At 37.5% G+C, this 72,089-nt stretch overlaps 1 long non-coding RNA gene across 2 annotated transcripts; it reads left to right on the top strand.

The window, feature by feature from the left end:
- Window positions 1–47,045: 47,045 nt before the first annotated feature.
- On the top strand, window positions 47,046–57,756 carry LOC141542426 (uncharacterized). Of its 2 annotated transcripts, none has more exons than XR_012482150.1 (3): window positions 47,046–47,175; window positions 55,771–55,899; window positions 57,466–57,756. It is a non-coding gene; the product is annotated as an uncharacterized LOC141542426 (long non-coding RNA). The 2 variants fall into 2 exon arrangements; XR_012482149.1 differs by having other exon boundaries at window positions 55,731–55,899.
- The last annotated feature ends 14,333 nt before the right edge of the window (window positions 57,757–72,089 follow it).

The following is a 72,089-nucleotide window of genomic DNA, read 5'->3' as shown; positions in this document are numbered from 1 at the left end:
ATTGATTTGATCTACATGCTGTCCAGGGGACTCTCAAAAGTCTTCTTCGGCACCACCATTTGAAAGAATCAATTCTTCAGTGTTCAACTTTCCAATCTCACAGCTATACACTACTATTGCTTTGACTACATGGACCTTTGTCGCCAAGGTGATGTGTCTGCTTCTGATCTGCCAAAGTTTTCCTTCCAAGGAGCAAGCCTGTTTTAATTTCAAGGCTTCAGAAATCAGCTGCAGTAACATTTGAGCGCAAGAGTATAAAATCTGATACTGTTTCCATTTGCTCTCTCTCTATTTGCCAGGAAGCTATAGGAGTAGTTACATGGGTCTTAGTTGGTTTTTGTTTGTTTGTTTTTTGATGTTAAGTTTCAAGTCAGCTTTTACACTTTGCTCCTTCATTTTCATCAGGAGGTTTCCTCTTCACCATTTACTAGAAAATGAGGCACAGAGAGGTTAAGTGATCGAATAAAAGTTACACAGTTTCATTTCTGAGCTAGATTTGAATTTAGGACTTCCTGAATCTAATATCTGTACCCTCTAGCCAGCTGTGACATGGAGAATCTCAACTAGTTCTCAGATTCTAAAAATCATAGGACTTTTCCATGGCATATCCTATAATTTTAGGTGGGAAGGGACCTGAGAGACCTTTTAGCTTTCCTCCCCTTAATCAGTTTTATAGTTAAGAAAACTAAAACTTAGCAATGAAATGACTTATCTAAGGTAATGAAGCTATTTAATGAATTTCATGGGATTAAGTGATTTAGACTAGCCAGGGACTTCAGAAATTATCTAGTACAACCTCTTTATTTTACAAAGAAGGAAACTGAGACTGCATCAAGTGATCTTGGTTAAGATCACATGGATCCTTCTTCTATTCCCTCCTAATAAAGTCTAAGTTCCAGTTAGAAACGACCAACATACTTGAATTGGGCTGCCTGGTGAGGATAATGAACAAGCACTCTGGAGATCCTGACAATTTAACAGAGAAAAGAAGACTTTCGTTGATGGGTATTATACTGTTGAATTAGTGACAACTCCAAAATAAAACCCAAGTAGGTGGCTGCCCCCCACACCCCATGATTGTAGGCCTAGAGATGAGAGCTAAGATATCAGAACCAGAGTGAAGCTGTGTAGTGGAAATATAGAGGTCCAAGTAAAGCCAGTCTGGCTGAAATGCCATCTCTGCTGACAAATGAAGAGATTGTTTGGGGGGGGGGGCAGTGAGAAGAAAGGCTGTGTTTGCTCTGGGCTTTGAACTTTGAAAGGCAGCTCCCTCTCTCTCTCCCAATCTCAAAGGCTTGAACCGACAACAAAGTAGAGAGGTAATAGAGCCCTGGGGACTTGGGCGGAGATGAAAAAAATAAACAGCCCTCAGGTCTGTAAAAGATTGCCTTCCTCCATCCCTGCCAAAGGCGAATCCCCCAGACCTTTGAAACAAAAGAGAGGGAAGCAGAAAGTGTTCTGTCAGCCCCAAAGAGAGAAAGCAATCTTTCACATTCCAGAGGGCTGTGTATTTCACTTAACTCCTCTCCTACTAGCACCATTTTCATTGGCTGTTGTGTTGATCAAAATAAGATGACATAAAGTGCTTTGCAAACCTTTTAATGTAATTAAAAGTGCTGTTGCTGCTGTATTGTTGCAGTTGTGTTATTGTTGTTTTACCTATGAGGAAACAAACTCAAGAGGAGGCTCCAAAGTTAGTTAGTGGTAGGCCCAGGACTAGATGTCAGGCCATTTAATCTTCCATCTTTTTGAATTTCCCTAGTTGTTTGGCTTTTGACTCTTTCCTATATAGTGAGTAGGATGTCATTTCCGTTTCCTTGACTAACAACTCAATTTTCTCACCAATAGCATGCTCACTTCCTTCCTCACCTCGTTCTTTTTGTTCTTCATCTTCCAGACTCTCAGTTATAGCAGAAAACATCTGTGGTCTCTCCTTACAGCTCATCTGTCCCCTCTCCAAGTCATTTTATCACCATCATGCTACCAGTTTGTCCCTATTTCTCAACATGTCAAGTTTGGATTTGAGTTTGGATAAAGGAATTGCACCTCTAGATCTGATCCAGGAGTTCTTGATTTACAGGCACAGAATTCAGCCACCAATTCAATTCCCACATTCTCAAGAGCAATCTAAGATTGCAGAAAATTGTCACTTGTGAATAAGAGGCTTTGGATGAGACAAAGAATGGCAATTGCTTGTCTTTACATAATGAGCTCAGCTACAGAGCAGATGACAGCCTCCTTCTTCATCATAGTCATCATCACCTTTTTATCTCCTACTCTTCCTCTTCCTTTTCCTCTTGCCCTTCTCCTTCCTCTTTCTCATGTTTCTTCTTTTCCTCCACTTCTTCTTTTCCTCCTCCTCCTCCTCCTTTTTTCCAGTTCTGCTGTTTTAACGATCATAGAGGTTCAGTGTTTCGAGGGAAAACCCAACAGAACCTCTTCACCCCATAGAGCCAATCAGGTGCCTATCCTGTCCAATTCCACTTCTCTGTTCTAGTATCCATTCCCTTCTCTCTATTCACACAACTATTACTCTAGGCCAAGCTATCACCTCTCACCAGTTACACTATCACAGTAGCCTTTCCATTGGTCTTTCCACCTTCAGTCTGTCTCTTCTCCAATCTACACTCCACACCACTACCAAAGTATGATTTCTCAAGGCCAGGTCTGAACATGGCACTCTCCTTTCAATAAACTCCAGTGACTCCTTATTGCCTGTAGGACAAAAAATAAACTGCTTGATTTCGTATTTAAAGCTCATCATGACCTAGTTATAAAATTCCTTTCTATTCTCAGCATCCATTACTCCTATTCACATAGTCCCATGCAACCAAATTGACCATCTTGCTTTTCTTTATAAGTGGCATCCCATTTCCATATTTTTGAACATACTTCCTCTTTACCTCTGCCTTTTAGAATCTCTAGTTTCAATGTTCAGTGCAAATGCCACCTTCTACCTGATCTCCACAACTCCTACTTCACAGCTGCTAGAACCTCCTTGAAAAGCTGCCTTGTATTTTTGTACATATATCATATAAAATTATTTTCTATAATGTTGTCTCCCTCTGTAGAACATAAGCTTTTTGAGGGCAGGGGTTGTTATTTTTGTCCTCCATCATCTATTTGTGTCTGGGATGTTTTCTTGGGATTTTCTTGGCAACAAAAATGGATTGATTCGCCTTTTTCTTCCCCAGCTCATTTTATAAATGAGGAAACTGAGCAAATAGGATCACACAGCTATTACTTGTCTGAGCCCAGATTTGAACTCAGGAAGATGAATATTCTGACTCTATGCTCATTTCTCTATCCACTATTCCCCTCACTGCCCCCACAAGAGTCTAGGATATAGTAAGCAATCAAAAAAATGTTTATTGACTGATTAATGTAGTGAGAAAAATATTGGCCAAGGCATCAGAACTCTGGACTTCCAGTTTCAGCTCTGCTACTAATTAGCTATGTGACTTTGGGTAAGTTATTTACATTTCTGAGGAAGTCATTTTCCTAAATCCCCTCCGCCCAGAGCTAATACTCTAAGTCAATTTTTGTTTTCTGTTACAATTGGGAAAACATACTGAGTTGTATTTTTCTGTTAACTGGGAGTATATGTGTTTTGACAGAAAAGAAAGAAAGAAAGAAAGAAAGGTAGAGAGAAAGAGAGAGAAAGAAAGAAAGAAAGAAAGAAAGAAAGAAAGAAAGAAAGAAAGAAAGAAAGAAAGAAAGAAAGAAAGAAAGAAAGAAAGAAAGAAAGAAAGAAAGAAAGAAAGAAAGAAAGAAAGAAAGAAAGAAAGAAAGAAAGAAAGAAAGAAAGAAAGAAAGAAAGAAAGAAAGGAAGGAAGGAAGGAAGAAAGAAAGGAAGGAAGGAAGAAAGAAAGGAAGGAAGGAAGGAAGGAAGGAAGGAAGGAAGGAAGGAAGGAAGGAAGGAAGGAAGGAAGGAAGGAAGGAAGGAAGAAAGAAAGAAAGAAAGAAAGAAAGAAAGAAAGAAAGAAAGAAAGAAAGAAAGAAAGAAAGAAAGAAAGAAAGAAAGAAAGAAAGAAAGAAAGAGAGGAAGAGGGAGAAAGAAAGGGAGAAAGAAAGGGAGAAAGGAAGGGAGGAAAGAAAGGGAGGAAAGAAAGGGGGAGAGGAAAGAAAGAAAAGAAAAAAGAAGGAAAGAAAGAAAAGAGAGAGAAAGAGAAAGGAAAGAAAGAAAAAAGAGAAAGAAAGAGAAAAAAAGAGAGAGAGAGAGAGAAAGAAAAAGAAAGAAAACTGAAACATATAATGTTTCTCCTGAGGAGAAGCCATAGTTTTTTTCTAATAAAATCTTTCCCTTTTTAACAAATTTTCCTGATACTTTTACCCTTCTTGTCTCCCTAATTAATCTTAAGAAGAAATAACAACCATAAAAATATACAAACAGCCCGGGAGCATACAATGAACTACAGATGCTAAATTCTCTTTCCTTCTGTACTTTAATTGGGAAGAAGCTATTTTCTATCTCCCAAAGGAAAACCCTCCTACCTCTATGATGGCCCTAATGGAAAATTCAATTCTCCACAGGCTCAGCCTGCTTCTAACTCCAGGTGGAAGACAATGATACTCCCTGAAATTTGGGGAATTAAGGGTCACAATGGAGAAATGAACTCAACTATTCTTGTAATTTTCTCAGTAAATTCTAGCTAGCTGAAGCTGTGTTCACCTTGGAAACCCAAAAAACCCAAAGAGAGAAGGTTTATTCTGCCATTATATTGGGAATAAACTAGAACCAGACATTGGATACACACTGACATGTGTGGGAAATGGGAAAGCCCAAAGAGCATCCTCCTCTTAATTCTTTTTCATCTACTGAGGTAGAACATTTGCATTGAGTCACGAAGAACTGGATTCAAGTTCTTCTACTAACTTTGTGGTCTTAGGTAAGATAATTTTTTTCTAAGACTCAGTGCCTTCATTTGTAAAATGAGAAGGTAGAATCTGATGATCACTAAAGTTATTTCTCTAAAGGTATAATTCTATGAAATTAGATTGGAGGTCAGCTGTAGGACACTTTATTGTTGTTATTTGTCCATCGTTTTTGAAGAAGACCAATGACATCATAGAATGATGATTGAATTGAAGTGAGGCAGAGTTACACAAAGTCCTGAACTCTCTCTTCTGGATTCATCACAGTCCAGTGACAAGACAAAAGTCAGACAACTGGAGATAGCCCAGGATTCAGGGAATAACCTTGGCATCTTTATCCCTTTGTGGGCCCTGGTTTCCACTTAGGAATTCAGGGAACCCATAATTCCTAAGGAGCATATTCTTCTTCCATGACCTTGTTGGATGATGGTTTTAACAATCAATTCAACAAGATTTATTAAGCTTCCATCATGCTCCTATTAAGCAATCTGTCCATGTCTGTTTTCATTGTACTCTTAATTTTTGAACCCATGGGTCCAAAAGGTATTGGAGATATAAACAAAGCAAAAAATAAAATAAAAACAAGCCAACATGAAAGGGTCCCTAAATTCTATTACAAGGGAGAGAGGAAAGGAGATACAACATTTATAAAATACATACAGAGGTCATATTCACAAGATAGATGGCAGATGAGTTTAATGAGAATAAAGAATACATGACTGGCAATAATGTGAATAAGAATGGAGAAGTAGGTGGGAGTGAACTTGTAGAGGCCTTAAAGCTGAGATACTTCTAGTTTATCCAGAGGCAACAGGGAGCCAGTGAATGTTTTTGACAATATGATCAGCTCTATATTTTAGAAACATGATTTTGGTTGCTTTCTAGAACATGGAATGGAAAGGATGACAAACCAGAAGCATAAAGACCAAGCAAGAGACAGTTTCACCTGTCCAGGCCAAGAAAACTTTAGGTTTGAATTAGATTAGAGCCACGTGAATAGAAAGAAAGGGATTTATACAAATCAAGTTGGAGATAGATGTGAGGGTCTGAACTTTGCCTGCTCTCCTGAGCTGGGATGTCTATATTTTGCCCTCTGGAAGGACTGAGTAGAAGAGAGGTGATATTGTCTAAAGGGCCACTAGGACATAGTGCCATAGTACATAGACCACTGGGCCTGTTGTCAGAAAGACCAGAGTACAAATCCAGCCTCTGATACTTACTAATTATGTGACCCTGGGAAAGTCACTTAACTCTGCTTATCTCACTTTCCTCATCTCCAAAATGATCTAAAATAGGAAATGGCAAACCAGAGTCAAATGTGACAACAAAACCATTAGCCAAAGGAAATTGGGAGGATGGGGTAGGGATGATGAAGTGAAAAGATCACTATCCTGGAGAAGAGAGAGGGAAGGAAGAAGAGAGGGAGGAGGGAGAAAGGAAGAGAATATTTGTTTTGTAGCTTATTGGACACTTATGATCACTGAAGGGTTAAATGACTTGCCCAAAGTCATACAGCCAGGATATATCAGAGGCAAGACTTGAACCCAGGTCTTTCTAGTTTGAGGCCAGCTCTCAATCTACTATACCTCCCTATCCTGTATGTATGTGTGTGTTATAAATATGTACCAAACATATAAAAATATATATACACATGTATGTGTATATATATATATATATATATAATTTCTCCATCATTGCTTTAGGAACTCTCTCTCCATATACAAATCAGCAACAATTGTTCAAATCAGTAGATGAGTCCTAGGAAGTTACCGGACATGAGTCCATCCTTGGAAACTGGCTACTAGAATCTAAGTGTTATAGTAAGGTTTCAGTCTCAGTTCGTCCTGATTCCCAACCCAGTACTCCTCTCAGTCCATCACAATTATATAAGACAGTTTCTAAAAAATTTCAAAAAACTCAAACACATGAAAAAATAGCTCTAAGAGCTACTTGTGGGAAAGAAGGAAAGGTTTTTTGGAATTCAAGGAAAGGAGAAACTTGCTTCTAGGAAGATTTTGGCAGGAGATGGCCCTTCCTATTTTTCTAAACTTATACCAATCCACTCATACTATCTTCCTTGTTGTTCCTCATAGATAACACTTTCTTCTCTTGCTTGTGTCCTTGCAGAGACTATTCCCCTATCCCCTGAATCTTCTACCCTGCTTCTTCCACAATTCAGCCCAAACACCATCTTTGCAGAAGGCCTTCCCCAGTGCTCTCAAGGGCTACAGCTTTTCCATCAAATGGTACCTTCCATCTCCTAGTACCATTTTGCACATCCTTAATTATTGTATGCTGCATCTCCTATTAGAATTCACACTTTGTTGAAAGCAATATTTTTTTGTCTTTCAGTACAGTGCCTGGCATGCAGAAAGCACTCACTAAATTCCTGTTTATTAACTGGTTGAGTTGGAAGGCTGCTATGATGATCTACTGGGAAGGCTCTAGGGTTCTGGGCTAAGATGATAAAGTCAGAATATCTTAAGAAGGATCACAGCATTAGAAAGGGGTCTCTTCTATCATACAATGAGCAGCCCTTTGGTGGGGGCAAATTCAAAGGCTCCCAATGTCACAGCAATGCCAACAATGGAAGACTGGCATATGATCAGCCTTTGGATCAGAGGTGTGACCAATGCCCATTTAGCTTTTTGGAGAAGTACTTCCGAGGTGTCTACCTTTGAGTTGAAGAACTATGCTGTGTTGACCATTCACATTTATTTTCTCTTTTCAGGGAGATGCTGGAAACTCATTGCTTCTTTTTTTTTTTTTCTTACCCAAGTATGGCTACAGACTTGAACATCTGTTCCTGGCCAGGCTGACTGCCTCCTTTTAGAAACCTCTTGCCAATTCCAGAAAAACCTCAGATTATTCAAGAGTCTCTCCAATCTCTCCCAGCTAAGAAAAAAAGAAAGTATCATGAGTCCTTAAGATTGTACCTTCTACCTCCCTATACATTGTTATCATTCAGTTGTTTTTCAGTCACGTTTAACTCTTTGTGACCCCATTTTAGGGTTTCCTTGGCAAAAACCCTGGAGGGATTTGCCCTTTTCTTTTTAGCTCATTTTATAGATTAGGAAATTGAGGCAAAAGGGATAAGTGACTTACCCAGGGTCACACAGCTAGTGCCTGAGACTAGATTTGAACTCTGGAAGATCCATCTTCCTTATTTCAAGCCTGGCACTCTATTTCACCACCTAGCTGTCCCTCCCCACAAAGTCAGTAATGAAAAAAATTGGGTTCAGGGAATGGGAACAGCTTACAGCATACAGTTCAGAGCCCAGTGGTTAAAATAAGAAACAATTTAACTAGGTCACCTTGTCTGGCATTTGGTTGTCTTGAGCTTTAAAAATAATAAACACTAGAATTGTTAGGTTACTGATTAGCTTAAATCACACAGGCTTATCATTTGAATATATGATGGAAAAATAACATATAATCTCCTCGGGAAAGTTGTCCTTAAAGACTTATGTGAAATAATGTACTACAGAAAAAACAGTGCATGTAATGATAACAAGGAGGAGCATGTTTTGTGGAGCAAATGTGTACTGAAACATTTTGACCATAAAATTGGATACAGCAGCATAGGAAAGAGATGGAGAGGAAGGGATTGGAAAACCGTTGTGGACAGGATAGGCTTGTTCTGCTTGGCTCTGGAGGGAAGGAACTAGGAATCTGGCACCTGGCTGTCCTCCAGCCCCAAAAGGCTTGCCCCCCTCTACTCCCCTTCCTGGCTTCCCAGATTCCTTTAACACTCAGCTCAAATCGCACCATTATCTCCCTACTATCCTCCTCTCCCAATGCCAGCTCCTTCTCCATGAGATTATCCTCCACCAAGACATTTTCATGTTGTCTCCCAATTTGGTTGTAAGCCCATCGGGGACATGGGTCAGTCTTTGTATCTCTCAGTACTTAGCACAGTTCTTGGCTTATTGTAAGTTCATAATAAATATTTATTGACTCTACAGAAGTTTCAATAGGGAAAATTTAGGTTGAAATCCCAACATTCAGAGTTATCTCTAAATAAAAATGACTATCTGAAGAGCTAGGGAATTCTCCCTCATGTTGGTCTTCAAGCAATGGTTGATCACTTCAAGGAGAGGTTAAGTGTAAAGGGCTAGAACTGAGCAGATGCAAGGTAATCTAGCATATGAAGCTAAACACCAATTGGACAATTCTCTATTGCCACATGTTTGGAGGATGACTCTCCCCAATTATTCTGTGCTGGCTTGATTGGTGGGTGTGGACAAAGAAGGGGAAGTGACATGAGTGGGTGGAGTAGGAGGAGGAAATTGATTCATTCTCCTGGTGGTGGAGAGAGAAGAAGAAGATGTGGAGATTGCTAGATCTAATCCCCTGACTTTGATTGCAAAAGACCAAGAATAAAGACTTTTAATGATTCTGACTCGCTGATTCTAAGATATCCAGGGTCCCAACATTAAGTAAAGAGTCCCTTTTGTTGGGTCACTAGCCATTCAGACCCCTTGTTGACTTTGGCAATCTATCATTCTCTGATGTTGCAACAAGATGACATTATCACTTAGATGCTTAAGTATACACATTATATATATATATATATATATATATATATATATATATATATATATATATATATATATGTCAGGAGGACCCAAGTTCAAATCTGACCTCAGACACTTAACACTTCCTAGCTGTGTGACACCCTGGGCAAGTCACTTAACCCCAATTGCCTCAGGAAAAAAAAGTATAATATATATTGTAATATATGATATATAATGTAATATGTATAATAATAATATGTAACTTTAAGGTTCACAACAACCTTGGGAAGTAGGTAGTAATAGAATACCCACTTTATAAGTGGAGAAACTGAAGCTGAGTGATATTAAGCAGGTTGCTCAAGGTCACATAACCAGTAAGTGCTTAAGGAAAAATTTGAATTAAAGTCTTTCTGACTTTGAGTCAATGCTCTACTGACTATGCCAGCTAGTTGCCTATTAGTATTCCCAAAGTGCATCTAAAAATGCTTATTTTTAAACATCTTCAGGAACATCTCCATGGAAAGTATCTCTGGGAGTTAAAATGTGGATATTTCTGAAGAACAGAACCTAATTCAGATGAAATAAAGAGAACCTCATATGTCTTTCCTTATCTTAAACATATATGCCTTTTTGTGATGACAGACTTGGAGGTAATAGAATTATTATAGGTTATGATATCTGGTTTGGGGCTAACCTTTTTTGTTGACTACCTTCTTCTCCACTCCAATACTTGGAAAGACCTGCAGTTTTACCAATGTGGATTCCCCTCTATTGAAATAAATAATAAACCCTTGACATTTGGTTTTTATGAGTTTCTGTGGGCAAATATTTCCAAAACTGGTGGTCAACCCTTTTGGTCATGGGACTTATTCTTCCCCTAAACAAAATATTCTGACTAGATGTAATATTCTATTACATTTTCAGAGAGAACTTAAAAGTACTTTTTAGATATTTAGTTGAACACTATGAGGACAGTGAGGCAGACATAATTATGTTCATTTTGTAGTAAGAGGAACCAGAGCCTTAAGGGTCACAGTTACCCACATATTATTTAACCCTTGTGTTAAAATCAGTTTTCAAGATATCTCACTTTTAACCCTCTCACCCATTTGCCACTTAATAACGTTGAATCTGTTAACACCACTGAATCTATGAATAAGAAGAATTAGCTTCTGGCAAAGCATATACTCTGCTACAACTCCACAAACAATGGAAAGATGTTCGTGTAGTGAGATGGTAAAGTATGTCACAGTAGAGATCAGTGTATCCTACATGTTATGCTTCTTAACCACAATTTTTAAGACTTTCATAAGACCCAAAATAGAAAGTAAAAGAAAGACAGAAGATACTTATTTCCAAAGCTTTTTATAATTCCCCCAATAGTTACTGACCTTTAAATTAATTCATCTTCTTTCTTCTTACATTATGATCCTTTACCCATGCATGAGAATGGTTGTCCATTTGACCATGAAAGCTCTTTTTAGGAAAGGTGATTGGACAAATTCCCAGAGCAGCCTGATTCAGTTTATTATAGTTATTATATTATAAAGTTATTATATAATAAAGTTATTATATAATTAAATTATTATATAATATATTATATTAATTATATATTATATCAATATAATTATATATAATATATAACATATAAGATTATATTATATATATATAATTATATATTATATTATATATATAATTATATATCACATATATAATTATATATCATATTATATAAATATATAATTATTATATAATAAAGTTATTATATAATAAAGATTATAATCTCGATAAATGTCTTAGGAACACATGCAGAACAATGGTTCAAAGGATGAATTATCCCCAAACCACTGGATGTTTATGACCCATGGCATTGGATGAGCTGCGACTTTTGATCTACATGACTTCTTGACAACACTTTTTCAGGAGACCACCATACAAGTGCAACTCCTTCCTGGAATATTCTAGGATAAAAGATACTCTGTTTAGGCAAGAGTTTTATTTGAAGGTTGAAACTATTACCTGTTCTTCCCCCAGCAGACCAACTGTGCTTCTCACATAAGAGAGAAAAAAGCAATTTGAAAGATGTACAATGGAGTCAGGAAAGATATGTAAATTCTCTCACTTGAGGACACCCTTCCAAAATAATCTTTCATTCTGTAAAAAAGGGCAAATGAAGCCATAAAAAGTGCATGAGCCGGACATGTTGGGCTAAAGAAAGAGGACACTGAAATTCAATTCTCAGCTCTGGCAATGACTTGCCCTGTGACCTTGAATAATACATTTGACCTCTCTTCTTCCACTTCCCCTATTAGTCAAATGAGGATATTAATGTTCACCTATCCTGCAGTTGTTATAACTTTTCATTACATCCTGAACTACTTGGGCTCTTTTGCAAGAAAAAATCATGGAAAATCCCTCAATTGTCAAGTTAAAAGGGACCTTAAAGGTCATCTAGTGGAATCTAAACCAAGTAGAAATGCCTTCTGCAATATCCCTGACAAGTGGTCACTCAGGCATTTGAAAATCTGAAGTAATGGGGAATTCATTTCCTCCAGAGTTACAAGAGTCGACTTTTGGAAAGCTCTAATTGTTAGGCAATTATTCCTTGGAAGTCGCCTCTTAGCAACTTTCAGCTATTGTTTTTTAGTTCTATCATCTAAGGCTAATGATGATGATAACTAGCATTTACGCTTCATTTTAAGGTTTGCAAAGTGCTTTACAAATATTATCTAATTTTATCCTCATAACAATCCCAATGAAATTGGTGCTATTATTATCTTTATAGACCAAGCACCGATATATATTAATCCCTCTTTTATGTGTCAGTCCCTGGAAATCTTGTTTTCTCTTCTCTGAGGTATTTTTTCTCTTACCAATCCTCACAGAGTTTTTCCAGGCCTCTCTCACACACTAATCAGCCTTCTCTAACTGTATTTATTTGTCAGTGTCCTCCCTAAACTGAGGCACCCAAACCTAATTATGATGCTTGAGATGTGGTATAATGTAATTATCTCCTACATCATTCTGAACACTAAAATTCTACGTACACATTTGAAAGTAGCATTAACATTTCTGAATACCATACTGTTTTCAGTCTCTTAAAATGTCCAGATGCTTTGTGTCCAAATTGTTGTCTAATGGTTTTTCTACCATTTTATACTTGGACAATTGATTTTTTTGAGCTTGGGCATGGAGACTCAAACTAAATCCCAATACATTTGAATACATTCCAACTAAGTATCATATGATTAGTTAATATTCTGGTACATCAAAGTCTTTTTTGTCCTGATTCTGTTGTCCACTGTATTTGCTTTCTTTCAAGTTCATATCATCTGCAAATTTCATATGCATATCATCTGTATTATCATTTAAGTCACTGATAGAAATTGCTGCCTAAGAAAGGGTCAAGGACATATCTGTGAGATATTTCATTAGATATCTCCCTCCAATTTGACATTGACTGTTAAAGCTGAGCTATTCAGGCAGGTCTCAGTTGGGTTAACTAGAAGATATGGCATGATTCCATGTCTCTTTTTTTCATCCTGATCACTCTCCTCTGAATTCTATCCAGATTTTCAAAGTCCTTCTAAAAATGTAGTATCAAGAGCTAAACACAATACTTAAGATGTGGTCTGAGCAGCACTGAATACAGTGAGATCATCACTTGCTTTCTTTGGAAAATTAAGACTATCTTAATACAATGTCGAATCACATTAGCTGATTTTTGGCTGCCAAGTCTTGTTATTGGTTCATATAGAGCTTTCCAGATCTTTTTCACATGAGCTAGATTAATCTAGGATGCCTCCCTCATCTTGTACTTGGAATGATTTTTAAGACTGTATGAAATTTCATTTCTTTCTAACATGTCATTATATGTATTAATTGTCTGTCCCTTATTGGTGTCAGATATAAAATTGTTGAATATACCATCTTTGTCTTAATCCAAATCACTGATGTCTATGCAGGACCATTAACAGATGCCTGAGTCATTCTACTAGAGACTTCTGTCACTTATGAGCTATATGATCTTGGGCAAATCATTTAACTACTCTTTGCTTCAGTTTTCTCATCTGTAAAATGAAACTGGTGTTTTAAATGACTTTCAATTCCCTTCCCTCTCTCATTCTATGATTCTTTGATTATAGACCTCCGTCAATCTGACATGGAATTATCAATGACTATCCATTTTACCAGTTCTGAATTCCCTCAACTATATAGGCATGGAGCCTGCTTCTATCGATTGAACTTGTCCTCGAGAATTTAGAGTGAGAACAGATCTTCAATATACTACCCAATCTAATCCCCTAAGTTTATAGATAATAGTTGGATTAATTCTCTGAGAGTGGATCCTAGCATATTGGATCCTAAAATATAGGAGAGTAACGATAATCTTGAAGTCTTATCTTCAATCAAATGTAAATTTCTCCAATAGAAGAGAAGCCCGAAATAAGACTGATTTTTGTCTTCATATTCCCAGGACCTTACAGCAGAAATCAGCATAAACTAATCCTGTCATCAGTCTAGTTCTCATTACAATTGTTGTTTTACATAAAACAATTTAAAATGTTTCAGAATTACTCCTAAAATATCAATAGGCAACTATTTTTAAAAATAGCATGCCTAATTTTTCTGAAAAATCTGCTTTCCTGTTACTTTCATTTTTAAAATGAGTTCTATGAAAATGTTATAATATAAAAATGTCCTTTTCTCTCATAGCTAAGGTTAATTATATAAGCATGGTGCTAGCTAATGATTGTGGAAGAGCACGAGATATTCCAGGACACTGATGTTGCATAATGACATATATACCACACTTTTAGCAGAAGCTTATTGTACAAGTTGCTTGACAGCTGGATCAGTGACCCTTTAAGTGGTGGATATTTGTAGACCCAAGATAGTGTTCTGATTGATTACAATGCCCTAAACCCTTTGTGTCAGTATCTCTAACTTGAGCATATTTCCAATTCTTATTTTCCAATTTCTTTTTAAGGGAATAAAATATATGAGTCTTGCATTAGATATACCTTTCAGTGAGAAGAGATAAGACAATTTCATTGGTTCTTTAGTTTATAGAATAGACTCATCAACTCTAGCAGCATTCGTTGATTAATGTAGTTTTTATTAAAAATAACTTTTCATTATTCTGAGCACAATTCAGGGCATGGATGTGGTGCACAGGGTGGTTTGAAGGCATAAATTAACACAGTTTGTCAGGAATTAATTTGGAAGGATCTGCAAGAAGCTGAGCAGGAAAAGGGAGTTGCCTGGTCGCACATATTATGAGTAGCCTTCATTGTTGGCCCTCTATCAAGAGTTTGATCACGCATATTTGCTGTGTTCTCAACCAAGGAGCAACAGAATGTTTCACTTGCCAGCAGTGATGAACATAATTGTCCTGTTAGGGTAGGCATATATTTGGCAAATCTTTCTAAAGGAACAGTGAAGCTGGCCCTCCACACTTCCCTTTCTCTCCTTTTCCCAAATTAAATGCAGCAAATGTCCTGAGTAACATAGGGCCACAAAATCAATAGATTCTTACTTGCGTGAGATCTCATACTTAATGTATACACAGTTTTGTTTAAGGAGAGGATTTGGAAAGAAGGAAATCATTGACACGTTTATTATCATAATTACAACAATCAACTTCACTTAGGGTGGGATTCAGTGCTACATTTGACTATGTAGAATCCATCAGGTTAACATTAAAGAAATTATTCCCTTTGGAAAAGACTCTTAGTCCAGTGTGATCAATACAGATTTTTTTTTGAAAAAGTCTCTCTTGGATTTCATGCCCAGGAAGGATATATAATATACCTACATATCCCTCTTGGGATTCATGTTGCAGGAAAAGTTTATATGCTCTTAGAAATATCACAGAATGGCAAAATGTTAGAGTAAGAAGGTAGCATGTGGAAGTGCAGTGGAAGGAAGACTGTGTTTAGAATCAGATGTGGATTTAAACCGTTGACCTGTATGTATAACCTGGGAAAATTCCTAGAGCCTTTCCAGGTGGGAATTTCTTCATCTATAAAATGAGGGAGTTGAACTGAATGGCCTTTCAGATCCCTTAAATCTTTTGAAGGAACATAAAGATCATCTGGTCAGTCTCCATTCACTTTACCTATATAGCTTCCCTAAGTCCAAGGAAAGTGAAATACTTTGCCTAACACCCCACCCCCCTTTTCCCAAGAAACCCAGGGCTGGGCTTGAGAGTCAGTGTCCTCATTCTTGGTCATTTCTTTTTCTGCTCAAGGAAGATAAGTAATGAAGGGAATTCACTGGAATAGCCTGGTCTTCAGAGCTGTCTACAATCTGACTCACTTACTTTTCCAATTTTATTTAATATTACTTCCTTTCTTGCTCTCTGCCTTCTAGTTCAGGGAATGGCAAATTGGAGCCAGAAAAACAAATCCAGTCTATACAGCATGTTTTTGCATAGCTCTTGAACTAAGAATGCCTCTTATATATTAAGATACAAAAATAACCTTTTATTTTAAAATGTAGGATCTGTTCCAAGTGACCTGAGAATTATTTGCTAAACTCACCTCTGACCTCTATAGCGTTGCATTAGTGGTCTGCTGAGGTACACTCACTCCTCTTCAATTTTGCTTGATTCAAACAGAATCCCTAGTTGCCTTCTCAAATGCCTTTTTTTAACTACTCTTCAGTTAAAAGCTCACATTCTGCCTTTTCCAGCCCTCCTCAATCTCAGTACCTTGGTTCTGAGAATACTACCAATCAATTTATCCTGCATATAGCTTGTCCGGACATAATTGTTTGTATGTTCTCTCCCATTTTAGGCTGCGAGCTCGCTGCAAACAGACTATTTTTGGCCTCTCTTTGAATCTCCAGTGAGTAGTACAGACCTAATCAGTGCTAGTTAACTAAATCTCCCATTCAGTTGTTGGTACTCTCTCCCTCATAAAATAACCCTGCCTTATTTATGTAAGCATGCGCTATATCCCCCAAATTGAATTTATGCTATTTTGTTTGCGTTGTATCCTCACCACTTAGCATCCTGCCTGACACACAGTGGGCCTTCAATAAATGCTTGTTGAATTTAATTGAAAATGCCATTTTATCCATGATCACAGTGACTCATTGCTTGTAGGACAAACTGGTTTTAGCATTTAATCATGACTTAGTTTCATCCGTCCTTTCTATTCTTGGTACACATTATGCCCATTCACATATTCTAATGCAGCCAAATTGACCATCTTGCTTTTCCTTGTAAATGCCAGCCCATCTCAATGCCTTTGCACAAGCTGTTTCTCATATTTGAACACATTTCCTCTTTATTCCACCTGATCTTCACAATCACCATCTTCTACAATGTTGTACTGACTAGAAATTATATGTTATTTTACTGGAAGTCTTAGTATTCCATGATCTCAAATCCAAAGGAAAAAAGAGAGAAGTATGGTGGATATAAGCAGATGATATCAGGTTATCAACAATAGCTTGTAAATAAGAATTAGATTAAAAGTTATTATGCAGTAAGCCTTTGATTGAATATGTAAAAGTCAATTTAACAAAAATTTATTAAGTGCCTACTATGTATGAGACACTAGGCTAAGCACTGGAGAAACAAATGGTCCTTTCTCTCAAGGCACTCACAATCTAATATAGAAAATATGCAAATAAGTATGTACAAACAAGATGCTTACAAGATAAATTTGAGATAATTTAAGAAAGATGGCATTAAGTTCTGAATTGTGCTGTTTTCTGAGAGGAAGGGGGGGGAAGAAGAAACAGAGACAGAGAAACAAAGAAGAACAGAGAGAGACACACACACAAAGAGATAGAGACACATATACACAGAGGCCATTATGGGATATAAAATGGATAATTTTGATTATATAAAATTTTTATTATAGCTTTTTATTTACAAGATATATGCATGGGTAATTTTTCAACATTGACAATTGCAAAACCTTTAGTTCCAACTTTTTCCCTTCTTTCCCCTACCCCTTCCTGTAGATGGCAGGTTGACCAATACAATTATATCAAATTAAAAATGTTTTACACAAAGAAAACCAAGCCAACCAAGATTAGAAGGGGAGGAAGAAACTGAGAAAAAATTTCACAGCAAGTTTCTTTGATAAAAGTCTCATTTTTCAAATATACAGAGAACTGAGTCACATTATAAGAATGAATCATTCTCTAATTGGTAAATGACCAAAGAATATAAATAGGCAGTTTTCAGAAGAATATACACAAGCTATCTATAGGCATCTATCTGAGGTGCCACTTCATATTATCAGATTGTCACTGTGACAGAAAAGGAAAATGACAAATGTTAGAAAGGTTGTGGAAAAATTGGGATACGAAGGCATTCTTGGTGCAGTTGTGAACTGATCAACTATTCAGGAAAGCAATTTGGAAGTATACCCAAAAGGCCATAAAACCATAAATACCTTTTGACCCCAGACAATATCATTACTAAGTCTACCCTACAAAGATATAAAAGAAAAAGAAAAATGATCCATATTTACAACAATTTTGGCATTAGCTTTTTTTGTGATGGCAAAGAATTGGAAATTGAAGGCATGCCCATCAATTGGAGAATTACTGAATAAGTTGTGATGAAATATGATGTGTTATAAGAAATGATAAGCAGTATGCTTTCAGAAAAACCTAACATAAATTGATGCAAAGTGAAGTGAGCAGAACCAGAACATTGTACATAGTAATAGCAATATTGTATGAAGATCAACTGTGATGACTTAATTATTCTCTGCAAAACAATGATGTAAGACAATTCCACTGGATTTATGATGAAAATTCTATTTGACCCCAGAAAAAGAATTGATGGATTCTGAATGCAGATTGAAGCACACTTTTAAAAACTTTATTATTCTTGATTTTTTTGGTCTGCATTTTCTTTTGCAACATGAAAATATTTTGCATGACTGCAAATGGATTATCTATAACAAACTGTCTATAGAAAGAGGGGGAGGAGAAAAATTTGAAACTCAAAATTTTTAAAAACAAATGTTAAAAATTTTTGTTTACATGTAATTGAGAAAAACTAAAAATGTAAAAAAAAAAATCCCTTTGTAAAGATTGATTGATGTAACTGGTTAAATGCAACTAGGATGCTATTAACATATATGTGGGCAGGGTAGAATGCAATTAGTGGGAGGGTGAGCCCATAGTAATTTTTTTTAAAAGACCCTTCTAAATCCCTCAGAGGACCTCTCCAAGAACTCTAAGGAGGCAGATCTAGCAACCTGGTTATGGGATAGTGGGTCAGAACATTGAATGATAAAACACTGGGGTCTAGCCTAGAAAAATTAAGGCTGGGGAATTGATGGGGATATGATAGCTTTCTTTAAGCATTTAAGATGTCTGATTAGACTTGATCTGTTTCATCTCTGTAGGCAGACCTTGAAGCAATGGATGCAAATTGCAAAACAGCAAATTTAGGCTTCATGGAAAGAAAATCTTCCTAACAATGAGAACTGTTCAAAAGTGCAATGAGAAGTATGGGTTCTCTCTCAATTAGATAGAGCTGCCTTTTTGACAATGAACTGGACTAAATGAGAGTCCATCCAACTCTGAAATTCTTTTATTCTTTTCCAGGGTTCTAGGATTCTCTTCAGCAAGTTCTTCTAAATGTCTCTCCTAGCCTAACATCTTTACTCAAGAAAAATACTAATCTAACATTAGTCGTCAGTCCTCCAAATGGTTAAAACCATTCTAAGCTTTCAAAGGCTCAAACACTGAATAGAAAAACCAAATAACTCCTCCTTAGCGTAAAATATGCATCTACTGATTAGCAGATCGGCTTTTTTGATGGCCCAGACAGCTAACCACTCAGTCGCTCCTTTCCCCATGTGCCTATAAATATTCCAAGCCTGATTTCTAGTAGAGAGATTAAAAAAAAATAGAAGATGTGTGTGGGAAATCTGGAGGCATGCCATTCACAGTTAGCAGAGCTTTCTCAGGCTTCCAAAGCAGAAGTCCTGCATAATGCTTAATCACTAGGAGATGAATGAATGGTGGAGTTGAGGACATCATGGGACTACATGCTCTGGCTTTCCTGGGGTTTGATAAGCAGACAACAGAAGGGGATGGAGGGAAAATGTTAAACTCCCAAGGATATTGCCAGCAAAATGGTATACAACTAAAAGGAAGAGGGTAAATGAAGCAGTCGTGATGAGTTCACTCAGTCCCTTCTGTGTAGCCACCAAACACAAAGGCCCAGATGCACATTTTCCAAAGTTGTTTCTTTCTGCCAAGAACAGCTCTGGTTTGCCTTCTTTGCACAAGCACTGTTGAAACATATGCCATGGTGTGTATTAGATCATTCTTAGTGATTTTATGTTACAGACATATTTTACCTTTGTAAATTCCTCTTGGTCCACTAGAATGTAGGCTCCTTCAGGACACAAATTGTATCATTTTAAATATTTCTATTTTCAGTGCTTGGAACTTAATAAATAGTGCTGGGGATAGAGATTAAAAAAAGAGAGATGGCCTATGCCCTGAAGAATCTTACATTCTGCTGAGAAAAAGATCAGATGTATGCATATAAAAGAATATAAATGTGTAAAAAGTTAATGTAAAGAAATTTCACAAGGGGAAGAGAGAGCCCTAATCATTAGGGGATTCAGGAAAGGCTTCCTCTAAGAGGAAGAATCATAAAGAGATCTAGCGAGTTCACTAGATAGATATCACCAGGGTCTTAATTTGAAGGCTGGGGAAGGGGGAAAAGACACAACGTGAAGGCCAGAGATAAAATTCTACTTGACGGGGAATAGGAAGAAGGCTGATTTGACTGGTAAGTAGAGTGGATGAGTAAGAGGAACTCAATCTGAAAATGCAAATGGTGTGAGTCTAGCCAAAGAGGACATCAGTTTTACTTTTTCTTTTCTTTTTTTTTTTTTTTTTTTATGGTAATGGAAATGGCAGCTACCCGTTCAGGGGAGCTTTTGGTATTTTAATGTAGCTATAAGGATGCTGACACTGGGGAATTCAGAATAGCTACCTGTACTCTTATGAAATTGACCTTTTCAGCTGCACTTTGCAATCCATTTGCCAAGAAAGGAAGGCTTATGACAATAAGAAAAAATTTAGGTATTTAGATTGAAAATTCAGTTCCAACAAGGAAAATAATTATTAGTGATGGTATATAAAACATCCAGATGAAGATTCTAGAGGAAAATCCACAAGATCCTTGGAGACTAAATTAGTGATTTAAAGAATTATAAAATGTGGTTCCCCATCAAATGTCTACACTTTTACTCATTCAGAGTGAGATCATGCTCATTCTAATGCCTTTTCCTTATGTATTCAAGACAATTAATACTTTAATTCATTGTGCTCCTTGACAAGGGCAGTTCCCATCATCCACAATTTCAGGCCTTGGTCATCTCTTCTCACCTTTGTCACAGAACTGACATGGATTCTTGTATTTCATGCGTATTCAATAAAGGAAGGAAATCCTTCCATCACTTCTTAGGAGAGGACATTAGCAGAGTGTCACATCACATTTTAACTCTTGTATCAGATCATGTGAGGAACAATTCACAAGGAAGGAAACATTTGTAAGAGTGCTTCCTTCTCTCCTTTGGCCTCTGTCAGATGGACCACTGACATTTGTGCAAAGACAACAGCATCCCTCCCATATATTGTCAGTGGATCACCATGATTGCCAAAAAATAAGTGATATGAGTGTTACCATCTCCATTTTTCACGATGGGCACGAACAACTTTAATATGAGAACAGATGCCATTGTTTAAGACTAGCATTAAAATGCACAATATAAAGGTGACTTTGTTCACTAGTTTGTGGATGAGGAAAAGGCCAGAGAAGTTATAGGGCATGCTTGTACAAGGTGAGTGTCAGAGACAGGATGTGAATTCAGACTTTCACAACATCAAGTTTACTATTCTACCTACTATGCCAAGGTCGGGATGGTGAGGGGAAGAGGATTTGATCTTAGGTCTTCCTGATTTCACTGCTCTACTCACTGCATCAGCAGCTGCTTTCTGTCTCCAGACCTCTCAGTCCAGTGCTTCCGTCCCTACAACCACACTGCCTCTTTCCTCCCTGGGAGTTGACCTGGAGTCATGAATTAGGCTCACAATAAACAAGCTTCTTTGTGGTGATTTCCTTGTTTTCTTCTTCAATTTCAGTGTTGTACTTTTAAAAACAAACAAGTGATTTTTTTCTCATGCTCTTGGTATAGACTCTTCAGGAGCCTGGACGGTGAGTTTACTTAAGTCAATTTTATTTATATACTGTTTGCCAGCTGCTGGAAGTGCCTTTTGTTCAATTCATTCATGGGGCTCTTAGAATTGTGTCTTATATGACTTTTCTCAGTTCCATGTCCTCTTCTAATATTTATGGCTGCTTCAGGGGCCCAAATCTGTGCCATAATGACCTCTGGCTCCAGGAGCCTCATCTCCAGCTGTCGCTTTTGTTCTAAATCATGGCTAGCCAGGAGAAAATCCTCAAATGGAAACTGAACAGGCTCCTTCAGTGTGATCTGGACATTATATCCTCCCTTCTCACTGCCTTTCACAGCATGGCTTAGCAGAGCCGCCACCTCCTTTGCACTAGCCCATCAACCAAGCACAAGGTCCACTGGGAATGCTGTATCACTCAACTACTTCTATGGAGCTCCTCCATGTCTCAAAAGACAGAATATTGTGGATTCTGTGGGGCAGCTAGGTGATAGAGCATGGGTCCTGGAGTCAGGAAGGCCCGAGTACAAATACATCCTCAAACACTTACTAGCCATGTGACCCTGAGCAACTCACTTAATCCTATTTACCTCAGTTTTTAAAATGAGCTGAAGAAGAAAATGGTAAACCACTCCCACATCTTTGCCAAGAAAACCATAAATGGGGTCATGAAGAGTTGAATAGTCAAATAACAAGAGTTGAATAACTGAATAACAACGAGAACATACATATATGTACATACACAGAGGCAGTGTTTTATATAGATATAGATATAGATATCTGGAGGCAGTATGTCATATATGTGTATGTACGGATAGGTAGATAGTTTGTCCTTTATGTGTCAGGGTGGGTGGGCTCAGTATCCAATCTGGAACCAAGCTGAGTTCAAATTGTGCTTCCAATCTCATATATACTAGCTGTGTGACTCTGAGGAAGTCATTCTATATGCCTCATGAAACTTCCTGAGGACAAATATACTAAGTCTTATATATCTACCTACATCTATATGTGTATGTGTGAGTATACACACACACACACACACACACACACACACACACACACACACACACACACACACACACACATATATATGTACTTTATATGCTAAGCCATTTGCTGATCTATGTTGATAGATTTCTCACATTGGAATTTCCCCCATGTTGACAATATTGTATATAATTTGCCTGTGTAAAATACATACACATGTATATTTACATGGAAATACATATGTGTATGTATATGTGCATATACATATATATCCAGTTATACTTTCTGAAAAAAAAAACAACAGGAAAAATACATTATATTCATTTTAAACTGCACATTTACTATACTCAAAGTATATTATGGGTCCTTTACTGAGTTGAGGAATTCTAATAGACTTTTTTTTTCTAGGAAAAATTTCAGGTGAATTTTATGTGTATAAGCTTAGAAGCCAGGAAAGCACTATTAACTGTCAATATGAAAAGGAATGGGGACATGGATAATCAAAAAAGGCAACTAATTAAATAATTGAAGTTTGTCTTTGGCAGTAAACTCAACAAATATTATGTACTATATATATATATGTATATATATATACATGTAAATATATATATATGTATATATATACACATGTAAATATATATATATACACATATATATGTATCTATATATCTATGTAGATCTATATAGATATATACTACCAACTTGAAGGTGTGGGGGAGCAGATGACTCTGCTACCTAATTTGCCTATCTATTGTGATCATCAAGGTAGGAAACATCTTAGAGGAAAACTATATTTATCTGAGATCTTTATTAAGCACACTCAGTTTAGTACTATGCTTAAAAGATAAGAGAATATGTTTGCTGCATATGCAAAATCCAGCCTCCCCTGTGGATAAAGCATGGAATATTGAACCACATTCTCCTTCCCCTTTTTTGACACTCTTTTCACTCTCATCATCTGCCATTAGTTACTTATGATCTTTCTCCAGATGATTCCAAAATTGATAGTCTTTCTTTTAAACTCCAGATCAGCATCATAGCTTATTGGGACAATTTGAGCTGGATAGCTCCTCAATATGTCCACAGCAGAAACTCTTTCCTACCAACTCACCATCTTCCAAATTTCCCTATTTCTGTTGAGGAAACTACCCTTCTTTCAAGCAATCACATGGACTTTCAACCTTGATGTCCTCAATTACTCACTCTTTCTCCTTTCTCTATAATCAATCACTTAATAACTTTCCTCATTATCTTTTGAAGGGACATGGGGCTCTAAGAAACAGGTAGAAGGAGGGCTTTCCAAGCACATGTGCTTGGCAAAGGCATGGAGATGCGAGATGAAATGTCACATACAGAGGAATAGTAAGTATGCCAATTTAACTAGAATGGTGAATGCAGAGTTTAAAGGGGAATATTGTATAACCAACCTAAAAAGACAGCTAGTCAGACTATGAAGCTCAAAAGACTCAATAGAAGTGCCAGACTTTATGCTAAAGATGATCAGGATCCACTGGAACTTCTTGAGCAGAAAAATGAGATGCCCCAAACTGTCTTTTAGTAATACCAATATGGTGATTGTGAGGAAGATGAACTAGAGAAGTGGGAGATCAGTCAAAAGGAGACTAAGCTGGAGGCCAGTGCCACAATCTAGGCAAGAGTTGAGTGGTATTTGGATGATGTGGTTCTGGTGTAAGCAGATAGGGTAGGAGAGGATGCAAGAGATGTTAAAGAAGGAAATTAACAAGCTGTACCAGATTAAATATGGGAATTGGGTAAAAGTATTGAGTATAAGCTCTAGCTTACAAAACTGAGTGACAGAAAGGATGATGAGAAAAATTATGAATTCTAGTTTTGGACATAATGGATTTGAAATACCCATACTTATTGCTTATTGAATACACAAAAACATTTGATTGTGAAGCAAAATATCTCTTTGGTGATCTTCTCAAAGAGTTTCCCCTGAATATCTTACAACAGTCCAGGAAGGTCTAACTCCAAAGATGTGGCCTTTAAATACATACAGGAAAAACTGAGTGGATGGATGAATGGGTATTGCTCAAATTAGAACTTTCAATTAAATAGGCAGTCAACCTTTTTAGTACATATTAGTTCATTTTTTGTGGAAAAACATTAAAAACTGAATATTTAGCTACAGCTAGAGTTGACTGGGAAAAGGAAAATTTGCTAGATTGAATTTAAGAAACTTCAAAGGCTATTCAGTGATCCTCAACTTGGACTGCTCCCAGATCCCCCTCAAAAGCTTATATTTAAGCAACGTTAGAAAGCTCCAAATCATAATTCAGTCCATGATCTCAGAAGCATCCCCAAAGAAGGACGGGCAGATGCATTATACATATAAACAGACTGTGGCATATTGCCAAAGGTTACGGGTATCCAAGAAATAGTATTATACATTCATATATGTATCTATAATAAGGATAATATAGAAATGTATGCATATGTAAAGACGTGTACTATATTTATAATACATTTATGTGTATATTTATATTGTATATATGCACACATACATGTATATATGTATGTGCAAGAACACCCAAACACACACATAGGTCTAAGTATTCCACTGTACTGATGTCCAGGAAATCACAGCACAATAGATTTAAGGTTAAATGGGCATAACTAGCCTAGGCTTCTCATTTTACAGATAAACTGAGTCTCATGAAAGCAGAAGGTCACATAAGTAGTAAGTGTAAGAGTAACCATTCCAATCTGAATCTTCTGCCCCCAGACTCATTCTTCCCTCTCTCCCATCCTGTGTCACACCATCTACCCAGAGATGATCCTTGAAGGTTTGAAAAGTACTTTACATGATTTAGTTCTCATACCAAGTCTGTGAGAAAAGGTAGATTCAATAATTTCAGTAATGAGGAAACTAAAATTGAGAGAGGTTTTGTGATTTTCTCATGGCCACATAGGTGGTAAGTATGGGAGACAAATTTGAACACAGCTTTCTTGTGACTTTGGGATTAGCTCTCTTTCCAGCATGCCACTATTAAATATTAATTATCACTATTAAAAGAACTTGCAAGATGCTGGTGTATCGTATAGATGTTCTATGAAGGACTTATGGAAAGCTTTGGACTGGAATGGACCTTACGAAGAACAGGATAGCTTTTGACATAGAGGTATACCCCATATATAGAGGTAGAAGGTATACCCCATAATGATTAGTTCACAAATCCATTGAAGGAGAATGAAATTTGGAAAGAGGACTAAAAATGTAGCAATGATTAACATTCATTAACTGCTTAGCCTTCTCTTTGTTCTCCTCCTGTAGCATCTGCCTTCATAGACGGGTACTTTGCAATGTTAGAAACTTCTTTCCACGTTACCTCTAACTGAGATTAATTATGAAAAAAATGAATATTTTATCATCTTTCTTATGATAACCTCAGGCTATTGAATTGGGGAACAGAGGCCATTATTTCATCCCAGCATTAAAATACACTATCTAAAAATTACTTTGTTCACCTTTTAAAAATTTATCGGTATAGCTGACAAAATTCTGTGATATTTAAAATATGAAGTATGATTTTTCCATGGAGTCCCCATCAAAACAGAACAAAAAACCCCAAAAGACTGTGAGCCCTCACAATTACTTTGGCTATGATCTGTTCATCTTTCATAGAGGCTGCTTTAAAAAATTAATTTATGCTAAAAATCCCACCTTGCCCCAGAAGCCTCTCTTCCCTCCATATCAAGCAAAAAAAAAAAAAAAATCCCTGGCCTCCACTCCTGTCGCATCTCTTGGTAATCCGCTACCAGAGTTATCTTGCTGCCAAATGTCCAATCACTACAGCATCACTGAGCATCATGTCTTAGGGTGATGATCAGTACCCTCCATAGGTGGGTTGAAACTTCACATATGAAAGCTGCTGATCTTCTTTAAGCCTTAAATAAGCCCTCAGGTCCTTATGAGCTACAATGATGTGAAAATAAATAGCATACACCATCAGGAGGCTCAGAAATAAGGGCCCAAAGCAACTCACTAAGCCAGAAGATGGTTTTCCCCCTGAGCATGACAAAGCAGAAGAGCTTGGGGGCACTCATTGGTCATGAAGCTGCCATGTTTCCCAGCCTCATCTGTTATGTGATGGGAAAATAAATTGTTTAGGTAAGGCAACTGTACACTATGATGGTCTCGGGGGTTCCATTCCATTAAACATAATTGCCACTCGACAGGAATTGGCTTTTCATGCTCTCTCCCCTCATCTCCTCCTTTCTTGCCAGCTCGTTTCTTCATGATATTGATAGAGACTATGTTAAAAAAGGGTCAGTCCCATATCTATAGTTTGAATCTACAGATTATTCTTCAAAGACGCCCCTCCATGAAAATCATCCAACCCCTCCCTTTAAGTGCATCAGGATGGAGATTAATTATTACCTTTCCAAATGACACATAGGAGTTCATTATTCCCAGGCAGGAAGCTGTATTATTATAGGGAGTTGCTAGCTTCTATGGCCTGGTTCCCTTCCCACTCCCCATCCCCCAAATGGCTATTGGCCTTTTGTAATAGGATGCTCTAACAAATGGCTCCTTGGTGGAGTCTCTCCTTGTAAAGAATTCACTTTGTCAGTTAACTGTTTTTTTCTTGAGAAAGTGGTAAGGGGAAGAAACTGAAAAAGGTGATATCATTTCTGTCTTGCTATAAGGCTCCTTTCTCTTCTCCCAGAGAGAGAGACAAAGAAAGAGAGGTGGGGAGCACAAGTGTTACCACATAGGACTGGATAGAGTGTTACCACATAGGACTGGATAGACTTCTTTTATAGCTTTTTATTGACAGAAGAATATTCCATGAGTAATTTTTTTACATTATCCCTTGCACTCACTTCTGTTCCGAATTTTCCCCTCCTTCCCTCCATTCTTCCCCTAGATGGCAGACAGTCCCATACATGTTAAATGTGTTATAGTATATCCTAGATACAATATATGTGTGCAGGACTGAATTTCTTGTTGCACAGGAAGAAGTGGATTCAGAAGGTAAAAATAACCTGGGAAGAAAAACAAAAATGCAAATACATTTACACTCATTTCCCAGTGTTCCTTCTCTGGGTGTGGCTGATTCTGTCCAACATTGATCAATTGGAACTGGATTAGATCTTCTCTATGTTGATCAATAGTGATTTGGAACACTCTTTCAAATGAGTGGAAATAGTTTCAATTTCATCTTCTGAAAATTGTCTGTTCATCTGAATATACTTTTAAAATGAGGCTATAGAACCTGGGAAGCCCAGGTTACCTTCTGGGAGCCCTCTTCCACTGTCCTTGCTTGGCTGCTTCAGATCACCTACATAATATTTAATTTACTATACTTTGAGAGGTCCTTGATCGTCATCAACTAAGATATTGGACATGGAATTAGGAAGCTCTAAATTCAAATCTTGCCTTATATGCTTATTAGTTGTATGGCCATGGATGAATTATCCAATCTTTGTCACCTGCAAAACGGGGATAATGATAGCAACTACCTCAAAAATGAAGTTGTAAGGATATATGAGATTTAACATGTAAAATACCTCACCAATCTTAAAAGACCATATGCATGTGAATTTGGATTAGGATTATTCAGTGTGGGCCTTCTACTCCTTATAAATCACAATCTTCTTTACTTACCTTCTCCTCCTATTTGATTCAATTCAATAAGCACTGATTGTTCCTCTCATGGACTAGGCACAAACACAGAAATGAAACAGGACCTGTTGTAAGTGAGCAAAGAAAGGTATACAACATAGGCAACCTTAACCTCTCCAGGTCTCAGTTTCCTCGTTTATAAGATAAAGGAGTCAGACTATACTGCCATAAAGTTTTTTCTAGCTCTAAATCTATATTCCTGAGATTTTCTAGTGTTCTTCATTCATTTAAAAGCCCAGAGTCTTTTTGGAAAACACCTGAATTTCTAGTCAGTTCCCTTCTGCCATTGCTCTGGCCCTTCCTGCCTCTAGAAACATGTTAACGCCAATCATTTTGCATGTTCCACTCCATTTGGTCAGTATTGGATCTTGATGTAAAGCCCATTAGTAATTTGCTTTTAAAATGATCTTCTAAGCCTGATAATACTTTGTTCTCCCATTGGCATATTGCCTCTACTAACCCAGAACCGTGAACATTCAATTCTCCATCGTTAATGGCTGCCCCAAAGGGCCAAGACACATTACTGCAATGCCTATGGTTGGGAAAATTCAGCTGCTTGAACAAGCTGGTTTAGAGCTTGGCTTCTTCCAGCAAGCTTTCTAAAGTATCCATGACTCACAGTTTCCTTCATGCCTTAGGGAAAGAGAGTCTGAATCTCTGAGGGAACAAATGTCATAGAGACCATTTGGAACGCAGAGAGCAAATGTCAGAACACACAGCTTCCAACAAATAAAGAAGGCTGAGCTCAGTTCCCCAAGAAATAACCAAGATGTCAGGCAGATCAAAAGGAAAACGAGAGTCTCTTCCTAGCCAATGTTTGAGCTGACAGGAGTCCTGATGTGTGTGGCCAGGCTTTCAGAAATTTCAGAAAGAACGCTTGTGATGGGAACAGGGGAAGTTTAATCAGAATGGGGAAGCCATCTTACTTGCTACCTTCCACTGACCAGAGGCTAAGCCATGAAGACTTGGAGGTTTACATATTTGAACCCCAAACCTGAGATTCACATGTTAGGTGAGAGCTTTCCAAGGAAGGACTACCACACTGGGCTTGTCTCAATCATGCTGCCCTTAAGTTCCAGTCATCTTCCCAGTAGGGCAAAGACTTTTGTCTTAGGATCCTCAGCACTAGATTAGTGATTGGCACACAGCAAGTATTTTTTTATTAATGCCCTCTCCCTTCATTAGTATCCACTGATCGCTTTTCTATCATTCTTAGAGCCAATTTATAATAGTCCCCATATTCATGATTGCTAGATACGCTTTAGTCTTCCTGGTCAGAATCAAGTCTAAACCCTGACCATTTCTAGGTGTCTTAGGTTTAAGATTAACATGGACTCCTGTCCCATCTGTCTGCTTCCACGCCACCCCAAACTGTGCCCTCCATTGGAGTACCTATTATTGCTTTAGTTAAGACTTTTGTTCATGTGATTGAGAATGTTAATTTGTAAAAAAGAAAGAGAAAAAGGAAAAAAGAAAGAAAGACAAGAAGGAAGGGAGGAAGAGAGGGAGGGAGGGAAGGAGGGAAGGAGGGAGGAAGGAAAGAAAAAGAAAAGAAATAAATGTTTTTATATTCATCTAAAAGGGACTCTTCTTCTCCATTCAGCAGAGGGCTCTCTGAGGCAAGGGACTCTCTGGGTCACATACTACACCTCTTCCCCTTCCTCCATTTCTGCTTTAATTTTCTCTGTGGTCATCAGAGGTTGGTGTCCAAAAGGGGTAGATGTCACCTGGAACAAGAGACATTGTCCATAGAATGAGATACCACAAAGGCCTCCTACTTCCTTAGTTCTCATTTCCTTCACCATAGGGTGAAACTAGAAACAAACAGAATTTCAGAGAATCAAAATCAAAACTGGAATAAGGAAAACTTTCCATTTCAATAATGAGAGCTATCTAAAAGAAGAATGAGTTTGTTAGATAGTGAGTGTCCTATCTTTGGAGGTCTTCAAACAGAGATTGAGTGACTATTTGTCAGAAATTAAGAGACTAGAATTCTTGTTCAGGTATGGGTTGGATTGTATGATTTTGGTAAATCATTCAGAGCTGGCAAAGGGTTTAGAATTCTTTCAGTCTAACCTTATCATTTTAATATTGAAGGATATAAACTAGCTTGTCAAAGGTCACAAAATTCATTAATGAATGAGCATTTAATAAGTACCAAGTAGATGCAGGCCTTGGGCTAAGAGCTAAGGATGCAAAGGAAAGCAAAAATAGCACTTTCCCTCAAGGAGCTCACATTTCAATTAGAGAGACATATGCAAATAGCTATATACATAAAGAAAAAAATACATACACATTTATACGTATATAATATGTGTATATATAAATGTATACATATAGTATATAGAATGTACATATTTATCACACATGGCATGTATATATCTAATATTGAACACATATATATGTATATATAATATACACAATGATGATATGTATATCCATATGTAATCTTGTATGCATATACTATACACACATGTGTGCATACATAATACACATATGGTATTGTATACATGTGTGATATGGATGTACAAATAATGTATTTTCTATACCTAGAAAGTAAAGACAAAAGCAAAATAATTGACTTCAAAAAGCTTGTATGCGATGAGGAGCATAGGAGGTTGTTGAAGAAGTAGATTCAAGGCAACATTACAGGTGAGACCCTAAAAGCAGAGAGACTTGGAGAGATAATAAGTAACAAAGTCAGATTTTTAACTCAGGCCTATCTCCTTATTCCAAAGTAGTCTTTTCATTATACCACACCATCCATTGTGAATAAAATTTGGTGGTTCTCTCATGTTCCTATCACATACATGTTCATCCTACTCTCATATTTATGCCTATAATATTGGCCCTGTTTAATAAACATTTTTTTAACCTGCAGACCTTGTCCCCTTCTTACTACAAAGCAGCTCATATCTTATCCGACAGAGCTTTGAATTTATGGATTTTATTAAAAATATTTTAATCCCTAAAGTGCTCTATGACCAATTTATATAGCAAAATGAAGGCCAGCTCCCTCTTAATTGGGGTTTCCCAATGAATCATAGGCACATGGCCTTGACGGTCTTGGGAGAAGGAGAAAAGCCAACATATTGCCTGTCACTCTTTAGTTTTACATGTGGTTCTTAATATAAATGAGTAAATGAAACAATGACCAGTAAAACCCAAATAAATAACAGCTCATAATTCCAAAACCTCTACAATTAACAATTTTTTTTAAAAAAGTCAGTTCATATACAAAGAATAAATAAATGAATTCTCTTGGGTGGTATAGGTACTCTTACCATCAACACAAAACTCTACAACTTAGCAAAAGGTCTTCAAAGGTTGTGGTGGTCAAAATATTTATTAAAAGTTCAATCTGATCTTGAGCATTTCTGGACAGTGATCCTTGGACAAGAGACTCCTCTATTCTTTTTTTGCACAAAATAAAATTTGAAGTCAATTATTTTAATCTATAGCTATTAAAATACTTTAAAAAAAAGTTCATGGGTCCCAGTTTAAAAACCCTGGACTCTGTTGTCATAGCCTTGAGAACCCAAAGTCCTTTCTATGTCTTGTTGAAGTATCTGAGATGACTTGTATTTCACCAGAGGGAATGTGTGAGTAAAGCAAATATTTGTTATTAACATTGCCCAAGTCACAAGGAAGGTTCCCTGATCTCATCAAATCTTCTAGATAATGATCTATATTTTTCCATATGTGACCCTGTTCTACATATTAAGGCCACAACTATATTTTGGTTAAATACTAAAATTAGACTATAAGCAGGAAAGAGCTGTTAGTAAATTAATTGATGAGAGTCACAAATTATGCTGCTATTCTGAACTCTAAGTAGCTCTCAACTTCAGTCTATTACAGTCATTACTGTCTATCAGTAAAATAGAAAAGGCTATAATTTCATAAGTATTCAAAAATGAACTATACACCTTAAATTACTTAGTAGGTGCCCACCTTCACTCATTTTGTCTGTGACTGGCAGTCCTCAATTGAGTCATAGAATATTACTTCAGCTAATAAATGCTTTTTCTGCTCAAGAGAACCACAAACAACAAGAAGCTAATTTATCAATAGTAATGATTCTTTATGCTCCACTGAAATCTCATTTGGCTGCCTCTTCTTAGCATGCAAGGGAAAGCAAGACAACAAGCATTTGTTGTTTCCTATGTGCTAGGCCCTCTGTTATGCTCAAAGAAAGATATGTCCTTTCCTATCCTTACCAAGCTCACGCTTTAATGGGAAGAGCATTTATAAACAACTATGTACATCCAAAATGATGCAGAATAAACTGGAGATGGCCACAGGAGTTCAAGTCTAGCAGGTCGAACCAATGTGGGAAGGTGCCATGGATTCTGGCAATGGTCTCCTTGTCTGCCCTTAGAGGACCAGAGCACATAAAGTCAGAGGCTTGCTCCAAGAGAAGACCCCATTCATCACAATCTCTATCCCAATATATTCAGATCTAGCATCACTGAAGTAATTCATCATGACTAACACATACAATGCTATTGTGAGTATGCGTGCCTTTGGGCCCCCACTTTGCACATTTTCTCCCACAAATTGATTGGTGGGAAAAAAAAACATATTATCTCTGATAAGTAACTTCCCACAAGCCAAAATCACATCTGAGTCATGGGGGCATCCATCTCTTGGGGTACATAAATTATTTGCCCCATATCTCCCCCATAATCATAAAAACCAGGAGTGCTTCCAGATCTCCAGTCCTACAGAGAGAGTTCCATCAACCCCAGTTTCACTGCAATTCATTTTTAGTAAGTTCCATTTTGTTATGTACTCTCCAGCAAATGTCAACTTAGCCACTGAACAGATCCATCACCCTGACAGTCCCTTCTACAGATCATAAACTTTGTGACCACTCAACCCCAACCAGATCGAGGAGATTTAATTTGTGAGCAGCACATCTGGTTTCCTATATTTAGACCTAGTTATGCAGTCTCCTGGCAAGCATGTTAAAGGTTCCAGGTGGGCTCCTGTGGTATTGTGTTGGGAACCCAAGAACCTGAGTTCAAATTCTATGTCTGCTACTCATGCCCTTAAGCCCTCTGGTTTCAGTTCCCTCTTTTGTGTAATGACAGGGTTGGATTAAATTGAGATTCTCAAATCCCTCCCAGCATAAAATCCTATGGTTCTTTTGTTCATTCCTACACATCTCACCTTGTAAGACTTCATGACTGGGTGTAGGGAGGAGTAGTTGGATCTTCCATTTAAGAGAGTGCTAAACTTGGAGCAAGAAAGACAAGTTTCAATCTGACCTCAGACATTTATTCTCTTTGTGAATCTGGCCAAAGGGAAGGGGAGAAATAAAAATGTATTAAGTGCCTACCATGTAGCAGATTGGACAGTTAGGTGATTGGATAGAGCACTGGGCTTGGAGTCAGAAGGACCCGAGTTCAAATCCAGCCTCAGACACTAATTATCTGTGTGACCCTGGGTAAATTTGCCTCAGTTTTCTCATCTGTAAAATCAACTGGAGAAGGAAATGTCAAACCCCTCTAGTAGCTTTACCAGGAAAACTCCAAATAGGGTCATGAAGAGTCAAACATGACTGAAATGATTGAATAATCACAAAATCGCCAACCATGGTGCTAAATGCTTTATAAATATTATCTCATTCGGTCCTCATAATAGCCCTTGGAAGTAGGTGCTCTTATCTAGCAGACAGAGGTTAAGTGACAACCATATACCAACAACGGGCAAAAGATAGTCCCCCATCTCAAGGACATCAGAATCCAGTGGACTATTGAGGTACTAGAACTATTTTCTGTGTATTGGGCATTAGCCAAAGGTTGGTTTTGAGTGGCGATATGTTCCTGATTGAGCAGATCAACAGAAGTTATTTGTTTTGCCCCCTAGGAAAAGTTAACTACCACCTGGAAATCTTCCTTATTATAATACCTTGGAGATGCAATCGAGGCAGGCAAGATGATGACCAGATGCAAAGGTCAGGTTAGCAGGGAAGTCCAGTCACTGCTGGGGAGGAAGCACATGGAGTATGAGGAGAATGGGATAAAGAACAGAGAGTAAGGATTAAGCAATATAGATTGGACTAGAATAGTAATATATCTGAAACACAGTTGTTCAGTTCTTCATGTGACAGACCAAGAAATCTCTGTTTAATGGGTTGGTTGGCCCCAGCCCTTTCCCAAGGGCTGAACGGTCAGCTGTGTGTATGGTCACATCATCAGGCGAACATCTGCCTTTTTGGCTAACATAACCAGGGAAGTCAGCAGAAGCAACTGGGTTGATCTATGAGGGTAGATAGAGAGTCTAAGAGTGTCTAGGACATAATTTTAGTAAAGACTAAATCTATGAGGAGTGACTAGAGTGTAATGAAACTGATTCCAAAAGTCACACACGAGTATCAGTCTCCTGTAGCAGAAACAGGGATTATGGTTATTTTAATAATATAGAAATTGGGTCTCTAGAAGCTGTGAGAGCTTGCCCAGCGTCACATAACCAAGAGATCATGGAACCAGGAGTGGAACCCACTGATTCCCCAACCAGCATCTTTTCCAGAGTCCCAAATTAAATAACAATAATTTGGCCAGAAGAAGCATTGAAAATAGAAAAGCAGATTTTATTGCGATTCTGGAAACATCCTCCCTCCCTCAATTGCATCAGCACCCAGCTGTTCATCCTTAACCACAGATTAGACCTCTCCAACAGTCTCTGAATTCAGAAGTGCTTATTAACCAAGTAGGGTTTGGCATTTAAGTCAACAAACATTTATTAAGTGCTTACTATGTGCCAGGCAGTGTATGAAGCCATGGGGAGCAAAATACAACCAGCAACAAGGATAGTCCCCGCTCTCAAGGAGTTTCCATTCTAATGGGGAACATAAGACACAAAGGGAAAAAAATGGAAAAGATTGATCGTCCCCACCATTGTATAGAAGATCTCCCCCCCCCCCCAGGCTGGAGTTAAGTGACTTGCCCAGGGTCACACAGCTAGGACGTGTTAAGTGTGTGAGATCAAATTTGAACTCAGGTCCTCCTGACTTCAGGGCTGGTGCTCTATCCACTGTGCCACCTAGCTGCCCCCTGCATAGAAGATCTTCTGGAGAAGAATGGATTAACGGAGCTTAAAGAGGAAGGAAGAGCCTCCTTCTTATAGAAGAGGTGCTGAGAGGAACCAGCCAATCAGAGGGTAGGGCATAATTCCAGTTCTGAGAAGAAATCCAAGGAGTCCAGTGAGCTTCCAGGTTAAAAACAACCCTGTGGCACGGTAAAGAAGGTCCTGTAGATATATGTTGGCAGTAGGAAATAAATGCATCTTGCCTACCGGGATACTGCTTTTGTGATCATCTTCCAAGTTTATTTAATTTTTTTTCTAGTATGTCTTATCTCCTGTCTCTGATTGAAAGTCACTTAAAGTTATCACATAACTCTAACATCTTTTTATCTGTCATAGCACTTTAGCACAGCCCTCACATGTATAAAGTACTCAATGAATATTGTTGTTCATTTTTTTCATCATACCTGACTCTTCATGACCCCATTTGGGGTTTCCATGGCTAAGATATTGGAGTGACTTGTCATTTCCTTCTCCAACTCATTTTACAGAAGAGGAAACTGAAGCAAATGGGATTAAGTGACTTGCCCAGGGTCACCCAGTTAGTAAGTGTGTGAGGACAGATTTGTACTGGCTCCAGCCCCACTGCCATCTCAAATGACCCAGATGAGTCTCAGACCCTCTCTCCTTGCTTACTGTGACATCAGGATGGTTGATCAAAGGCCACACCCTCCATCTCTTTTCTGGGATATTCCATCTCACTTGGGCTATCTGAAGATGTGGTTAGGAGCTACAGCACTTTAGTAGGGGTTTGATTAGGCAATCAATAGTCTTAACATTCTGAGCTAAAGAGATCACGGAGTCATAGACTTAGAGCTGAAAAGGACCTTAGAGGACTCTAAATATAAGATCCCACTTTTATAGATAAAGCTAGATTAAGTAACTTCCACATAGGTAGTAAGTGATAGAGAATGTGAACCAAAGCTTTCTGATTTCAAATCTATCTGTCCACTGAACCACACTGCCAAGTAATCTAGTAGGCAGGGGAAGCCAGAAGCAAGTAAAAACATTTGAAGTGTATTTTCTGCAACACAAAAAAAAGAAAAGGAAAAAAAAGGAAGGAAAGAAGAAGGGAGGAAGGGAGGGAGGAAGAGAGGAAGAAAGAAAGGAAGGAAGGAAGGAAGGAAGGAAGGAAGGAAGGAAGGAAGGAAGGAAGGAAGGAAGGAAGGAAGGAAGGAAGGAAGGAAGGAAGGAAGGAAGGAAGGAAGGAAGGAAGGAAAGAGAGAAAGAGAAAGAAGACAGAAAGAAAGAAAAGCAGAACAAATCTGGATTAAGAGCAGCAAAAGATAAAAACAGGCACAAGAAGAAATGTCAGTAAAGAAGAAGTATGATCTTTTCAGTTCTTCTTTCCTTGCAGCATTTTTTTGTGAAGGGAAGTTGCATTAATGAAGTTTTTCCTCCCCTTACCTGATGCAGAATATCTTGGCGCCACATGTACCCTCAGAAATTCTTTTCATTTCTAAGTATTTTATTATATTTCATTGTCTCTGTGTGTTATCTCTCCCAGTCCTAAGCTCCTTGAAGACATTATTTTCTTGTATTTCTTATTTCACATTCACATTTGCCTTTGTATTCCCCACACCTATTACATAGTTGGTTTCTAATAAATATTCGCTGCTGCTGTTGTCCATGTCAGACTCTTGTGACTTCTCTTGGGTGTTTCTTGGCAAAGATCCTGAGGTGGTTCATCATTTGCTTCTCCAGCTTATTTGATGAGTGAGGAAACCGAGGGAAACAGAGTTAAGTGACTTTCCCAGAGTCACACAGCTGAGGCCTGGCTTTCTATTCACTGACCACCAAATACTTGCGGGATAAAGAAAGGGATTTGGATATCCATCAATGGTTCTATTCCAATAATAAGTGTGGATCATTGGGAATAGACTTCCTAAAGATTTACTGAGCACCTTTGTCTCTATTTGACATATAATTCCAGTTTCCACTTGATGAAATTTGTTCAAAAAGCTATCAGAAACAAATAAAGCAGTAAATTGTTGAGCCAAGAGTTAGGTTTGGTATTGTTTTTTAAGTCAGAGAGGATATTCTTTAAAGTTCCTCCCATCATTCTTTGAGCTCATCCATCAGGCCAGCTCTTTTCCCCAGGAGGAACCTTGAAGCTCTATCCTTTGGTGTCAGGACTTTTTATCACAGATCCTTTTAAATCATTCCCAGAACTATCTGCTGGTGTTTATTTTAAAAGATTGGAATTTACCCCTAAGGCTATTGTACCACTGCCCTAGGCTCCAGTCAGAAAGTTACTGAATATTCTTGGAGAAGGAAAAGAGTTTACATTCTGTTGATGTCAGGAAGATAAAAGAATGACAAAGGCATTTTTTTAATACTTCCAAGGACTGATTTCAAAGACCTATCCAGCCATATTTACCATTGAATCTGGAACATTTTGCAGATGGTTAACTAAGAGGTATGATGGGATTGTGGGCAGTTATTGTGGATACAATACCAGATTGGAGTCGGGAACACTCATCTCCCTGTGTTCAAATTTGGCCTTAAACCTTTTCTAGCTGTGTGACTCTGGATTTCACTTAACTCAGTTTCCCCATCTGTCAAATGAGCTTGAGAACAAAAGGCAAATCACTCTAGTATCTTTGCCAGGAAAATCCCAGATGGGGTCATGAACAGTCAGTATGACTGAACAGCAACAATGAAAATATTACACTGTAGTGTTTTATCTAAATTATGCTATGCCAAGGACAAAAATATGAAGACGTGGGCTACTGAGCACATAAATGCTAAATCTGCCTTTCAGAAGAGCCAGCAGTGAATAGCTCAATCTTCCATTCCTCAGTTTTTTGTTTGTTTGTTTGTTTTGTTTTTTTATGTTTGTGGGGTTTTTTTTTGTTTGTTTGTTTTGTTTTTTGTTTTTGTCTTAGCTGAGGCTATTGGGGTTAAGTGACACAGCCAGGAAGTGTTAAATGTCTGAGACAAAATTTGAACTCAGGTCCTCCTGACTTCAGGGCTGGTGCTCTATCCACTAGCTGCCCCCCATTCATCAATTTTTCTTCTGCCCTATATATAATACTATGCATTAACCCAATGGGAAAATTATGTCAAGAAACTATTTTACCGTGAGCAAAAGTTTGGCTCACATTCTATGCTATGAGGATGGCAACCATCATTTCCCTTTATTTTCTCATGACCTCTAGGATCAAATAACTGCTCTTCCAAACACCAGAAATTCTAGCTTTGATTGTGCATTTTCACCGTGTCCCCTATACCTGAAATTCTCTCTCTTCAGCTCCATCTCCTGGATTTCTTGAATCAGCTGCAAAAAGTCTTTCCCAGTCTTCCTGAATTATTAGTTGCTTACCTTTGAGATTATCTCCAGTGAATTCTGTCTGTAACTTATCTGCATAGGAACTTGCACGCTGTTTTCCCCATTCTATAATAAGCTCCTTGAGAACAAGGACTGTTGGATTTTGTTTCATTTTGTTTTGTTTCTTTTTTTTTTTCTCTCCTTTGTATTTTCAGTAGCTGGCACAATGCTAGCACATAGTAGGTGCTTAAAAATGCTTGTTGACTTGACATGATTATAAACGCTTCTGTTTGCTTTTTACAACCCTCTTTCCAGTTTTCTCTCTGATATAACTCTACATTCTAACCATCTAGCCTTACCTGTAGTTTCACATATAAGACCTACCATCTGTATTCTTTTTAATTTGATACTATAAATTCCCCACCTGGGATTGCTCTCCTTTCTTACATCCAGCCCCTCTCCCTTTGCTCCTGCCTTTTCCTCTAAGGTCGCTTTCTATTTATTCTGAGAATTGCAGAATTTTGTACTTTTTCTCTCCTGTCTTCAAATCTAAGTTAATTTAAGGACAACAACTATTTATGTTTTTACTTGACACACCCAGGGGGGTTAGCACAATACTAAGTATTTAGTAAGTACTTAATAAATATTTCTTGATTGATTGATAAGGCATTGAAAGATGGAAGGATCCTAGATCTGGAAATGGAAAGGATCTCAGAGACATTTTAGAGGATACAGAGGTCTCAGAAGGTTAATGACTTAATAGGGTCCAAGGTCTCCTTTAGCTCTTGGTCTATGACCTGTAGAATACTGAATTTGGAAAACAGGTATTGAAATCTGACCTCAGTCACCAACTGCATGACACCCGGCAGTCACTTACCCTCTATTTGCTCCAGTTTTCTCATTTATAAAAATGATGATAATGGGAATACCCAGCTCCAGGATTGTCATGAGAATAAAACAAGATATTTATCTGCAAAATTTAAAGTGCTATATAAATGCTAGCTTTCATCATTATCATAAAACCTTAGGAGGTTCAAGGGCCACACCTACTACTTGAATCATGTATCATCCTCATATATCACATGATCTCTATGGTTCTAAAATTCTGTGATCTACAAATGAATGGTTGCTATGGGAATGCTATTCAAATATCTATACTGAATCATATATCACCCATCCTCTACTACTTATTCGGCAAGTAGTCATCCAACCTACGCTGCTCCTTTCATGGTGGGAAACTCGATACCTCAGCAGAGAACAAGAAGATTCCTTTGATCCTAAGTCCAGGAAGTCATCAAGTCAGCAGGATGACCTATGTGTTGACCTATTTCTTCTAAAGGGCTAATACTCATGGGGCTTTCATACTTCAGCCTTTTTCTAGTTAGGCAGCATTCTGCTGGGTGCCAAACATTTCCTACCGTCATGTAATCTTCCTAAGATGTTCCATGGCACTCCACATCCCACCTTCAAGCAACCCACCAGAGGACAGCCTCCTGTGAGTTCTTCAATCTGGGATTCCCAGAAGCTAACCATATTTAATTGGGAATAATGGCCATTGTAAGAAAAGGAGAATTCTGTATTAGTCTTAGTTTCTCTTCATGGAATAGTATTAATGGTACTCATGATGGGGTTCTGTAAACAGTCGATAATTTCAAACTATGAAAGCAGATAGAGAAGTGAGACCCTGGACTACTTAAGGATCACTTTTTTCCCTTTTGTTTTCATGGCAGACCAAAGGCAACACTTGGCATATTATCCACTGAGGTGAATGTTGTGTACAGTCGAGTCTCTCTCATTAAAAGCAGGGTCACCGCCAGAGAGGCGATTGTGGCTCTTTCTTTCAGTTATCAAATGATCGATGCCATTTTCCACTCCTTTTCCTACCCTTACTCTAAAACAAGAATAGGGTTACCATAGCAACCATTCATTTATAGATCACAGAATTTTAGAGCTGGGAAGGACCTTAGAGATTGGGTGGTCCAGGCTCTTTATTTTACAGATGACTTCTGCTCATGGTCTTAGAACTCTTCAGCCAGGTTCTTTTTCTGTGTCACACACACACACACACACACACACACACACACACACACACACACACTACCACCCTGTACCTTCTCCAATTCACCAACTGTCCAGGCTACAGGAGAGCTTATGTGGCATAGATTCATTGAAAACTACCGACAAGTGCATGGGGAAAAGTCAGATGCCATAGAAGTCTTGGGGCCTGTGTCAGATTCAGGCAAAAATGCCAGAGTACTCAATTCTCAGCACCTGTCTCCACGTGCCTACAAAAGTGACCTTAGCTTAGCCCAGAGGGCTGGTCTGAAATAGCATTTTCTCATCAGCCAGCTTCAAGGCCAGACGGTGTCCCCTTCTCCAATCTGGAATTGAAAAGGAATAGAGACTCAGAAATCCACCATTGTATGAAGTGAAAAAAGGAACACTGGGTTTACTGAACATATGGTCACTGGCTCCTGAAAATTCTATTAAGTGAATGATTTGGGTATTAAATCAATATCATCCCTACCTCTCCCACCCAATCCTTCTCTCTACTCGTCCAGGTAACTACCAACTTAGCTCAGGCCCTCTGACCAAGATGACTGTAACGGCATCCAAATTGATCTCCCTGCCTCAAATTTCTCACTGTGCAAGCCATTCTGCACATTAATTGATTCTGTGAAATGAGTTGTTTAATGGTGAATTTTCAAATAATGAATTTTTGTATAAGAATCTAGACTGTGCCAAGATCAGGTTTTCTAAAAAGAAGAAAAAAACTGTCTGCTTATATGTCTTAAACTATTTCCAAATGAATGATAACAAATTAAGGACTCAGAGTCTGGTTTGATTCTCTCATCATATAGATCAGGAAGCTAAGGCACCCCTAGAGAAGGGAAATAATTCACTCCAAGGTCACACAAGGAATCTTCAATCCCAAGCCCTTTATTTTATAGATGAGGGCCCTAAAGTCGCCAAAGTGAAGTTATTTACCTGAGGTAGCAGTCTCCTGATAGATCTGTACTTTGTAGAGGCCAAAGTTAGCATAAAAATAAATTACGGTTATTGTCAAATGTCAGTACATTAAAATTGAAGAAACACTTATTAAGCTTCTATCATGAGTAAAAGATAGTATGAGGGCACACAGCCCCTATTCTCACAGAAGTCTTAGTCTAGTAGAGGTATTATGTCAAGGTCAGATTCAAAAACACTAGACAGATCAAAATTAGGGGGTTCTCAAAAGCCAGGAGGCATTTCTCATTTTCCTGAGAGTGAGAAGGACAGAAACAGAGCAAAGTTCAAGTATATGAATTAAAGACAACAACTTGGGGAAGTGGGAACTTTATAGACAAGCTGAATCAAAGTTTCAAAGATATTTAGCAAAAGAAAAGCCTCTTTCCTTGCTTATGCTCTTTGGGGAAGAAAGACTGACTCACTGGCCCATAGAGGAACCTCAGAAATGTCAGCTGCACACAGTCCAGCATTTAGGATTTAACAGACCATAGCAGATCCTTTTGTTCCTGGAATAGACCAAGCCAAATGCTTCTCTCAGTTGAGCTCACAGAACTCCCACTGAGGATTAGCCATCAGAATTGTGTGGCATGTGGGCCCAGAAAGGAGAAAGGGAAAGAACGTTTGGCCCTAAATAGAGAAAATGACCCAGATTTGAAAAGGACCCCATCAGCTTTTTTTAAAAAAACAAATAGAATGAGCTAGAATAGGATAGAACAAAATAGAATGATCCTTGACCAGGCCAACATCGAAGTCAAAAAAAATTTCATTCAGGATTTGTTTACAAGGCAGTAAGTTTGATAAGAGGAATGAAAGGAAGAAAAAAATCTGGTCTTCAAGAGATAAGGAATCTTACTGGTGAATCAAGAATCATACCTTGGGAAAACAAGATATAATTATGTCTCTGAAAAATTAACCAAAGTGTGCTTCAAAAGTCTTACTGCAGTTTTAAGCCTTTAAAGTTATTGCATTAATGTTAAATGAGCTCATTTGATTCTTTCCATCAAGTCAAAATGGAATATAAAGATTCCCCATGCCCACCAATAAAAAAGTGAGTGAAAAAAGATAAGGTACCTTTTTTCTATTGTAATTGGCCATAGGCACAAATGAACATGAAAATTCATGAGCTTAGCAATTTAAAAAAAAATTACGTAGCTGTTATATGTGCTAAGATGCCAAAGGGACAATATTGTAATCAAATATATGTTTTGGAACATCTGCTCAAAATTGTTTCTAAAAGAAGGTATGATTTTCTGGAATGGACACTGGAAGATTAACAAATCTGAGCTTTATGGTGAGACTCTCTCTCTCTCTTGGTCTATGAAAATACAAAGGAAATGTGTATTGGAGATCACAGAAAATAATCACATTCACTTCATTTTTAGGTGCTGAATTGGATTTCTCAAATACACCTAATAACTTAATAATGCAGCCAATATTGAACAGGGTTACTATCCTATGATGAGACTCTGTTATAAGAAGTATAGCAATAAAATTCACCCCCAAGAGATTTTTGAAAAGTGGTTGACAATTCCCAAGAGGGCAACACTGCAGAGTTTGTACCTGGGTTCCCTCAATCCAAGTATTTCCAGCCACAAATTGTTGCAACAGCAGCTGAGGGACCCACCTGTCCCAGAAATCTTTGAAAAGACTTTCATGAACATGCATATTACCCTGATGAAAGTCATGAGAGATAAAATGGATGAGGCAATTTTCTTCTAGACTGAGAACCCTGGGATTCTGAAGTCAATAAGTACAAAATGTCTAGCAAAGGGATGAGATGCTCACTCCAGGTCTAAAACCCAACCTTAAGAAGAATAAATCATCTAAGAAAATGATCTTTAACCTGACAATATAATAAGAAATGTCGACCCAACCCACAAGAATAAAAGTGATAATATTTTCATTTATGAAAATACAGTCAAAGATAATGTTAATCACAGTCAAGGAAATAACTAGAGGCATCTTTTCCTTCACCATAAAATCTGCCATAAAAGTCCAAGTTAAAGTTGACACATCATTATTTGGTAAAGTTATTCACAAACATGGCAGGTGTGATTTACCACCCATGTTAGTCATGTATTGTAATGTGAGATAAAAGGATTCTTATTTCCATCTAAAATCAAATTATGATCCATACATATATGCCACAAGTAAAGTATATACCACATAAGGCTTAATATTGAATTAATTTGTTCTTTTTTTCCTCAATTCAATCTTTCTGAAAATGTCTTCTCCGAAAAATATGGCTAGTATAGTTATTAGTTGTAGTAATGGCCTGAGGCTATGACTGCCATTACTTATGGATGTACTTAAATAATATCCAACCCCCTTTTCCCAAAAGAGTAACATATTAGGGGCCAGAAAACTGGGGTTCTCATGCAGTTCAGCCACTGAAGCAGCTGTATAATAGCTAGCATTTTAAAAGTGCCTTTAGACTCGTGAAACACAAAATATATTATCTCATTTGATCTGCACGACAACTCTGTGATGTAGATGCTATTATTATTCCAGTTTTACAAATGAGGAAACTGAGGCTGGAAGAGGTTAAATGACTTGTCCAGGATTATTCAGCCCAGGACTATACAAATCCCTTAAACTCTATATGCCTCTGTTTCTTCATCTGTAAGACTGAGCAAGATGAATTCTAAGGTACCTTCTAGAGCTAACATTCTAAGATGCCAATAACATCCTTCCTCTCTCAGGATCCCTTTTCTTTCCCAAGTTTCCTTCCTCTTACCAACAAAATGCTGCTCCTAATAGTTCTGTCCTAGGGCTTTCATAAGCAAAACATTCTACATGGGGAAGCAACTTCTCTTCTGCTGGAAAAGAGATTGGGACCAGTACAGGAGCCCTCCAAACATGCGACCAAGAAGAAAAGATAAGGAAGGGCAAAGTCAAGACACAAAGTAAATGTTTAATTATTTAATCCAATTTAATGGGAAAAATATCCTAAGAAACAAAAACACATGAATATTTTATTTCTATATACATAAATATGTGCATGTATCTGCAGTCCATAGAAATCTATGGGCTTTGAAAGATATTTAAATAATAGATCTAAAAATATATTTTATATACATATAGAAGGAATATAGATATATACAATTTGTGAGGGAAGAATATAAATAGAAAGAGATCTCCATCTCTCTCTCACTTTCTTTATCTCTGTTTCTCTCTCTCCCCCTTTCATATATATATGTGTGTATGTATGTATATTGTGTGTTTCTACATATACATGTGTGTATGCATGTATGCATATATATACACACATGTGTGTGTATATATATATATGTATATATATATATATATACATATATATATATATATTTGCCCCCCACTAAGTTGTTCCAAGGGATTGAGAAGAATTAAGTAGAAGAGAATGTTGCTGAGTGAATGCAACTCTGTCATGTGGGTTGCTAGATCCTTCACGTTCGGCCAGAACAGAGCCTGGCTCTTATTCAGCTGGCCTACCAAAGCAGAATAATAGAGAAAAATTGGTTTGAGCATTTGGGTCTTCCTTTTGCCACTTGCCATTTCATGCAATCGTAAGTTGAAACTGCTGCCATAGATGTGCTCCCTACATTGATGAATTTTTCTTCTATACAAAGTGATGATCTTTCCCTTTCATTTTTACTTCCTTTTCTCCACTGGCCTGTGTAATGCTTTCTTTCTAAAATGGCCAAAATATAGACTTGGATATTGTCAATAAACCAAGGAAACTAATCGTTTTTCAGCACCCTGAAAAACAATTGTTTTTGAGGGGACAGATAAAAAACCCCTGACAAGCTTTGGGCTGAGATAAGGTAAGCGTTTCCCCAGCACCCCTCAGGCTGTGATTCCGAATGTATTTGTGTCCCCTCCATATGATTGTTCATTTGTGTTATTATTTTGTTCCAGCTACAGGCATTGGAGGTTGGTGCTTTGGGGTGCCAGGCAGATCTAGATTTGGCACTTCCAAAAAGAACCCCACTGAATTCACTTTCAGGGTTTTTGAAAATGCAAGGCCCTTAAATAATTTAATTCATATGAAAAGCCAGACACATGATCCTGAATATTAATCTTATTTGACTATGTTTCTTGTTAATTTCTATTTACCATTAAGGCATTTCCACCTGTCAGGGCTCCAAAGCACTAAATTTTGGCGTGCTCTCTCTTTTTGTTCCACACACTAAGTCTATTGCCAAGTCATTTTAATCTTTCTCCACATTGTTAAGTCAGCAAGCATTCATTCCTTACTGTGTGTTAGGCACTATGTTAAGCACTAGGGACAGAGAGAAAGGATAGAAAGAACCCTGATCCCAAGGAGCTACTAGATTAATTAGGAAGACAATATACAAAGACTGATGTGTACATAAGATGGGGATTAAGGGAAATGAAGAAAGATTTCTTTTTGGAGGCAAGATGTTAACTGAAACTTGAAAGAAAGCAGAGATTAAGAGATGAGGAGAAAGAGAGAGTTCCCAGCATGGAACAAAGTCAGAAAAACTACCTATAGATGAGAGGAGTCCCATGGGCAAAGGACTTGTTCTCTTGGATTCATCCATTACTTTCTTAAAAAAAAAAAGTTTGGCGGGGGTTTGGGTTTTTTAACTATTATTTCCACATCTCAATAATGCCCCGGTTCATATAATCCTCCCTTCTAACAATGAGAAAGCAAATCAAGATATTAATCACATCTGACAACATATGCCCCATTATCTGTAGTCTACTTTCCCTTCAATGATTTCTATATGAGTAGGGCAAGTGTGAGCTGTCCAAATGGGAATTCTCTATCATTCATTTGAGGGGGACCACTAGTGTTTGTCTACAGTTACAGTTTTAGTTGAAATCAGAACTGGGAAGAGAATAATTTCTCTTTGAATGAAACAGAATCTTGACAAATAACGTTGAAACTAAATTAAACTGAAGTTCAAATTTTTCTCCTTCCTTTGAGATATGATTGAGCCTAAGAGTCAGAGTCATATCACAAATCAGCTCTGGCCACCTATTTCTTTTGATGTGAGAATATAAATTAGAAAACATGTGGCCAGATTGGAAATAGGCCTAATCCCTTTTTAATGAAATTAAGCCCTGGGACTTCTAAACACCATTGAACAGACTTTGACTTTATCGCTGCTTTGTTAATTTCCACAGAACTATTTTGCTTCACTCTTCATCAGATTGTTTATTTGCATGCCATGATTTTACCACTTCTCCTCTCCCTATCATTCACACAGCCCAGAATTCCAGCCTACACTTAGGGGATGAAGCACCAGGGTGATATAACCGTAGCAGGGGTGGGCAGGGTGGTGGCAAGGAAGAAAAGGACACGTACCAGGTGCTGGAAATTGGATCAGAGGGTATCATGGGGTAGTTGTGAAGAAGCACACAATTTCATTTCATTAATTGACAACAATGTTCATTTCTTCCCTCATATAAAATTTCCTGTGTTCCTTCACAGATGATTATAGAGTCAAGAAATAACAGAGAATGGCAGGCAGCTGGTACATCTGAGAGACCTGGAAAACTGGGTTGGACACACTAATTTCTAATTTTTAGCAATAACCTTATTTTCAACCTATGATATTATGAATATGGTAAGTCTTTTGGCCTTATTGTGCTTTTGCTTAGAGGCAAATTACTTTCACCAGCATCATCTAAGAGATGCATTTGGGCACTGTTTTTATTGTTATTAGCTATTGGATGCCCATCATTTGCTAAATGCAGCATTGAATACATTATATACACATACTCCCTTAAGGGGCTCCCATAAGTGATCCACACAGTCTCTCTATCTATCTTTCCATCCATCAATCCAGAGAAAGAGGGAGAAAGACAGGGAGAGAGGGGGAGAGAGAGGGAAGAAAAAGAGAGAAACTAAAAGTTTCATTTAAAAAATTTATGGAGTGTACTGATAGCTAAGAAGCAACTATGCAGCCACTTTTCCCCCCATGCATCATATTTTGAAGTTAGAGGACATTTTACTTTTTTAGTGAATTTAAATTGTAAGATGCTTGAAAGTTATGATTTGCTTTCTGCATGTCAATTTGATTTTGCAAATTTCATCAACTTTTTGATCCTTTTATGCCCCAAATGAACAGATTGAAGGCTTCTTGGAACCCAAGCTGTAAAATTTCTGTTCCAACACATTTGTTTATTTGTAGTTGGGACAAAGTTGACTTATTTATAGTCATATGGCATCTGCCCTTCAGAGAAATCTGCAGGGTTTTTTAATTATAAACACAATCTTATCTCTCAGTTAGCAAATATCATTTAGCCCTGTTCTGGTAGAGTTCTCTGTATCTTTAGGAAAATAGCCCAAAAAGCCAAGTTGTATTTATACAGTTCATTTAATTTTGGGCCAGTGTGTACCCACTACCAAATACTGTCATTATGTTATTATATTTCAGTCAACAATATGTGTTGAGTATCCAGTCATTCAGTTTAGTTGAAAAAAAATATTAAACACTCATTACAGGGCAAGGATTATACAAAATCCTGGGAATACAAAAAAAAGAGAAAAATATTCTTTGCCTTCAAGGACTTCCCATTCTAATTGTGAATGTAAGTGGGTACATACAACACATATACAGTAGCCTATATTACTTTTGGAAATGAGGAGTGACAGAGAAAATAGCAAATAAAGTCCCTACCCTCAAGAAACTTACAATCTGGTAGCTAAATGAAAAATTAAAAAGAACATGTTCATTACATCATATATTAAGAAGAGATTGTTGTTGCTGTTCACTTTGTTTCAGCCACATCCAACTCTTTGTGACCCCATTTAGGGTTTTCTTGGCAAAGATATACAAGTGGTTTGCCATGCCATGTCCTTCTCCAGCTCATTTTACAGATAAGGAAATTGAGGCAAATAGGATTAAGTGACTTGCCCAAGGCCATATAGCTACTAAGTGTCTGAGGTAAGATTTAAACTCAGGAAGATGAGGCTCCCTGACTCCAGGTCCATCACTCTATTATCTATTTGCCATTAGGAAGAGATACAAGAATCTAATAACAATTAATAATAGCTAACATTCTTAAAAGCACTTTGAGGTTTGCAAAATGCTATCTATCTATCTATCTATCTATCTATCTATCTATCTATCTATCTATGTAAATTCATTTAATTCTCACATCAACCCTATGAGGGAAGTGTTCTTATTATCTCTATTTACAGATGAGGAAAGTGACTCTGAGAAGGTTTAAATGATGTGCTCAGTCACACAGCTAATAAACATAAGATGCAATTTGAACTTCTCTCTTCCCAACCATAATATTCTCTGTAGAATATTGTCTTTCTATAATATCTTGTTATATATGGAACTGATGAGGGCAATCAGCTGGAGGGCAGCTAATACCAGCTGCCAGGGAGCACGCACAGCCATTTAGCACTATGTATTTGATTATAATATCTTGACCATACGTCTAGAGAATTATATTCAGTTCTAGAATTGTATCCTAGTTCTATTCTAGAATATTAGTTCTAACTAGTATTCTCTTTACAACATTCTACCATACTGTAAGAAAGATGAGAATATCAAGAGGAAGATATAGATGATAGACAGATACATTGAGTGATAGAACATGCATTAAGTACTTACTGCATGGCAAGCCCGTATTAAGTGCTGGAAATTCAAATACAAGCAAGAAGAAACACAATCCCTGCCCTCTCATAGTTTATTTTCTAATGGGAAGAAGGGAACAAAGCATAAAATGGTGAAGGATGGAAGGTATCCATGGGGAAGGCTGTGGTGGAGAAAGGAGTCTGGAGAGTACAGAGATCAGAGAGGAATGACGAGATAAATAATGAATATAGAAGTTATAAGAGGAAGTGACCAATCAGAGGAAAGGGCCACAGAAGTCTGTTAGGATGAAAAGGCTGCTGTGATATGGTAGAAAAAAGTCTAGAGAAACAGAAGAGGAGCTCAAAAGGAATTAAGGAATGGATGTTAGCCATCATCACCATCACTATTATTAGCAATAATAATATTGATGCTAGAAGAGAGAAGACTTGGAAGGGCAGATCATCCTTACTGTCTTCAGGTAAAGTACTGGCCCGTGGAAGAGCTGCTTATTCTTCTTAAATATGGCAGGCATCTTGAGGAACAATGAATAGAAAACGCAGAGAGGCAGATTATGGTTCAATATAAGCAAAAATGTTAACAGCTAGAGTGGCCTTGGAAGGTAGTGGGTGTCCCTCATTACTAGAGGCTGAATGACCCTTTATTAGGGATGTTGTAGAGAGGGTTCTACAGATAAGCTACAAGTTGGCTCCAATGGTTGCGGAGATTCTTTTAAAGTATGAGATGTGATTTTATAGAAGGGAGCTTCAGCTGTCTATTATCCTACCTAGAACATTTCCACTCCCCATGTGTTTACTGAGGCTATTCCTAAAGTAATGACCTGTTATGTGTTTTCCTGTATACTAAACTTTCAGTGGCTCGCTATTGCTCTGACAAACAAATGCAAACTTCTCTTTGGGGCATTTAATACCCTGCTTCCAATTTGCCTTTCCAGCCTCTGCCTTCCCTTCACAGCTTTATAATTCATCCAAGTAGATGCTCTGGCTGTTCCTCACACAGGATACTCTATGTCCATCTCCACGTGTTGGCTTTACCTGCCCTCCTACCCAGAATATCTTGCCTCCTCATCTTTGTCTCTTACAATCCCTTGTTCCTGTCAGAACTCTGTTCAATAATGCCTTCTACATGATCCATCTGGCTTCTTTTTCCTCTGCCACTCCACAGCCCCACCTCCTGCACATGTGCTCTCATCCAACAGAGTATAAGTCCCTTAAAGGCAGAGACTGTTTAGTTTTTTCTCTATATCCCCTTAACTCAGCATTTTTAGCCCAGCAGCTGCTTAATAAATGTTTAGAGATTGATTACTTAGTCCTTCCCCTAAAGTCCTACTTGGATGACTTGTGCGTTAAGGTGCTCTCCAGGTTCTCGAAGGTTATGGCTATGAAACACAAGTTCTAGTAGATCTTTTAAAATTATCTAAACCTGTAATTTCATCCATTAGAAGAACTCCTAGTGTGGCATTTATCAGTGTTATTTGTTTCTAAAAGATCACTTGAATATAACTCTCCTCCTTTGTGAAATTTGATTATTTAATGATTTATGTCTGCATGAGGGACATAATTGTCAAGATCTTGAGAGAAGAGACATATCTGTCTTCTTTGAGAGAAAAAATATATAGCTCCAGATTCTTTTCACTTCCCTAAATGGAGAGAAGAACTCTTAGAAAAACCTAGGTAGAGGTGCTGATCATGTCCTTCAATCATGTCCTTATCTCCAGCTTACTACATTAGAGACCTAGGAATTTCTCCTTGGATCACTCAGTGGATCCCAATAGCAGAATTCATTCACTTGGTATTTTCTGGTATAGTCCCATCTGCATACATCCTCTGATTTCTGTTTGCTATCTTCTTGGATAAATAGATTTATTTGCTATCTCTACATGAGTTCATTATGTAATTGGAATTTGATGAGATCTATAAACTTTTAGGCCACTCCTTTCCTTTTAAGGAACAGTGATCAGGGTACCCCTTGAACCTAAAAATTATAGCCCCTAGATTAGCAATATCTGGAAGACAGGGAGACATAAATCTAGTTCAGTGTTCTATATCTGAGGACAACACAATATCCAGCCTCTGATCCCAATCTGTTGCTTCCCTTTCTGGAAGGAAGGAGAAGAGTAGATGAAGGAGAGCCTAGAGGTATATTTTCTTGTCTCCCTTTGTGCCATATCTAGACAGAACTCTTTGGAGCCACATATAACCAACATGAGCAAAGCATGGCACACACTCCTGATACTTCCACCAGTGCAGTCCCACAATTCACTGATAACATATAATCTTAATTAAGAGTCTTCCCCATGTTTGTGAAATAGGAAGGATGTCTACTGGCACTTGAAGCATCTCAAGCTTAATTTCCTCATCTTTACAACTATTTCTACTGACAGCCCCATCAATCTCCTAGTTGTCTAGGCTTAGAACTCTGGTATCAAGTATGACATCCTTGACTCTTCCCTCTTTTCCTACATACCGAAGCTAGTTCCCAACCTTGGTGTTTCAACCAGCACAATATTTCTTGCAAATGTCTCCTTTTCATCATATTGACCACTTTTATTCAGTCTCTCATCATCTCTTATCTAAACTATCATTGCAATAGCTTTCTTAATGGTCCCTTGCCATGTCTCTTCCCCCACACCGACGCATTCTCCACTCAGCTCCCAAAGTGATTTTTCTAAAGTTAAGTTCTGAAAAATTATCCCCCCCCAATCAACAGTGTTCCAACATAAACTTCTGCTTAGCACTTCACAACCTATCTCCTCCCTTTCCAGTATTATACTTTATTTCCCTCCATATACTCAGATCCAGCTAAACTGACATCCTTGATACTTTTCATATACAGGACTCTCTACATCCTATCTTGGTGCCTTTGAAATCAATATTCTCCACACCTAAAATGTTCTCTCTCCTGATGTCCACCTTCTTTGTTCTCTCTCAAAACTCAGTTTAAATCCTCCTTTCTACAGGGAGATTTCTGCTAATAAATTCCCTTTGGAATGACATTAGATGTATTCTATACATATTTTGTTTGTTCCTAGTTATTTACTTGTTGTCTTGTCCATTAGAATGTAAGCTCCTTGAGGACAGGGACTGCCTTTACCTTTCTTTTTATTCCCAGGCTTAGCACAATACCCGACACACAGTAAGAATTTAATATCTAAGGTTAAATTATTGGCTGAGGGTCTCTTGGCAGTTAATTGGAGTGATGAACTGTCTGGGTAGAGGAATTACCCATCTAGATGAAATGATGGCTCTTTTGAAAGACTGAGGTACTCAAATAATTTGCTCATTTTCCACTGCACTGTCTGGGATGATAATTATTCCAAATTCTTTAGAACAATTTCTTTCTCCCAAACTAAATTTGACATCTTGGCATTAGAGGTAATAGGATAATAAAGCAGAGTAAGGGAAAGCTGTCTTGAAAAGAGAGGAAATCTTGTTTCCCTTTCTAAATTTGCCACCAACTCATACAATTGTAAAATGAAAATGAAGCTCAGTACAGGTTGCTTGCCTTAGTGAAAATATTGTGAACTTGGAAAGATGAGACCTGAGTTCGTCTTAATTTCTGCCATTATTTCTTTCATTATTTCATTATTTATTATTGCCCATTTCTGCTTGTTATTCATGTCCCTAACCCTCAGTTTTCCCATCTGTAAACAAAAGAGTGGATTGTAGGATACCAAAGACCCCTTCTAGTGCCACCATTCTTAATCAGATAACAACTACAGAGTTAAGCCAAGTCTAAAAGATTTGATTTAGATTGTTGCTTAAAATGCTGTCTAGCTATATCTTCTTAGGAAAATCACTTAATCTCTTTCCACCTCACTTTCCTCATCTGTGAAATGGACTTTCCCATTTCCCAAGATTATTGGGAAGACCACAAGAGATAATGTACGTAATACACTCTGTAAATTTTAAAGTGTTCCATAAATATTAGTTATACATTTAATAAGACAGCTATATGGTATCAGGAAGATTTTCAAGTGTTATATAACTACATTGTGATTTTTGAAATCCCCTTGAAAGAAGTCACCTTGAAGGCAAATTCTCCTACCATGGGGCCTTTGCTTAAAATAGTTTTTAACTCATCCCTTGGAATTACCTTCTGTGTCTGCATCACCGAATTAGGAATATACTCAGTGGGAGCAAAGTTGCATCCTCTGAGGATCAATTTGCCTTTGGAAACTGCCAGAAGTCATTTGGAGCCAAGTCTGCTGACTAATGTAGGTGATAAATTTGGGGTCAAAAGAAAAGCAAATTTTCTTGAGCAACTTCTAAATTTGATCTGCAGACATTTCTCCAAAAAGAGTTTCCAAATGGTTTTCAGCAAAGCTGATGCTTTCTTCCTTCTCTTCTTGCTTTCTTCCTCAGTATCATTAGGATAACCTCAGAAGGGGATAGCTTTGAAGGATGACACTCATTTAGATGTAAAGTCTCTGTTGTGTTTTCCTTTTTTAAGCACTCTTTATTCATAGGATTTTTACATATATATATCTGTATATTAGGCAGATAGATGGCACAGTGGATGGAACACAGAATCTGGAATCAGAAAAAGCTATATTCAAATCCTACCTTGGACACTTAATAGCTATGAGTCTGTGAGCAAGTCACCTAGTCCCTCACAATCTCATTTCTTCAGTGTCTAAATAAGGATACTAATAACACTCACCTCAAGGATTATTGAGATGATCAGGGAAGTGCATATGGAAAACACTTGGCAAATTTTAAGTGATAGATAAATGCGCTCTATTGTTATTATTAGCTTCTTTTGGTGTGGAAGTCCCTCCCTCTGGGACATTGAAAATTTCATTTAATTTTTCCTGGGTCATACAATTAGTATTCTTTAGAGGCAGCATTTGAATCCAGGACTTCCTAACTTGGAAGTGAGCTTTTTGTTCACTCTACCCTTCTGCTTCTCTTATATTCTTCTTCTTTTATACTTAATGTTTCATTTAGTGGAAAAAGGAGTCTTATGAGTAATAGTGATAATAATTCCCATCATCATCACCTTCATCATCATCATCACTGCTTATAAGTAATCTATGATTAATACTTCTTTGACTTTTCTCCCCCATCCCCTTTACTTCTAGCTCCAACTTTCCAAACATCTTTGTCCACTATGTTCCACCAGCTTTCCACCCTGTAGCCCCTTCCTCTCATTGATGAGAGCAACTAAGGCCCCCATAAGAGCCATCTGAAACAAGAGCCCAGCCATCCATGATCATTCCCTCATTCCTCCTACATGTGATCTGTCTTTCTTTCCCTTGTATTTACATTCTCTGAATTTACCAGTGTCTATCTCATACTAACTTTTTAATGACTGCTTGTTGAGTTACAGTTGGCTTCTTGGCTCCATGCTATGTCTGCTTACCTCCTTTTCCTCCAGCAGGGGAAGGGAGGGAGAGAATCAATCACTAGAAGCCCAGTGGGCCACATAGGACTGGCCCAGTGAAATTGCTAATGGATATCCAGCCTGATGAGGGTTTTACAAAGCTCTTTATGTATGTTTTCTCATTTAAATGTCTCATTACATGCAGAGGTGAATTTAAGATATAAAACTGTTTACCCATCCCTTATAAAATATCTACCTACTGAAGTAAAACACAATTAGTATTCTTCAGTATTCCTATAATAGCTTACACTTTAAGGGCTGAAAAATGCTTTACATAATACTGGCTTTGAATTCACAACAATCTTGGGTGATAAATGCTATTATCATCCCCATTATACAGATGAGGACAATGAGGGTCAGAGAGATTAGGGTTTGATCAAGGTCACCAAGCTAAGTGCAGCATCATAGGTACTATAGCACTTGGTTTCACCCATAATGCCTAAAGTTTCTTTCTCTGACAAATAGAAAAGCAGATACTTCAAAGGCTAAATGACACACAAACTTAGCCAAATTGAGAGAGGGTTATCTCCAAGTTGGTCACAAGAGGATGGATTCATTTTGGTTTGGTTTTTGGTCACAGCAACTCTCTAACACAATCTACTGACCATATCTACCTACTGAAGGCCTGTGCTCTGTTCTAGAATTCATTCTCTTGAACAACAAAGCCAGAAATCTCCCAAATATTCATATTTAAACTGTCCTTATCACAATAACTACCTCCTCTGGATATTAAAAGATGGCTCTACTGAAGCCTGGATGACCAGTGGGGAAACAGAAATTGTGTGGGCCCCTACAGCAACAACCATTAATTTTCGTGGATAACAGTTCAACATAGACATTAACAACATATTGATCATATCTTTGCACTCATGTACAAAACACACACTTTTACAAAGCTCTACAAAGGAAGGAACACCATCTCATCCAGTTTGGTTTCTCAGGGATTCCCAAGTTCATACCTGATCCCCTTCAAAAAAAAAAAACTGAACTCTTGATTAGTCAGATATGGAGACATCACCCTTTGTATTTTATTTGAAAACATGACACCTTTTTTTCCATCCAAGGCATCTTTAGGTGAAAACTTTTGTCAGCAATTGGCACCCTTAAATGGACCACTGCCAGTTTTCCATAACTTTTTTTAAAATTATATTTTGGGTGATCCTATGAAAAATGACTTTTTCCAGATCAGCGAGTTCTCTAGCTGACAAATGTTCTAAAACCCAGATGGCTGCTGATGGAGAGAACCCAGATCCCTTACTACACAGAAAGTGGCCCATCTGATGCAGGAAAAATTGGGCTTTATTGCAGTGGTGTCCTTGGACTTGGGCAACTAATGTCATTTCTACATCAAAGGTAAGATGCTACATTTTGTATTTTTCTCTCCTCTCCTCTTCTTTCCTTTTCTCTCCTCCTCTCTTCTGCCCCTTTCCTCTCCTCTCTCTTTGTTTCTCTTTATCTCTCTGTCTCCCTGTGTCTCTCTCTCTCCATCTCTCTCTCTCTCTCTCTCTCTCTCTCTCTCTCTCTCTCTCTCTCTCTCTCTCTCTCTCTCTCTCTCTCTCTCTCTCTCTTTCTCTCTCTCTTTCATTGCTCTTCCATCACCTTGACCTTGAAGACCTTCATTGAATTATTATATTAAGGCAATACCAAGGTGATAACCAGTGACTGATGACTGAAAAGTATCCTACTCAGCTCTCCTGTCCTCAAAGAGGTAGGTACAAGGAAAGAAAACCAATAGGTGAAAAGGGCCTAGTATAAATCCCCTGGACAAATACTGGAGACTTGTGGCCCACCTCTCAGTCAAAGCTAGTATTTACAAATAAACAGTTGCCTACATGGCATATCCTGAAGGCTCTAGGAAGGAGCCCCTGCTAAAACCATTTCCCCAACCCTGATCAAATGGGTTGGAGTCTGCATGATAGCAAAGACTCTACATGAAATGAGTTCTCTTTATTTTAAAATAGCTTTGCCACTCCCATCATAGTTTCCCAAATTCTCCCAGGAAGTACTTATTAGTTTGGGTTTTTGGATGAAGAGAGGGGAAAATCTGGACATCATAAGTGTGTTCCCCATTGATATGTTAGTCTGTGTCTTAATCTGGAGTCAATCCCTTGGTGTATAGGGTTTCCTGATAGGGCATTTGTCATTCAGCCAAATATTAGATGCACAGATTTCTCCCAAGTCACTCAATCCATTTTCTACTTTTAACTTCACTTTCTTACCTGAACTTCTTTCTCTCCAGCTCTCCCTGAGTCCCAGAGTAGCCATCATCTTACAGACTAGACCCAAATAAGCATCTCAGGCATGTAAGTTAGCTATGAGTTTGAATCAGCAGCACCAAACAAAGGATCCATCTGAGAGACAATGGAGGCTCACTCATCACTGAATTTGAAGTCAGGAATCATAGTTCTAGTCATTTACTAGCTACATGACCTTGGGCAATAAGTTTTTAGGTCTCAGACTCTTCTTGTGGCCTCCGATTCCCTTCCCTTATACAGATTCTACATCTGTAAAAGATAGAAGTGGAGTTCTAGATAAATTCTATGGCATTTCATCTCTAAACCTACGATCCTATGATTAAGCACTTCTAAGGTTTTTCATGCTAAGGAAAAGTCACACTTTGCCTAGAAAATTCAGATCTTGTCAAGATAATCCAAGAGGGACAGTAGTTTAGAAAGCTGACCCTCCTGTGGGTATGCTGACACCTCTAAGAGAAAAAGAGAGAGATGAAGGAAAGGAGAGGGAGAGGGAGAGAGACAGACAGACAGACAGAGACAGAGACAGAGACAGACAGAGAGATAGATAGACATATGTATTACATAATATGTGTTCACATCAAGTAAAGACACTTACATTTCTTTGTTATTGCTTTCCCTATCTCTACCCTTACTCACACATACTTCTGGATCTCTCTTCCCTTAGAACAGAAATACTGTTAATCTGGAACAGAAACCAGCCACCAAAAACTTGCTCAATGAACTCAAAAAGAGGAAGGCCAAGAAATCAGGACAATAATCTCGGAAGAAGCCAGCCTTTCTTTGTCTAGCACAGATACCTGCATGTGGCAAATAATGGAGTTTGGCCGAACTGACATTGACAAAGCACCTGTAGGGCAAAACCTTTCCATGCACTATTTTCATTTCCAAAAGGGTATCATATACCATTGAGGCTATGTTTGGGGTTATTATCATATTCAAAGATAATCAATTCTCTCATACTTTATCTTTATTCAGCAAATGAGTCTAAATAAAGCCATCTTTTATTTTTTCACATAGCCAAAAAGTCTTCAAGGGGGAAAAACAAAAATACTACAGGGAGTCCTCACATGACTTTTTTCATATCTTTGGTCTCTCAAATCTTCTTTTGGATCCTTATATTTTCCTGGATTCAGTCCACATTCATATGTTCCATTCCCTTCTAAATCCTGATCAGATAAGTTATTTTAGCTAACTGGGTCTCAGTTGATTTAGAATAAGGGTTCTTAACCTCTAGTCTAGATATCAAGGGTTCTGTGAACTCATTTGGGAAAGGGGGAATAAGATCATTGTTTTCTGTGACCTCTAAATGAAACTTAGCATTTCCTTCAGTTTTGAATTTTTTAAAAAAATATTAAGTTGAAAAGAGTACGTAGGATTCAGTATATTATCAAAGGACTCCATGATGGGAAAAAGGTATGAATCCCTGGTCTGGATAATTTCTAAGTCCTCTTTCAGAACCAAGATTCTACTATTCCTAGATATCTTTACTTACTTCCTTTTGGTGGTAGGAACTTGAGATACAAAAAAATCTAATTGTATGAAACAAAGCAGCAAATTAGGATTTTAATTAGTTCCTGTTGTTTCATAACAGCTCTGGATTTGGCAAAGGGGAGATCTGAACCAGGACTCCTGGATTGATTTCTTTGAGTTGGGCCCTGCCTAAAGATAAACAGGTTCTATAGAGCTAGCCGGCCTGGAAATTAGCTCCAGATCCCCAGCTCTTCAGGGATGCTTTAATGTATTTGATTAGTGCTTTGGCTATTATTATGGCTGCAAATTTAGCATATTGTATGAATATTATAAGATATACAAAGCAAGATGTAAATATACTACCCTTTACATCTTAACAAAATAAACACAAGTAAATACTAAAAAATATATGTATTTAAGGCAGATAAGGGGCACCATAGATGGAGTACCAGATTTGAAATCAAGAAGACTAATAGACCTAACTTCAAATCTGGCCTCAGACACATTAGCTATGTGACTGTGAGCAAGTCATATAACCCTATTTGCCTCAGGTTCCTCATCTATAAAATGAACCAAAAAAGAAAATAACAAACCATTCTAATATCTTTACCAAGAAAACCCCAGAAGAGTCTCACGTGACTGAAATAACTCGACAACAATAATAAAAAAATCTACTTAAAATCAAGAGTCTAAAGAAAACTCAAAATTATCAACAATGATAACAACTGACACTAGCAGAATTCTCAGAGTTATTCATAGTAGCTACTACATGTTTGAGATAGATGCTACAGCTGTAATGAGACTTAGAGACTTTTCCATGTTCACCTGATTTGGAGATAGCATCCAAACCTGTCTTGACTCTAGATCTCAGATATTCCACTATGCTTTATTGTCTCTAAAAGGAATACATGTTTACTTCTCCTTGTCTTCCCCCTTCCTTTTGCCCTTTCTTGTATGCCTCCTCTTCTTCCTCCTCCTCTTCCTTCTCCTTCTCTTCCTCTTCCTCACTCTTTCAATTCTATAAAGCAACAGGAGGAGGAAGTTAAGGTCACCAACCTTTTGGAAGCTTAATGGATCAACTGGCTTTGGGCAAGTTATGATGGAAACCACCTAGGTTCCTAAATTAGTAAGAGGAAAACTCAGGGTACCCATTCCTGTGCATCTTTCCCATGTAATGGCTTATTCTGGGACTTTCAAAGGATGTTCTAGGGAGACAGCGCAACCCCATGGCACTTCCTGGTGTGGACAACCATAGAGGAATCAGGAATCAAAAGATTACCTGAGTTGATCTTCAAAAGGAGAAAAAGACCAATTAAGGTTGTTTCCCAAATTGCTAGATCATCTCAACACGTGGAGACTGACTTTCTTGTTGGTCAGTGGAACACCCCTTGAATGGATCCTACAATTTCCTTGTGAGAGAGTTCTGAGTTTTACATCAGCCTTGCTTTGTTAGGTTAAAAAACGATTTCAATTGGTTTCTAGGCTATATTTTTTGAGTTCTCAAGTTTCAGCTTACCTAAAGACAAAAAGTTTGGATCTGCCTGTTCTGGGAAGTAGCTAGAGGCTCTTGGTTCTATTCAGGATGCTTTAATGTGTCCCATTAGTCTTGTTCCTATTGACATAATTTTTAAAAACTCTATATGCTCATGCTATATTTATATGACTAAATTTCATTAAAAAGTATCTGAAATGGTAAGAAGGGAGGAGTTTTCTAAATGGGCTAAGCCAAGCGCATATTTGGATATAGCTCCATGCCCTTAGAATAACAAGATGACTGCTCTCACCCACAAAAAGAAAACCGCAAGTTGAGATAGAAAGTCAGCTGTCTGAAACCCATGACAGACTTGGGTGCTCCCCGAGAAAACCCTCATTTGGGCAGGGCACAGAGCTGCTAAAAATGAGCATGTGACTGGCAGCACTTGGCCCTCCTTACTTAATAGGGTCAGGCATTTGGTCAGCAGCACACCCTGATGATTAAATAGAAAAGGAGTAACTTATTTTAAGCATATGGCCTAATTTACTTTTTGTGCCTGCCCTGAGACAATACTTATTGCCTTAGCAATGTGACTTTTTAAAAGACAGAATCCCTCCCAATTTTCCTGAACTATTTATTTCTGATAGGTTCTGATTAAGAAATGGTACAGCTCTTTTAATAATCCTAATTTGCTCTACTGAACAAAAACCCAACTTTTAAAAACAGATGTTGGCCCAGTGATTTTGTATGATTACAGATCTTGTTCCACCATGACATTCAAAGAATCATGATTGGCCATAATACAAAAAGCAATGGGGATATGAATATTAGGTAGATACAGGAAGCACTGTAGAGTGTTTTTGTGGTCATCTCTGGGCAAAAAGCATTGCATGAGATTCTACCCATGAAGTATATCATCAGGTGATAAGCTGGGCCAATCACTTATTGATAGTAGGGAGGATGTGGAAGGAATAAGAAAATATCCCAAGTAGTTGCACTAGTATTCACTTTTTGAAAGGCCTGAAGAAAGGTTCTCAGAACTTTGGATAGCTCCTCTATGGAGTAGCTCTTCATTCTCCAAGAGGACTATGACATTGAGATATGACATGCAAGTGAATTGGATTTAAGTGAGGGATTTGGGGGGGGCGGTGCTGTACAAGGTCACCCACCTAACTTTCCCTTCAGGAGCCATCAAGTTCCAGTGCAAGATCTAGATAAAGATGACTGGAAATGGCCCTGGATGAAATGAGAGACCTTGGCTTTTTTGAGCTAAGGTTTTCAACAAGTCTCAATATCTATGTAAGAACATAGATAGACACAATCACACAGGAAGGTGATTTGTAATTTGTGTCAATAAAGTGAATACCCACATGAGTGAGATCCCAGAATTATTAAAATATCTACATATAAGTATTTATTTCTCAATAATCGTGTTAGTATTAAAAATCAGAGCTTCTTTGATTGACTAGTAAGCTCAAAACATATTTGAGATTAAGAATGCTGGACTTAGTTCAGAATTTATGATTGAAAAGGGGGGATGATTATTTCCTTCCTTCCATCTCCCAATTATAACTCCAAGAATCACAGGTGATTGATCTGGCCTACACAGGGAAAAGAACCTACATCAGTATTAATATCTGATTACATTATAGCCAAATAGTTTAGATGACAAATGTTTAGGTTGTGGTCATCACCAAGAAAGATAAAGCTGAGAAGTCAGAAATCGTACCACTGACAATTCCCATGACTTTGAGCAAATCACTTCCCTCTCTCCTTTTCAGGAGAGGACACAAAGAGAATGATATTAGATGGCCTGTGAGAATCCTTCTGGCACTATGTCTAGGTTTCTGTGATCTTTTTGCTGCCATCTTTTTCAAGATTTAGCAGGACAAAGCTGAATTCAATCATTGGGTCAGATCCACGGTTTGCTCAGCCCTGCTTCCTGTCTCTGGGAGAGCCACCAAAGGGCAAAACAAAAGTCGAGCATCTGCTTTCTTTATCCTCTGCAGTCAAGCTTGTCTCCTGAATGTCCCTAACCTGTTGGACTGACCACCCATGAATTTGCAGAGACTCTCCTTGAACCTGTTTCCATTTCTGGCTTGTGCAGCTTCCTGAGATAATGAGTTCCATATGTTTATTAAATGCTGTCTAAAGTAAGAAGTCCTCCTTTAGTGGACATTTCATCCTGATGTGGAGGTGACCCTGAATTTTTTAAATGTATGCCAGTGGAAAATAAGCCCTGCAAAAACTTTAGGTATAGACCTATGCCCACATGCCAAGGGGTGATGTGCTCATCATCTAAGGACCAGTCAGATTCAAAATCTGGACATGAAAGGCTTATCACTAAGATGTTTTCAGCTATAGCAACTCACAAAAATACTGATATGTATAGAATATTAGTATAGTATGTAGAGGTATATAGTAGTAAGGAGCTGGCTTTTACAGGCAAGGAAGACCTGGAAATCCAACACGATAAACAATATAGCTCTGTTACCTTGAATAAGACATTTAACTGCTGAGTGCTGCAGGAATTTTTCTTCTAAGTTTGGAAGAGATATCTGACTTAGTAGTCCTATTCTATTTGAATGAAGTAGTCCTATTCTACTTGAATGAAATCATGGGAAGGAAGAAAGGATAGAAATAAATAGTCGGCATGGGAGGAAGAGAAAAAAGAGGAATGGAGTCAAGATGGCAGATAATAGACAGGACTTTGAGTTCTTCCTGGCTTCCCTCAGAATCAACACCAGATCGAGTCTCTGATTTTGGAGTGACAAAACTCACAAATATTCAGAGTGTAATGATTTTCCAGCATAAGATATCTTGAAGGATTTCAGGAAAGGTCTGTCTTATTTGGCAGAGGGGAATGTGGCCCAGCACAGGCACAGTGTGGAGAGGCCCAGGACAGAGAAGCCCATTGCAGGGAATCCAATGGGAGGCTCTTAGCCAAAATACAGCAGGGTTGGCTACTCTGTCCTGGTTCAAAAGGCTAGTAGATTAGCAGACTAGCTGTGAGACCTCCAACACAAATGCAGAAGGCAAAAAAAGTGAGCCTGTGCACCCCAACATAATAGGTGGGGTTTGGCCAGGTAAATCCAATACAGTGAGGAAGCCTGTAGCACCACCAGGCCCAGTGCAGGCAGCTTAAAGTCCTTGTAACCCTGTAGAGGAAGCTTGAGACAATCTTCCTTGTACCCTAAGAGCAGACTTGAACCTTTAATAATGAACAAAAAAACCAAAAAGAGCTCTGACAGTAGAGAGCTACTATGGAGTCAGAAAAGAATAATACAGAAACTTAGAAGAGGACACTAAAACAAAATGCCTTCAGATAAAACATCAAAGGGGGATAGGAAATGATCTTAAGCTCAAAAGGCTTTCTTTGAAGAGTTCAAAAAGGATCTTAAAAGAGAGAAGAAAATGAGAAAAAGAAATGAGAGCTTTGCCGGAGAGCTGGGGAAAAGAAACACAGAAATTGACTAAAGAAAACAACTTTTTGCAAAGTAGAATTGGTAAAATGGGGGGTAAATCCAATGAATAAAACAATTCCTCTAAAAGCACAATTAGCTAAATTCAAAAGGTAAATAAAGCTAAGTGAAGAAAATAATTCACTAAAAATTAGAATTGGACAAAGGAAAGTAAATGACTCAATGAGACATCAAGAATTAGCCAAACAATTTTTAATTTAAAAATGAAGAAAATGTAAGATACTTTATTGGAAAAACAATTTACCTAGAAAATAGATTGCAGGAGAGACAATTTAAGAATTATTGGACTACTTGAAAGCCATGATGAAAAAAGAGCCTGGATAACAGCTTAGAAATCATCAAGGAAAACTGCCCTGATATCCTAGAATCAAAGGGTAAAATAATCATTGAAAGAATCTATCAATCATCTGCTGAAAGAGATCCCAAAATAAAAACTCCAAGGGATATTGTAACTAAATTTTAGAATTATAAGATCAAGGAGAAAATACTGCAAGAAGCCTGAAAGAAACGATTCAAATATCAAGGACTACAATAAGGACTCAGGACTCAGCAACTTCTCCTTTGAAGGATCAAAGTGACTGGAATATGATATTCCAACTAAAGAAGGGAAAGAGACCTGTATGTGCCAAAATGTAAGTTGACTTTAATGTTTTGATAAAAAACAAGAAACTAGAGGTAGAAAAGGGATTGTATTGGAAGAAAAGAAAAGAGAAGGTAAAATGGGATAAATTATATCATATGAAGAGGTACAAAATACCTATTCCAGTTGAGGAAAAGAAGAGAGGGAAATGAGTATTGTTTGAACCTTAATCTCATTGGATTTGGCTCAGAGAGAGAATATTATACATACTTAGTTTGGTATAGAAACTTGTCTCACCCTCAGGGAAGTAGGAGGGGGAAAGAAAAAAGGAAAGAGAGAGAATAATAGAAGGAAGGGCAGAAAAAAAAAAGAAAGGAGGAGGGACTGAAAAAAAGAGGGCAGATTGAGAGAGGTAGTTGTCAGAAGCAAAACACTTGTGAGGAAGGAAAGGGAAAAAAGAGAGAGACAAGTATAACTTGAGAAAAATAGGGGATGGCAGGAAATACAGAGTTAATAATTTTAACTGTGAATGTGAATGGGATGAACTCTTCCATAAAACAAAAGTGGATAACAGAGTGAATTAAAAATAAGTATCCTACAATATGTTATTTTTAAGAAACACATTTGAAGCAGAGAGATAAATACAGAGTAAAGGTAAAAGATTGGAGAAGAATCTTATATGCTTCAGCTGAAATAGGAAAAAAAAAAAAAACAGGCATCATAATCCTGATCTCAAATCAAGCAAAAACAAAAATAGGTCTAATTAAAGGAGATAAGGAAGGAAACTATTTCTTGCTAAAAGGTACCATAAATAATTAAGCAATATATGCACCAAGTGGTATAGTATCCAAATTTCTACAAGAGAAATTATGTGAGGTGCAAGAAGAAATAAACAGCAAAACTGTACTAGTGAAACATCTCTCTATCAAAACTAAACAAATATAACCACAAAATAAACCAAAAAGAAAAAAAAAAGAAGAAGAGAAAGAGATCAATGAAATAGGCAGGCAACTGAAAAAGCTAGGGGAAAATTAAAAACTCTCAACTAAATACAAAATTTGATATTCTAAAAGTAAAAGGAAAGATTAATAAAGTTGAAAGTAAGAAAATTATTGAACTAATAAACAAAATTAAGAGTTGGTTTTATGAAAAGATCCAAAAAATAGATAAACCTTACCACCAATGAAGAGAAAATTAAAATAATTAGGAACAATTTTGACCAATTATATGCTAATAAATCCAATAACTTAAGTGAAATTGATGAATATTTACAAAAATATAGATTGTTCAAGTTAAGAGAAGAGGAAATAAATTATTTAAATAGTTCTGTTTTAGAAAAAGAAGTTGAAAAAGGTATTAATGAATTCCCTAAGAAAAATATCCCTAGGGCCAGATGGATTTACAATTGAATTCTACCAAGCATTTAAAAAACAATTCCAATATGACATAAACTATTTGCAAAAATAAGGGAAGAAGGATTCCTACCAGATTCCTATGACACACAGATATGTTGATGATACTAAACCAAGAAGGGCCAAAACAGAGAAAGAAAATTATAGACCAATTTCTCTAATGAATATTAATGTGAAAATCTTAAATAAAATATTAGCAAAGAGATTACAGCAATTTACATCAGGCTAATGCACTATAACCAAGTACAATTTATATCAGGAATGCAGGATGGTTTAATATTATCAAAACTATTAGCATAATTGACTATATCAATAGCCACCTCACAGAAATCATGATTACATAAATTGGTGCAGACAAAGCTTGTCATGAAATACAATACCCATTCCTATTAAAAACACTAGAGAGCACAGGAATAAATGGAATTTTTCTTAAACTTATAAATAGCCTATGTCTTAAACTATCAGCAAGCATTTCATGTAATGGGAATAAACTAGAAGCATTCTCAATAAGATCAGGTGTGAAATAAGGTTACCCATTATATGCATTACTATCCAATATTGTACTAAAAATGTTAGTTCTAGCAATAAGAGAAGAAAAATTCCATGGATTTCACACTATAGTAGTGAAATCTGTTCTCTGGAAAAAATACATGATGGTAAAAAAGTTACTATGAATCCCAGTGATGTTTTTAAATGAATTTACATTTTCTCAACCACAGGAGCATGTATATAGATTTGAAAAATAGTGCAGTCAGTATGTATAAGATTCTTTTTTAGCCTGTAGAAGGTTATTATTGCTTATTTATTATGTTACATCATATTGCATATTTTAGTGGTATAACATGACAATGAAAATGGCAATGTTTTGACATATACACATTTGAAAACCTCTTAACTGAATGTTCATGCTTTCCAAGAATTTTCAGTCCATAAGGTAAGAACCACTGGGCTATTGTATTTAATCACTGATAAATTGTAACTAGAATGAGATGAACAAGGTATTGCCCTGGGATGCTGAAATTTTTAATACACTGGATCAATTGTATTCCTTCAGCAGAAGTAAACTATTGAATTTAATGGCTGATTCTTGGAGTTTTTTCATCTATTTTTTGTCTTTATTTTGATTAGACCTGTAATTTAATCAATTTAGGGACTTTCCAGTATTGAACTTCCTCTATTATTGCATGTTGGAACTTTTTGGTAAATTTTTCATCTTGGAGAGTAATTTTGGGCACTGTGTTAGGGGTGGGAGTTGAACTCAGAAGTTCCAGACTCTGCACATAGCTTTTTAGATACTATATCACCTTGTTCCCTCCAATGTAAGACTTCAAAAAATAATTAAACAGGAAGTTACCACATATCAAGTACCATTCCTCCCCTGGGTTACTGTGCTGATAAAGTGAGCTGCACCCCATCCATCCCCAACACCTTCTTTTTTCCAGGTCTCCTTCCTTCTGCCATTTCCCTCCATTTAACTGAATTTATCTGGAAAAATCTTGGGCAATAATGGAAAAACACTGGGCTTAGCATCAGGAGGACTTGGATTTAAATCCTGCCTCCAATGCTTACTAGCTATGTGACACTAAGCAAATCATTTAATAACTCTGAGCCTCAGTTTATTTATCTGTAAAACTAGGAGGTTAGAATTAGTGACCATCAAGGTTTTTTTTCCCAGCTTTGAACATAGGACCTTATGTTGAGAAGACCCTTTCCTGTGCTTTTCCAAGATCCAGAATAACTTAGTACAGCTCTGATCAAAGTCTCTCTCCCTGAGGCTTTCTCAACCTCCTGCCAGCATCATTTATCCACCCTACAAACATGCCTTCATATGGAAATGAAATAGAATCCATCCCATGGAGGCTTACCAACAGCAGCTGAGATAAGATGAAAACCCATCTTCTAAGCATGAAATGCAGCCAACCTAAGAATTAAACACTGATTCTTTACGAACTGTGATAAAGTCTGTTTTCCCAGTCAGCAATGGTGCTTGTCAGAGCCTCTCAGCAAAATCTCAAGACCCAGATTCTTCCAGGCAGAATGTCTCTACAAGATAAAGAGGAGGGGAGGGCAAATAGTAATTTAAGAAAAGCCATAAGTACTGGTTGTGTTTCTAGGTTGTATTTCCAAAGAACTTTGCTGGAAGAAAGTCCTATTATTCTAGATCTGTCTCTGCTAGTTAAACTGCCCAGTGCAGGACTCCATCACAACCTGTCTCCTATTGCTAGTTCATTGTCTGGTGTGAGTATATCTTTTGCCATTAGGAAATACTAACATCTTACACTTCTCCTGTACCCCCCATGACACACAGCCTTGGGCCCAGCATGTAGAAACTTCCACTTCTATGAATCCTCCTTTGACTATGTCAGTCCTCCTTACACTCCCTCTCCTTTGAACTCATAACATGAATAATTGTGGTTTGTAAAAGCACTTAAGGTATGTTATCTTGGTCTTCACAGCAATCTTTGTATTATATATGTGTATATTTATATATAATACTATATATACATATATGTATATATTATATTATAATACAATATATTATACATATATACCACCTTATATAATATTATGATCACAAATACAACTTTCATTGCCCCCATTTTACAGACAATAAACATGATCCTAAGATGACATGTTTAAGTAAGTGTTACATCAAGACACCAAATTTTTATTACATTGACTACTGTTTGTATGTCAGAGGCAGGATCCATACCCCTGACCTAGAGATCTAAGTACTACAATGAATGTAGTGAGTGAGCATATGACTGTACCAATGGATGGGCGGATGAATGAATGAATAAAAAGCATTTATAGAGCGGTTGCTATAAACCAGATAGAGCTAAGCACTGTAGAAGGAAAAACAATTGAGGAAAATGGTCATTATCTTATTTGAGGTTACAGTCTGATGAGAGAAAACATTTCATATAGAGAAGCTAATGTTGAAAAGAATATGGGACATGTGAAAGCATGGGATGGTGGACTGTGTAAGACCAAGTAAAAGTTCAATAAGGTAAGAGTCCAGAGTTCCAAGGGGCCCAGAAGTTTGAACTCTAGTGAGAAGAGAAACCTGGAGCACGAGTGACCTGACTCATAGATGGCCAGGAAGTGTGGCAATGGGCCTGGGCAAACTAAGAGAAAATGCTAACCAATCAGAATCCAGAATCCAAAGGGCCACATGAGTTAGCACTGAATTTTCCAGGACTGCCTCTATTAACAGAGACATTCTAATTACGTATGTTAGGCAGAATAACAGAATTCCAAACCTTGTTAGTCGGAAGACTAGCTTCAAATCCTTTTATCTTCCTTTGCATCTCCCAAACTTAGCATAGGACCTGGCATGTAGTATTGATTAATGAACGCTTGTTGACTGACTTAGAATAGGAAGAGTTCACATGTGTTCTAGTACAATAGAAAAGAGAAGGGGGGAATTATACACAAAAAAAATCATTAAATATAAATTGAAATCATGTCCAATGCTATTTAAAACAAAACATAGCTTCTGATCAAGGTTGCACATTGAATGAGATCAAGCAAGAATCCTCTTACATTGATCCATGCTATAAATACCAGGATCTTGATATCTGCACTGACCGGTTAGGCCTCTGGCAGTCAGGCTGGACAGAGCAGCTAAGGGGCTTGCCTGGGGTCATGAATAGACATGTCTTTCTCCACTTATAGAGGAGAAACTTAATGTTTGATCCACTTGTCATTTTCAGCTCCCTCACCTTTGAAGCTACACAATGTATAAATATTCATCTGTGGATAATTGATGGATAGTTACTATTACCGTACTATAGCAGTTTTTATAATCTCTCTTCAAAGGATACAAACAGAAGAATATAATCTATTTGTACATTTTTCATTCCTTCCACTGGTACATGCTGAATGGGAACCATGGACAAGGAAATGTGTTAATTGTCATGGTAGATACAGAGAAATATGAGAAATAACCCCCATCTTCATGAAGCTTACAATCTAGAAGGAATAAGACACTATGAAACACACATTTACCTGGCTAGATTTACGGGAATGGATCTACCTGATGTATTTCCATTTCTAGGTTACTAATTTCTTCTTAAAACAAAGTCAGACATCATCTTTGGCCCTCTTTCTCTTTTTTATTATCTCTAAAACTCCCTGATGATCAAACTTCTTTCAAGCTTCCTAATCTTGTGTTTCTTTGGTCAAGTTACTTCTTCATTGGTCTAGGTTTGAGCTTCCTTATCTATAAAATGAAATGTTTCTTCCAAGCCCAAATTTCTCAGTGCATGATTTCTACTTTCCAACCCTACCTTCCTTTACAACATCTGGACTATTCTGGGTTTTAGAAATAATATTTATTTAGATGGGAAAAGAAAATATAAGTTCAAAATGTTCTCTGGTAAGATAATTATAAAAGTCTGAGTTGCTTCCAAATTATGAATCAAATATGTTTCTATAAAGTTTTTCTGACCTAGTCCATGAGCAGCATGGTTCCCTCCCAGGCCAGCATTATATCCCTCTATTGTCTTTCTCCATTGGGATCCCAAAATATGGACTATACCTCTCATCCAAAAACATTATATCATAAGTTTAGATATATCCAATTAGACTTTTTGTTTCTAGTTTATTCATTGATTTTTAATCCTGAACTCACTCAAGGAAGCTGCTTATTATTGGTAGCTTTTGGGTCATCTACCCACATTACTACATAATCGCATAATTAATAATATATTTCTCCTTCCTCAGTCTAAATCAGAGAGAGAATTTTAAATATATATATATATACATATATATACACATATATATGTATATATATGTGTGTGTGTGTGTGTGTGTGTGTGTGTGTGTGTATAAAACCTACCATTCCCCCAGAACTTCAGAGAAGCTGATGTGACAGAAGGCAATTTTTGTTTGAGACATGTGACATTTAAACTAATGGGACATTCAACTAACCAACAGGCAAGAATATAGTTCAGTAAAGATTTGAAGGCTTGAAATATAGATTTGGGAATTATTCACACCTAAGCCATCATAATAAATGAGACTAATAGCAAAGAAAGTCCAGAGAGCGAAGAGAAAAAGACCATAAACACAATCTTAAAGAATACCCATGAGAAGAAGATAGATCCAGAAAAGGAAACAAAAGAGGATGAGATCAAAGAAGTGGAAGGAGAATCAGGCAATTAAAGTGTTAAGGAAGCTAAGGAAGGAAAGAATTTCAAGATGGGACAGGGTCTCAAGAGTCAAATGCTATAGAAAGGTCAAGGAAAATGAAAGCTGAGAAAAGGCCATTGAATTGGGTGATTAGGAGGTGATTGGTGACATTTAAGAGAGGCTTTTCAGTAGATTAGAGGGCAGAAGTCAGATAACAAGGAAATAATAAATGGGAGAGCAAATAAGAGGCAAGCAATGGGTGGTAAGGAGATGGAGCCAAGGAGGATACACTACTCTTTTGACACTTTCAGGAATATAAAACGCCATGGAGCTAAAATAGTTAATGAGAATAATAGGATTGATGAAGGGTTTTTTTTTTTTCATCTAATCATGTCTGTGGGTAATAATAATAATCTTAATAATAACAATAAGAGCTAACAGCCAAATAGTGCCCAAGCAAAACCCTTTACCTCTATAATATCAATTGATCTTCTCAATAATTTTGGGAGGTAGCAGCAGCTACTTTTATCCTTATTTTGTGAGGAAAAAAATCAAAGTCAGAGAAATTAGTGGCTTGCCCTAAGTGTCTGAGGGTCTCTAAATTCATGTTTTCCTGACTCCAGGTCCAAAACTCTATCCATTATGTGACCTAAGTATCAATAGAAAGGGAGAGAAGCAGAGGCAGATAAATGACGGCACAAGGTCCCAAAAGACACAAGGAAATAGGAGGATCAGAAACCTTTGTGAAATTGTTAACCTAGGCAGGAAAGAACACCTCTGCCATCATCACTCAGCAAACTCTTCCACTTTGACATCCTATGGCTAAGTCCAAATATTTATTGTGGTCATAAGAGAGGGCTTCCCAAACTTTTCCACTAGCTATCCCTTTGCATCCAAGAAATTTTAATGTGACCCCGGGTATACAGGTATATAAAATAGGTATATAGATCAAACATTTACTGATAATAAATCATGATTTTAAGACCCCTGTATTCGCAATTTAAGAAATTTTATCCAAGAGATTCTTCAAGTCACTATATCCTCTTTCTCCATAAGTATTTTTCTTTCTTTAAAAAAAAAGATTTTTATTTACAAATCCACATTTTATCACTATTCACTCTATCCCCAACTAGATGGTAAGCAATCAGATATAGATTATACATGTGCAGTTTACCTCAACCCTTGCTTTCATTCTGGGTAATTTCAATATTCTCAATGATTGCCTAATCTCCTATTTCATTAACCTTCTCAATTGCTAAGACCTCAATTTCTACCCTTACACACTTACAGGAGTAATCACATCTTGGACCCTAACTGCTCTTCCTCTCTTGTCTTGAAATCTAATGTTTTTCTCTCTGATTGTAGTCTCTTATCCTTTCATCTTATCCACCCATCTTACCCAAGGGACACTGGTCCCTTGACTCCCCCATCTTCTCCTAGAACATTCCCCCTGTTTTGGTCTTATTTTTTTCTCCCTTCACAGTCACAACCATATCAGCAAGAAACCATCTTTTTTGTCTTTATTCTATCATTCCTTCTGCTAGTCAAACTTTGCCCAATGTCATCCTCACAATTTGCCTTCTCTCTTCCTAGAAATGTTCTGAAATTTTATTGTGGTCCATTATTTAGTCATGTTCTATAACTAAGTGTGATAATGATAGGTTTTTAAAACCTATGATTGATTCTACCAACCAGGCTTTCATGTTATCATTGCTGTTGCTGAACCCTATGACA

Source organism: Sminthopsis crassicaudata, chromosome 5, assembly GCF_048593235.1.
Source record: "Sminthopsis crassicaudata isolate SCR6 chromosome 5, ASM4859323v1, whole genome shotgun sequence".
NCBI lineage: Eukaryota > Metazoa > Chordata > Mammalia > Dasyuromorphia > Dasyuridae > Sminthopsis > Sminthopsis crassicaudata.
This window is presented reverse-complemented; position numbering and strand designations above follow the sequence as displayed.